Here is a 60667-nt window from a genome sequence, read left to right as displayed (position 1 = left end):
GGTGAAAGAGCTGGTGTGCCTGAATGATGGCCGAGGGACCAGGATTAATGTAGCCACAGGGAATGATTCTGCCTTGGACCACACTCTGGTATTTAGTATGATGGCAAGAATCTTGGGGTGGAAGGTATGGGAGGAGTCGACGTAGGGAGTGATATTTACCCCTTAGTAGGCCTGAGGGAGGAGGAGGTGTCAGTGGATGGTGTAGGAATGTGGGTGTTTGGAAGGGCAGAGTGTGACCAGTTTCAGGAGCTGAGTGAGCAGGGAATGGCTTTGGTGGTTATGATAGGTGATGTGAGTAGCGGGAATATCTAGGTGAGAGCAGAATTAGTAGGGGCTACTGAGAAAAATGTACATGAATACAGCATATTAAATCCTATTGGTTACTTGAAACTCAGTCTCATCTACAACAACCTCATCATCTTCAGATAAGTGGTTACATGTCTGTCTGTCTGACTGTCTGTGAGTTATTTCTTGGTTCTCCTCTTGTAACTTATTTTATATGGACAACTTTCCCCCTTCAGCTCATGTGTTTCTGCAAACCCTTTATGATTTCACCCACTCTTCACAATGTAGGTTTGTTGTTTTAACAATGTAATAACAATGTACAATGTAATATGTGTTTATAACAGTCAATAACAGTGTAATAATTGTAAAGTTTATAACCATGCACACCACATCTACCAATGCATATGTAAAAATGTACCACTAGCCACTTTAAACAATGCCACTTAATATAATGTTTACATACCCTACATTACCCATCTCATATGTATATACTGTACTCTATATCATCTACTGCATCTTGCCATCTTTATGTAATACATGTACCACTAGCCACTTTAAACTATGCCACTTTATGTTTACATACCCTACAGTACTCATCTCATATGTATATACCGTACTCTATACCATCTACTGCATCTTGCCATGCCGTTCTGTACCACCACTCATTCATATATCTTTATGTACATATTCTTTATCCCTTTACACTTGTGTGTGTGTATAAGGTAGTAGTTGTGGAATTGTTAGGTTAGATTACTTGTTGGTTATTACTGCATTGTCGGAACTAGAAGCACAAGCATTTCGCTACACTCGCATTAACATCTGCTAACCATGTGTATGTGACTAATAAAATTTGATTTGATTTGCATGTGTTTGACTAGTTTAATCCTCAGACGCCTGATGTGGAGCAGCATGGGGGACAGTGCCATCCAGTGGAATGGAAATTAAACTAATATTAGAATATTTAACTTTCAATCATTAATTCGTTTTCAACTCATTTACATGTAACATTGATGTTTAATAAATATGTCCCCTTATTATAATAGAATGATTGCATTTTTGTGTTTATTTACCCACCTTGGCAGAATATTTACAAATAACCTCTAGAACTTAACCATGAGCCTTAATATCTATTAAAATAACACGAAAAGATGAGGGTAGGATCAGAAAAACAGAACACATCTTGAAACCGACAAACTATAATACAATTTGCGATAGTGTTCAGGTAAATCTATGATTTTGTTTTGTAGCTTTTTGCGCGATTTGGGACCCGTTAGTGTCGCTTAGTGTGGCCTAATGTCGCTGATTTCACGTAGCTATTAAATAGAATGTACACGAGAGAATACGCCCCTTTCGTAATTTCTCGCTGGTTTACAATAGTGAAATACCGCGATAACACAATTTATACCACTAGAACGTTCTCAATAATATTGATATAATTTATACATGATGATAATAACCTTGGAAATTAATATAATTGAGAAGGCAACACATTTTGTTTTTTTCTATAATGTGTGAAAATCTTAAAATAGTGGGCATCAACCTTAAACAATGGTGCATCCCATCATATGTTCACATGTACAGCACTTGGTGATTTCTATAACACATCTAATTCACAAAGAATAACAATCCAACATAATTTGGAGCTATACATCATTTGTTTATAAGGTAGGCTATCCTTTGGAAACAAAAGTATTAAAAAATTGAGTTTTTTGTTTTGGTTTGAAATAAGTAAAATAAGAGAGATAATCCTCAATAAAGTTTATAAACCATATTCTTAGAAATTAAGGCTGTATTTCGTTGAAATTAGGCCTGCTAGATACAGTATCTACCACAAGATGGCAATCAGGGATAAATCTTTACTGTCTCGTTCACCAGCCATGTATCTTGTTCAGCATGACAAGCTAGACCATTTAATTAATATACAGTGCATTCTGAAAGTTTTCAGACCCCTTGACTTTTTCCATATGTTGTTACGTTACAGCCTTATTCTAAAATGGATTCAATTGTTTTTTTCCCTCATCAATCTACACACAATACCCAATAATGACAAAGAAAAAACAGGTTTGTATAATTTTTTGCAAATTTATAAAGAAAAAACTACTGAAATATCACACTTACGTAAGTAGTCAGACCCTTTACTTTCATATCAAATCAAATCAAATTTGATTGCACATACACATGGTCAGCAGATGTTAATGCTAGTGTAGCGAAATGTTGTGCTTCTAGTTCCAACAGTGCAGTACTATCTTACAAGTAATCTAACAATTCCCAACAACTACCTAATACACACAAATCTAAAGGGGTAAATGAGAATATGTACATTTAAGTATATGGATGAGCGATGGCCGAGCTGCATAAGCAAGGTGCAGTAGATGGTATAAAATACAGTATATACATGTGATATGAGTAATGTAAGATAGGTAAACATTATTAAAGTGGCATTATTTAAAGAGGCATTGTTTAAAGTGACTAGTGATCCTAGTGATACTCAGCACTTTGTTGAAGCACCTTTGGCAGTAATTACAGCCTCAAGTCTTCTTGAGTATGACGCTACAAGCGTGGCACACCTGTATTTGGGGAGTTTCTCCCATTCTTCTCTGCAGATCCTCTGTCAGGTAGGATGGGGAGCATCGCTGCACAGATATTTTCAGGTCACTCCAGATATGTTCGATCGGGATCAAGTCTCTAGCTGGGCCACTCAAGGGCATTCAAAAACTTGTCCTGAAGCCACTGCTGCGTTGTCTTGGCTGTGTGCTTAGGGTCGTTGTCCTGTTGGAAGGTGAACCTTCGCCCCAGTCTGAGGACCTGAGCATTCTGGAGTAGGTTTTCATCAAGGATCTCTCTGTACTTTGCTCCGTTCATCTTTCCCTCGATCCTGACTAGTCTCCCAGTCCCTGACTCTGAAAAACATCCTCACAGCATAATGCTGCCACCACCATGCTTAACCTTAGAGATGCTGCCAGGTTTCCTCCAGAGGTGACGCTTGGCATTCAGGCCAAAGATTTGAATCTTGGTTTCATCAGAACAGAGAATCTTGTTTCTCATGGTCTGAGAGTCTTTAGGTGCCTTTTGGAAGACTCCAAGCGGGCTGTCATGTGCCTTTTACTGAGGAGTGGCTTCCGTCTGGCCACTCTACCATAAAGGCCTGATTGGTGGAGTGCTGCACAGATGGTTGTCCTTCTGGAAGGTTCTCCCATCTCCACAGAGGAGCTCTGGAGCTCTGTCAGAGTGACCATCAGGTTCTTGGTCACCTCCCTGACTAAGGCCCTTCTCCCCTGATTGCTCAGTTTGGCCGGGCGGCCAGCTCTAGGAAGAATCTTGGTGGTTCCAAACTTCTTCCATTTTAAAAATGATGGAGGCAACTGTGTTCTTGGGGGCCTTCAATGCTGCAGACATTTTTTGGTACCCTTCCCCAGATCTGTGCCTGGACACAATCCTGTCTCTGAACTTTACGGACAATTCCTTCGACCTCATGGTTTGGTTTTTGCTCTGACATGCACTGTCAACTGTGGAACCTATATAGACAGGTGTGTGCCTTTCCAAATCATGTCCATTCAATTGAATTTACCACAGGTGGACTCCAATCAAGTTGTAGAAACATCTCAAGGATTATCAATGGAAACAGGATGCACCTGAGCTCAATTTCGAGTTTCATAGCAAAGGGTCTGAATAATTATGTAAATAAGGTATTTCTGTAATTTTTTTTATATACATTTGCTAAAAACCAAATTGACCTGTTTTTGATTTGTCATTATTGGGTACCTCATAATGACAAAGTGAAAACATGTTTTTAGAAATGTTTGCAAATTTATTGAAAAAGAAATAAAGACATTTATATAAGTATCACACCCCAGAGTCAATATTTTGTAGGAGCACCTTTGGCAGTGATTACAGCTGTGAGTCTTTCTGGGTAAGTTTTCTAAGAGCTTTCCACACCTGCATTGTGCAACATTTGCCCATTATTATTTTCAAAATTCTTCAAGCTCTGTCAAATTGGTTGTTGATCATCGCTAGACAACAATTTTCAGGTCTTGTCATAGATCTTCAAGTAGATTTAAGTCAAAACTGTAATTCGGCCACTCAGGAACTTTCACTGTCTTCTTGTTAAGCAACTCCAAGGGTAGACTTAGACTTGTATTTTAAGTTATTGTGCTGCTGAAATGTGTATTGGTCTCCCAGTGTCTGGTGGAATGGTTTTCCTCTAAGATTTAAGCCTGTACTTAGCTACATACAGTTTATTTATTTTATCCTGAAAAACTCCCCAGTCCTTAACGATTACAAGCATACCTATAACATGATGCGGCCACCATTATGCTTGAAAATATGGAGAGTGATACTCAGTAATGTGTTGTATTGGATTTGACCCAAACATAACACATTACATTTACATTTACATTTAAGTCATTTAGCAGACGCTCTTATCCAGAGCGACTTACAAATTGGTGCATTCACCTTATGATATCCAGTGGAACAACCACTTTACAATAGTGCATCTAACTATTTTAAGGGGGGGGGGGGTTAGAAGGATTACTTTATCCTATCCTAGGTATTCCTTAAAGAGGTGGGGTTTCAGGTGTCTCCGGAAGGTGGTGATTGACTCCGCTGACCTGGCGTCGTGAGGGTGTTTGTTCCACCATTGGGGTGCCAGAGCAGCGAACAGTTTTGACTGGGCTGAGCGGGAACTGTACTTCCTCAGAGGTAGGGAGGCGAGCAGGCCAGAGGTGGATGAACGCAGTGCCCTTGTTTGGGTGTAGGGCCTGATCAGAGCCTGAAGGTACGGAGGTGCCGTTCCCCTCACAGCTCCGTAGGCAAGCACCATGGTCTTGTAGCGGATGCGAGCTTCAACTGGAAGCCAGTGGAGAGAGCGGAGGAGCGGGGTGACGTGAGAGAACTTGGGAAAGTTGAACACCAGACGGGCTGCGGCGTTCTGGATGAGTTGTAGGGGTTTAATGGCACAGGCAGGGAGCCCAGCCAACAGCGAGTTGCAGTAATCCAGACGGGAGATGACAAGTGCCTGGATTAGGACCTGCGCCGCTTCCTGCGTGAGGCAGGGTCGTACTCTGCGAATGTTGTAGAGCATGAACCTACAGGAACGGGTCACCGCCTTGATGTTAGTTGAGAACGACAGGGTGTTGTCCAGGATCACGCCAAGGTTCTTAGCACTCTGGGAGGAGGACACAATGGAGTTGTCAACCGTGATGGCGAGATCATGGAACGGGCAGTCCTTCCCCGGGAGGAAGAGCAGCTCCGTCTTGCCGAGGTTCAGCTTGAGGTGGTGATCCGTCATCCACACTGATATGTCTGCCAGACATGCAGAGATGCGATTCACCACCTGGTTATCAGAGGGGGGAAAGGAGAAGATTAATTGTGTGTCGTCTGCATAGCAATGATAGGAGAGACCATGTGAGGATATGACAGAGCCAAGTGACTTGGTGTATAGCGAGAATAGGAGAGGGCCTAGAACAGAGCCCTGGGGGACACCAGTGGTGAGAGCACGTGGTGCGGAGACAGATTCTCGCCACGCCACCTGGTAGGAGCGACCTGTCAGGTAGGACGCAATCCAAGCGTGGGCCGCGCCGGAGATGCCCAACTCGGAGAGGGTGGAGAGGAGGATCTGATGGTTCACAGTATCAAAGGCAGCCGATAGGTCTAGAAGGATGAGAGCAGAGGAGAGAGAGTTAGCTTTAGCAGTGCGGAGCGCCTCCGTGACACAGAGAAGAGCAGTCTCAGTTGAATGACTAGTCTTGAAACCTGACTGATTTGGATCAAGAAGGTCATTCTGAGAGAGATAGCAGGAGAGCTGGCCAAGGACGGCACGTTCAAGAGTTTTGGAGAGAAAAGAAAGAAGGGATACTGGTCTGTAGTTGTTGACATCGGAGGGATCGAGTGTAGGTTTTTTCAGAAGGGGTGCAACTCTCGCTCTCTTGAAGACGGAAGGGACGTAGCCAGCGGTCAAGGATGAGTTGATGAGCGAGGTGAGGTAAGGGAGAAGGTCTCCGGAAATGGTCTGGAGAAGAAAGGAGGGGATAGGGTCAAGCGGGCAGGTTGTTGGGCGGCCGGCCGTCACAAGACGCGAGATTTCATCTGGAGAGAGAGGGGAGAAAGAGGTCAAAGCACAGGGTAGGGCAGTGTGAGCAGAACCAGCTGTGTCGTTTGACTTAGCAAACGAGGATCGGATGTCGTCGACCTTCTTTTCAAAATGGTTGACGAAGTCATCAGCAGAGAGGGAGGAGGGGGGAGGAGGGGGAGGAGGATTCAGGAGGGAAGAGAAGGTGGCAAAGAGCTTCCTAGGGTTAGAGGCAGATGCTTGGAATTTAGAGTGGTAGAAATTGGCTTTAGCAGCAGAGACAGAAGAGGAGAATGTAGAGAGGAGGGAGTGAAAGGATGCCAGGTCCGCAGGGAGGCAAGTTTTCCTCCATTTCCGCTCGGCTGCCCGGAGCCCTAACACTTTGTATTCAGGAAAAAAGTTACAAGTTTAGTGCCTTATTGCAAACAGGAACATTTTTATTCTGTACAGGCTTCCTTCTTTTCACTCTGTCAATTAAAATTGTAGTCATTTAGTAGATGCTATTATCCAGAGCAACTAGGGTAAGTGTCTTGCTCAAGGGCACATCAACCAATTGTTCACCTCTCAGCTAGGATTTGAACTAGCAACCTTTACTGTTTTTGGCCCAACACTCTAACCGCTAGGCTACCTGCCACCCTAAATTAGGTTAGTATTGTGGAGTAACTACAATGGTGTTGATCCATCCTCAGTTTTCTCCTGTCATAACCATTAAACTCTGTAACTGTTTTAATAAATCTTCTTCTTAAGGCTAGGGGGCAGTATTTTGACGTCCAGATGAAAAGCGTGCCCAAAGTAAACAGCCTGTTACTCAGGCCCAGAAGCTAGGATATGCATATATTTGGATAGAAAATACTCTAAAGTTTCTAAAACTGTTAAAATTATGTCTGTGAGTATAACAGAACTGATTTGACAGGCGAAACCCCGAGGACAAACCATCCAGGGGGGAAAAAATTGAGGTCATATGATTTTCCAATATATTTCTATGGGAAACCCTATTTATTAGGAACCTGGTTGCAGTTCCTATGGCTTCCACTAGATGCCAACAGTCTTTAGAAATTGGTCGATGTTTTTCTTTCGAGAAATGAAGAAGTAGTGCTGTTCTTTGTACGTGTCAATCTGAAGGTCCCTAGTCTTTTGCTGCGCGTGAACAGGAGCGCGCTCCGTGTTATTTTTCTTCGGTATTGGAAACAGATTATCCCATCTTAAATTTGATCGATTATTTACATTTTAGGATACCTGAGGTTGGATTAGGAACGTTGGTTGAAATGTTTGGACCAAGTTTACAGGTAACTTATTAGATACTTTGTAGTCATGTTGGGCGAGTTGGAACCGGTGTATTTCTGAATCAAACGCGCCAAATAAATGAACATTTTGGGGATATAAAGAAGGAATTTATCAAACAAAACGACCATTCATTGTGTCACTGAGACATTTGGGATTGCAACAAGAAGAAGATCTTCAAAGGTAAGGCATTTATTATATCGTTATTTCTGACTTTTGTGTCGCACCTGCCTGGTTGAAAAATGATTTTCATGTGTTTGTATGCGGGGCGCTGTCCTCAGATAATCGCATGGTGTGCTTTCGCTGTAAAGCCTTTTTGAAATCTGACACAGCGGCTGGATTAACAAGAAGTTAAGCTTTATTTTGATGTATTACACTTATATTTTTGTGAATGTTGAATATTGATATTTCTGTAGTTTGAATACTGGCGCTCTGCGATTTCACCGGATGTTGTCAAATCGATCCCGCTAAAGGGATTGGCGCTTTAAGGGATCCCTAAGAGGCTTTAGGATTGGCGTCCCGTCATCGGGACAGTTGTAAATCATGCAGCGCCTTATGTCAAGAACACAGATTTTAGAGAAACAACTAATGTCGGTACATATAAGGGTCTTATATCGGCTGAAAGCTTAAATTCTTGTTAATATAACTGCACTGTCCAATTTACAGTAGCTATTACTGCGAAAAAAGACCATGCTATTGTTTGAGGAGAGCTCCTAACAACAAAACACTTTTTTCACGCAATAGATTTGATAAATTCCCCTCTGAAGGTGAAATGTGTACTTACATTCTGAAATCTTGCTCTGATTTATCATCCAAAGGGTCCCAGAGATAACATGAAGTATAGTTTTGTTAGATAAAATCCTTTTTCATATCCTAAAAAGGTCCATATAGCATGCACAATCGATTTTGTATTTCCACTCATTCAATTTGCAAAGAAAGGAATCTGTGAAAATCTCACCCTGAACGTTGTTTCAACGAGTCAAATCACGTTCGTATGTATTCCTCAGAGATCCTAGAAGGTAACAAGACTTCACTATATCATTAGGGGTGTAGTATATCCTATAGGACACCATATTTGGTCAGAGAGCTACGCCTTCATGGCACGCCGATGACGCGGGCAGTCATCACTTGAACAAATGTATCTTTGTCAAATAAGCACCAATCGGGGTCAAACAAAGCTAGCTAGATAGTCAATGGGCTGGGCTTTACGGGAGTATCCGGAAACCATGTATATGTCATAAAATGTAGCTACTAACCTTGTACGACAGTATGCCTTTTCATTTTGGACAGAAATTATAAGAATATTCAGAGTTATGAAGTAATGAATACTGGTTGTTTTGCAAATGTTGAACTTATAATATGGCTACTAATACTTGGAAAGGTAAATCAAAGTCCAAGTATACAGATTTTACGATATTCTTGCAGAAAAATGTAATATGAATGCGAATTGCCCAAACGATTTGCCCAAACGTACCTGGGGACTTCACACTAAAAGTCTTGTAGTTCACTCATTCTTCAAGTTATCTGTCTGAAACTTTGCACATACACCGTTGCTATCTTGTGGACACTATCGGAATTACAATCAGAGTGATGGCTAGAACTGGTACCTTTCTCTTGCATTTCAAAGATGGTGGTATTTTCTTCTACCAGATCTATTGTGTTATATTCTCCTACATTCAGATGGTTCCAAGAATGTGCATATCCTTGCTTCACGGCCTGAGGTACAGGCAGTTAGATTTGGGTATGTCATTTAGGCGAAAATTTTAAAAAGGGGGCTATCCCTAAGTCACCATTGGCCTCATGGTGAAATCCCTGAGCGGTTTTCTTCCTTTCTGGCAATTGAGTTAGGAAGGACGCCTGTATCTTTGTAGTGACGGGATGTTTTGATTCACCATCCAACATGTAATTAATGACTTCACCATGCTCAAAGGGATATTTCATGTTTGCTTTTTTTTTCTTACCTGTCTACCAATAGGTTCCCTTCTTTGCGAGGCATTGGAAAACCTCCCTGGTCTTTGTGGTTGAATCTGTGTGGGGTACAGAGATTAGGTAGTTATTCAAAAATCATGTTAAACACTATTATTGCACCATGTAACTTTTTATGTGATTTGTTAAGCACATTTTTACTCCTGAACTTATTTAGGCTTGCCATAACAAAGGGGTTGAATACTTATTGACTTAAGACATTTCATCTTTTCATTTTACAATTTATAAAAATATAATTACACTTTGACATTATGGGGTATTGTGTGTAAGCCAGTGACAAACAATCTCAATTGAATCCATTTTAAATTCAGGCTGTAACACAACAAAATGTGGAAGTCAAGTGGTGTGAATACTTTCTGAAGGCACTGTGTATATTTTTTACAATCATGTTGAGCCCTAAATCATTTGGCCTTCGACCAACAGCGCAGTTTTAGTTGTTGTTGTTTTGTTTTTATTTTTATCAGGCAGAGGCATTCTAAACCAAAGCATGATGTCTCCTTCACTAAATTATCCTACATCAATAACCCTAGTTATTTCATTTCCCCTACAAGCAGCCTATTGTAATTAGTTCTATCTTTCAAATTCGAAAGGTTTTTATAGAATTTACATGAAAAATGCAATATCAAGGTTTGCTATAATATTTTTCCTCTGTTAGTGCATTTAACATGCACAAACAAAATAACAAATAAATCGTATTTTGTTATTTATTTCAAATCAAATCAAAGTTTATTTGTCACGTGCGCTGAATACAACAGGTGTAGACCTTACAGTGAAATGCTTACTTACAGACTCTAACCAATAGTGCAAAAAAGGTATTAGGTGAACAATAGGTAAGTAAAGAAATAAAACAACAGTAAAAAGACAGGCTATATACAGTAGCGAGGCTATAAAAGTAGCGAGGCTACATACAGACACCGGTTAGTCAGGCCGATTGAGGTAGTATGTACATGTAGATATGGTTGTTGTTCTAGGACTGAGGTTGTTATTTTGGTACACACCGGTATTCTGACACTAAGACATTGAACATTGCGAGGCCTGATGTGACAGATGGCTCATGAAACTCCCTCCACAGCACTTTTCAGCCAGACACAGTTCAACTACAGCTCATCCACATGAGTGCTGCTCTGTTTAGAAAAAAATATTCTCATGTGCTGGTCTTTTCTCTAAACACAGACAGACAGACAGACAGACAGACACGCACGCACACGTTCCCCCCTCTCTCTCTCTCTCTCTCTCTCTCTCTCTCTCTCTCTCTCTCTCTCTCTCTCTCTCTCTCTCTCTCTCTTTTCTCTCTTTTCTCTCTCTCTCTCTCTCTCTCTCTCTCTCTCTCTCTCTCTCTCTCTCTCTCTCTCTCTCTCTCTCTCTCTCTCTCTCTCTCTCTCACTTACTCACTCTCTCTGTCAGACCCACACAATCTGCAGACCCACACACATCTACAGACAAGCATACACACATCTCCCCCTCTCTCTCTTCCCCTCCTTTTTCTTCCTCCCTCCCTCCCTCTCTCTCTCTCCATCTCCCCTTGTCTGTCAGTGTGATCAATGGCTTGACTTCCTCCTTTTGGTACGGCTGCAGGCTGTATACAAGAACACAGGAATCGCCTGGTGCTGCTCACAGTTTCACAGCAGCAGCAGCAGCCATCAGTGCTAAAGACAATTATATCCAGAAAACACGCCGGATTCCCTCTGCAGTCAAGATGAGTGCAGGGGATGTGGTCTGCACTGGCTGGCTCATCAAATCTCCCCCTGAGAAGAAACTAAAGAGATACGTGAGTAGGGGAACAGGCTGGGCGGGTTGCTGGCTTCTGTGCTATTGTGATGCATTATAGCCAAGCAGTAGTAGTACCAGTTCAGTGTGTGTGTGTGTGTGTGTGGGGGGGGGGGATTCTCAGTTATCAACACAGCTGCACTGCTATGCCGTTAGTTCACAAGATACTGTTGGTTTCTTTTCTGAAATGAAGCTTGCAGAGGCATGTAGAATAATGACCATTGTATGCCTTTTTGTAAACAGTGTTTTCATGCAACCTCGCCAGTGTCTTCCTCCTCATTATAATAGTGGCCATTACATACTGTAGGACATGCTGTTATAACTGCTGGTCATGCTGATGTGAATCGTTAATGCACTGTGAAAATAGCATTTTAATTTCCTTCAGTAAATGCACATGTATTTTAAACATATCAAACGGCTTATAAACCATAATGTTTACAATTTTTTAACTTTGTTTAGAATTTCATATTTTTTGCAGATGGGTTTACCTCTTATTAATAATTCAAGTGTATTATACTCTAATGTTAACATGTCTGGATTAGCATGTTTGACCAAAAGTGAACTGGGACAAGTGCCTGGCAATCTGCAATGTTTCTGTAGGGGTCATGTGAGAATGTTGTTGTGTAGGGAGGAAAGGGGGAGGCCACCCATTCTGGGATGTGTGTTGAGACTGTTGGCCTCTCATTCTGTGAAATTTGGGTGTGTATTGCAAAACATGGGAAGTACTGTCGCTGCCAAGCAGTACAAAATGACCCGACAGGCAGAAATGACCAGGCTTTATGATGGCTGTTTGCACTTCCTCTCTACAGAGTAGAGAGTAGTCTACAGAGTAGAGAGGAGGATGGCTTTTCTGAAAACTAGCACAGATTAAGGGGGCAGTGGTAATTCACTGGAAAGAGAGTCACTTCAGAAATACTATTTGGTGGAAAATAGTTCAAGGGCTTTGTGGAGGACACAGACAAACAGGAAGGATAATGTTTCCCTTTGCAAGGACCAGACTAACCATACACAAGAGAAAAGTGTGTGGGCATACATTGGGCTCATCATTCCCTACACATAGCAAGTGAAGGCCCCGTGCAGCTAGCTCTTAGAAACACTAATGATGAGACTCAGAGAGTGAAAGTCACAGACAGTTTCAATTCTCCAACACACAGAGGTCACAGCTAGCATTGCCAGTGGCCCATAAGTTAACATACATAAATACACAAGTTAACCACATTTAAATTTTTAAAAGGCAATGCCTGCGTAAGGGTCAACAAAACAAATTAAAGGATCTGTAGTGGTAAAATAGTTCAATGTTTTAATATTCTACATAACATAATAATTGTGTGACATTTTATAAAAAATATCATGGGGAAACATGTTCCAAACAAAAATTGTATGGTTTAAAAACATCACTCTCAATAGAATAGGCCTAGTTTATCTTCCAGCAGAGTTGAGTTCGCACTCAATAAGGCCATTATCACCACAACAAGGAAGTGTTTTTACGCATGATTCTGTAGAGGTTTCTAGAGTGTGAGGATATTTCCCGTTAGGGGTTTTTTGTATTGTTTTTATTAGGGATCCCCATTAGCTGCAGCCAAGGCAGCAGCTACTCTTCCTGGGGTCCAAACACATTAAGGCACTTACATCACAAATAAAACCAAAGATAAAATGGTACATCATATAACATTATTACTCCACTACATATCTAGAATACAAAATGTTTAACACCACCATACAACAATATTACAATGTACATGTGTGTAGAGTGCGTGTGCTAGTGTGTGCATGCGTATGTGTGTGTTAATTATTCTCACATCATGCATTTTCAATATGCTTTGACATACTGAACATGTAGCACTGATGATGAACATGAGCTGCCCTACTCTCTGTATCTCTGTCCTCTGTCCTAGCACTGTGTGATGCAAACGAGGATTTACAACTTCTTCACTGTTTATGATTGATTTGAATATGAGTGTGGGCACAACAAGACAGAGTTTTGGTTTCAAACAAACGTTCTGAGCATGTTCATAACTCTCTTGAAAGATCATCACAAAGATAAACAATATATTCCTGAAATTGGTGGCTGGTGGGTTATAGCACACATTTCCTTTGTCAACTGAGATAGGAATAATAGTGTAACACAGCTACAAAAAGTGTTGTTGCCAATATGCTAATACCACTGCCTCTTCAAAACAAATCACATTTCTTCTTTCTGATAGGTTGTTTCATCAAATTTACTCTCGAAGCTCAAAAACAGCTATGATTTCATTTCAGACCATCCAGTGTTCCATGACAACAGATGTATGACAGGTAGAATAATGCATGAATCATCTGAATACTGAATTTATTAGTCAACGGTATACAAATATACAACTGCTGCTAAAAAGGTGGTAATGGAAATGGCTTTAAATAGTACATGGGTGAAGTTTGAAGAACAGACGTAGTAGGCCGATGGAAGTCAGTCATGAATATTTGACAGTTAGTATATAGATGGACATATGACTCATAGCCCATGTGAGTGAACATGAGGTCAAGACCAACATTTTTAAGTACTTCAGTTAGGCCTACTTATTCAGTATCAAAATGAAGAGAGCCAGCTAAGCATCAAATTCTCATAGCATTACTGAAAACAAAACCCCTCCTATACTAATCGGTATCCATTCTGGCATGGAAAACTGCAGCAGAAAAAGAGGTTGCCTTTTTAATCTTCCCCAATACGTTAGTGACCCACACTGCAGTACAATTAGCTTTTTGTTCGTGTCAGACCTTCTCTTCTACATAGAATTAACTTCCTCTTCTCAGCACTTCTGGGAAACGTTGTTGTCAGTTCCTCACAACAACCGTACCAAAAGCAAGAAAAAGGGTGTTGTCTATAGCTGTGGTAAATTAAGGTTGTGTTGCTAAATGAACGTGGTCAGAAGAGCAGTGATACATTTTCCATGCCTAAAAATGTATTTTCCCCCGATGCATTGTGTGTGACATAAACTGATTGACACAGGTCACAATGCTGGAAACTACATGAGGATAAAGACAGTGCTTTGTACAAAGAATCTTTAGTCACAGTCAGGGGACATAAAAATAGTTCACATGTTTCTGTATTGAGCTACCATGTTTTAATGTATCACTGATGGTTCTGTTTATAAACTATGAAATAAACATTGATAGAGAACAGCAACATTCTATTGCTGAGGCCATGGTTGAACCTAAAGTCACATAAAAATACACCAACCATTATTACCAACCAAATATTTCTAAAGTTACTAACCAACTAAGGCAACTAGTCTACATATGTGTGCAGAATAATTGTATTATATTGATTTGTCTATAAGTACAAGGTGCAACAGTACAGTATGTTAATCTGCGTAGTTCCCTGTCCCCTAGGCATGGAGGAGACGTTGGTTTGTTCTTCAAAGAGGACGTATGAGTGGGAACCCAGATGTGTTGGAGTACTACCGAAACAAGACCTCAAAGAAGCCCATCCGCACCATCGACCTGAGAGAGTGTGAGGTGCAGATGCAGACGGAGCAACGCCTGGTCAAGAGGGAGTTCCAGAACCAGCACCTCTTCGTTGTCAAGACGTCGTCTCGCATGTTCTACCTGGTGGCCAAGACTGAGGAGGAGATGAACATTTGGGTCAGTCAGATCAGGGAGATCTGTCACTTTGGACCTCTGAGTATGGATGATGGGACAGGTAAGGAACTCGCACAGAGACGCAGTTCATTACAGTCACAGTTTAAGCGCCTTGGGTGTGAGAAATGCGCTTTACAAATTAAATGAATTATTAGTATTAGTTCCAAAATCACATTTACAGTATGTGTTCAATTTCAACAAAGAATATAGAGAAACAGTTTGGTATTCAACTATTGTTGGAGGCTTTCATCCTATGACAGAGTAGTCATGTAGGCATGTTTAAGGAAGGATATATAAATTCAAGACTGAGATAACATACCATTTACGTGGTAATCTGATGATGACTGGTAAGTCAATGAAAGGACAATATTAATTTGTCATGTGCAGTTTTGCATTGCATTCAAAGGAGATGTTTCAATCATTACTGCTGCAGGACAAGTGTTATACTGCCTCTAAAGTTTTGGGCCGATAAAGTTATTGGGCTCAAGAAATGTACTGATGTCACTTATGCAATGACATTGAAATACATACGATTTATTGATGGTAAACAATTTTATGAATAGTATGAGCAGAATATATTTTATTTAACCTTTATTTAACCAGGAATGGTTCTGGAGGTTATAACCTGTTTTGCAAAGGGACCCTGATGTACAGTGCATTCGGAAAGTATTCAGATTACATAGTTTTTTACCCTCATAAATCTGAACGCAATACCCCATAATGACAAATAAAAACTGTTTCTTATACATTTTTGCAAATGTATTAAAAATTTAAACGGAAATATTACATTTACATATGTATTTAGACCCTTTACTCAGTACTTTGTTGACGCACTTTTGGCATTGATTAAAGCCTCAGGTCTTTGGGGTATGACGCTACAAGCTTGGCACATCTGTATTTGGGGAGTTTCTCCCATTCTTCTTTGCAGATCCCTTTCAAGTTCTGTCAGGTTGGATGTGGAGCATCGCTGCACAGCTATTTTCAGGTCTCTCCAGAGATGCTCGATCAGGGTTCAAGTCTGGGCTCTGGCTGGGCCACTCAAGGACATTCAGTGACTTGTCCCGAAGCCACTCCTAGGTTGTCTTGGCTGTGTGTTTAGGGTCGTTGTCCTGTTGGTAGGTGAACCTTCGCCCCAGGCTGAGGTCCTGAGTGCTCTGGAGCAGGTTTTCATCAAGGATCTCTCTGTACTTTGCTTCGTTCATCTGTCCGTCGATCCTGACTAGTCTCCGAGTCCCTGCTGCTGAAAAACATCCTCACAGCATGATGCTGCCACGACCATGCTTCACCATAGGGATGGTGCCAGGTTTCCTCCAGATGTGACGCTTGGCATTCAGGCCAAAGAGTTCAATCTTGGTTTCATCCGACCAGAGAATCTTGTTTCTCATGTTCTGAGAGTCCTTAAGGTGCCTTTTTGCAAAATCCAAGCAGGCTGTCATGTGCCTTTTACTGAGGAGTTGTTTCCGTCTGGCCACTCTACCATAAAGGTCTGAATGGTGGAGTGCTGCAGAGATGGTTGTCATTCTGGAAGGTTCTCCCATCTCCACAGTGGAACTCCGGAGCTCTGTCAGAGAGACCATTGGGTTCTTGGTCACCTCCTTGACCAAGTCCCTTCTCCCTCGATTGCTCAGTTTGGCAGGTTTGGTGGTTCCAAACTTCTTCCATTGGAGGCCACTGTGTTCTTGGGGACCTTCAATGATGCAGAGATTTTTTGGTACCCTTTTCCAGATCTCTGCCTTGACACAATCCTGTCACGGAGCTCTATGGACAATTCCTTCGACCTCATGGCTTGGTTTTTGCTCTGCATGCACGGTCATCTGTGAGACCTTATACAGATAGGTGTGTCCCATTCCAAATGATGTCCAATCAATAGAATTTACATCAGGTGGACTCCAATCAAGTTGTAGAAACATCTCATGGATCAGTGGCGATTTTAGCATGTATATCTTGGTGGGGCAAACTCCCCACATTGCCAGCAAAGCCACTACACAGCACAACACAACACTAAACAATAGATTAATTGCACTATAACGGTGACAAATGGTGCCAACAAACTGTTAGGGCCTACATAAAGATGTCCCAATCTTTTCAGCACCATGTAGTGAATCCTTATCACTGCTACACCTGGCTATCATCGGAGCCTTTTCTGGCAGTGAAACAGTTCATTCAGATTCATTTACAGTCTTTAAAAAAAACATAGCTGATATGACTGATTTGCTTAAACTAATGTTGTTTCTACCGACAATTGAGATGTACAAACTATGGCATAAGGGGACGAGGAGCGGATAAGAGTGAATCCGTAATTTGGATTAAGACATTAATGAGCGAGCTAGGACGAAGGTAGTCAATATAAAAAAAAAATCAGCACTTTTGAAATGTACAGTGACAGAATTCTGAACGTGGGCCATTCTTACAGTATTCTCCCTGTACACCAAGTCAGAACCGTAGGATAAATAAAGTGGGCATATAAGCAGACAATGAAAACTCTTACAATATTCAATGATTACATTTCTCTAAAACAGGCTATAGGCTACATGTGTACCACCAAATCAGAATAGTAGGCTAAATTATGAGGGGGAAAGGGACCGAACCCTCCCCTAACCCGGACGTCGCTAGGCCAATTGTGTGCCGCCTCATGGGTCTCCCGGTCACAGCCGGCTGTGACACAGCCTGGGATCGAACCCGGGGCTGCAGTGGCGCCTTAGCACTCATTGTTTAATTTGTGATTTCCAATTTGTTGTGTAATGTTTATGTCCAATGGCTGATGAGCACTGAAACGTTTTATCTATATTTTCTCTTCATATGACAAGGATTGAAAAGGATTTGCCAGTAGATTGCCGACTTGATGCATGATGATCACTCCTTTTTGAAAGAATGATGTTGATATGATCAGTCTAATCAAAGCTGCGGTAGTAATATCTGTGGCCAATGACTTTGAGCCTTCTTGGATGGGCACTTCTAATTTAAGTTGATGGCAGCACCCAAGGGGCTTGAATGTTCGAGCTCTAACCGTACATTTTGCAGTGACGTAGTGTCTCAAGAAAGCAAAAAAGAGACGTTTGTCCGTGGCTTTATTAACGCAATTATTTATTTATTTTACATCATTTGCAAACTGACATGTTACACGTTTTTAATGCCAAAATAACATGCAAAACAGGCACACAAAAATAAAAGATATATATATTTTTTATAGCTAAACAGGTGTGGCTCAAAACAGGTGGGGTTCTGCCCTACCTGCCCTGAATGACACGTCACCGCTGTCAAGGATGATCAATAGAAACAGGCTGCACCTGAGCTCAATTTCGAGTCTCATAGCAAAGGGTCTGAATACTTATGTAAATAAGGTATTTCAGCTTTTATTTTTAATAAATTTGCAAAACATTTCAATTTTTTTTCCCGCTTCATCATTATGGACTATTGTGTGTAGATCTTTTTATTCATTTATTTTCTATTTCACCTTTATTTAACCAGGTAGGCTAGTTGAGAACAAGTTCTCATTTACAATTGCGACCTGGCCAAGATAAAGCAAAGCAGTTCGACACATACAACAACACAGAGTTACACATGGAGTAAAACAAACATACAGTCAATAATACAGTAGAAAAATAAGTCTGTATACAATGTGAGATGAGGATATTTTTATTTAATCCATTTTAGAATAAGGTGTAAACTAGCAAAGTGTGGAAAAGTGAAGGGTCTGAGTACTTTCCGAATGCACTGACACGCATGGGCAGCACACACAGCTTTGTCATTATGGGGTATTGTGTGTAGATTGGTGAGGATTTAAAAATAAAAAATAAAAATAAATAAAAAATAAGGCTGTAATGTAACAAAATGTGGAAAGGGGAAGGGGTGTGAAAAATGTCCCAATGCACTGTACATGCACACTAAATGATAGAAACACAAAGATGTATGCACACACACACCACACACAAACTCACAAGTAAGAATGCACTCACACATGCATACACGCACGCACTCACCTACCTCAATGTTGTAGCAATAATCAAATCATTTTGCAGAGATTCTGAGTGCTACAGTTTTTTTTTCCATCACTTTGATGCATTTTCCCCTAGTGTGTGGTACATTTTTCACTAGTGTGGGGTACAACTCTTTGTACAACACTCTAAACAGATAATCAAAATGACTCATGTTTCAAAACTCATTTTCAGTTGACTAAGTACAGATGTAGGATCTTAATTTGATCACCCTGTTGCAGGATCTTTCCTACAATGCAGGACGTTTAAAACTTGTAGTGTATTTGAGTTTTAAAAAGGCTTCTGAAGTTTGTAACTTCCACTTAGAAATTTCTGACTTGATTTTCCCTTACGAAAAATGTATCAACCCCTACAAAGATGTTCATTATTTATAATCTACATAACAATTCACATTTTCTGTTGCTAAATAATTATTTTCCTGATGTAGCAAATTGGCTCAAATTAAGATCCTACATCTGTACAACAAACAAATTCACAAAGTCACTTGTTCACTGCACCAAATAACTCTTTCAATATTCAAGTATTTTCTTTTTCTTTTTTTAATGCAATATTCACATAACCTTTTATATGATTGTCTTGTCATTTGTTAACAGTACATTTAACTGTCACTTAATCAAATGTCTCAAAACAGATAACTACTGTACTGAACCAAAATAATACAGTGCCTATTTTACATACACTGAACAAAAATATAAACGCAACATGTAAAGTTTTGGTCCCATGTTTCATGAGCTGAAATAAAAGACACCAAAAATTATCCATACGCACAAAAACATTATTTTTCTCAAATTTTGTGGACAAATTTGTTTACATCCCTGTTAGTGACCATTTCTCATTTGCCAAGATAATCCATCCACCTGACAGGTGTGGCATGTCAAGAAGCTAAAATGTGCAGTTTTGTCACACAACACCATAGATGTCTGAAGTTTTGAGTGGAGTGTGCAATTGGCATGCTGACTGCAGGAATGTCCACCAGAGCTGTTGCCAAATAATTGAATGTTAATTTCTCTACCATAAGCCGCCTCTAACATCGATTTAGAGAATTTGGCAGTACGTCCAACCAGCTCACAACCACAGACCACGTGTAACCACGCCAGCCCAGGATCTCCATATCCAGCTTCTTCCCCTGTGAGATCGTTTGAGACTAGCCAACCGGACAGCTGATGAAACTGTGGGTTTGCACAACCGAAGGATTTCTGCACAAACTGTCAGAAGCCGTCTCAGGGATGCTCATCTGCGTGCTCGTCGTCCTCACCAGGGTTTTGACCTGACTTTAGTTTGGCGTCGTAACTGACTTCAGTGGGCAAATTCTCATCTTAGATGGCCACTGGCACACTGGAGAAGTGTGCTCTTCACGGATTAATCCTGGTTTCAACTGTACCTGGCAGATGGCAGACAGCGTGTATGGCCTTGTGTGGCCGAACTATTTGCTAATGTCAACGTTGTGAACAGAGTGCCACATGATGGAGGTGGGTTTATGGTATGAGCAGGCATAAGCTACGGACAATGAACACAATTGCATTTTATAGATGGAGATAACGTGATGAGATTCTGAGGCCCATTGTCATGCCATTCATCCACCACCATCACCTCATGTTTTAGCATGATAATGCACTGCCCCATGTCGCAAGGATCTATACACAATTCCTAGAAGCTGAAAATGTCCCAGTTCTTCCATGGTCTGCATACTCACCAGATATGTCACCCATTGAGCATGTTTGGGATGCTCTGGATCAACATGTACAACAGCGTGTAACAGTTCCCGCCAATATCCAGCAACTTCGCACAGCCATTGAAGAGGAGTGGAACAACATTCCACATGCCACAATCAACAGCCTGATTAACCTTATGCGAAGGAGATGTGTCTCGCTGCATGAGGCAAATGGTGGTCACACCAGATACTGCCTGGTTTTCTGATCCACGCCCCTTCCTTTTTTAAGGTGTCTGTGACCAACAGATGTATATCTGTATTCCCAGTCATGTGAAATCCGTAGATTAGGGCCTCATTTATTTATTTCAATTGACTGATTTCCTTATTTGAACTGCAACTTAATAAAATCTTTGAAATTGTTGCATGTTGCATTTATATTTTTGTTCAGTGTATATAGCTGAGCACTGTACAAATCTATATTTGTGCACAGTTATGAACTTGAAAATGTATTAATAAACCAATTAGGCACATTTGGGCAGTCTTGATACAACATTTTGAACAGCAATGCAATGGTTCATTGAATCAGTCAAAAATTTTGCACATAAGCTGCTGCCATCTAGTGGCCAAAATCGAAATTGTGCCTCACCGGCAATAGTACATTGTGACCTCTCTCTTGTATTTCAAAGATGATGGTACAAAAAAAAACATTTTTTTTTCTTTGTATTATCTTTTACCAGATCTAATGTGTTAAATTCTCCTACATTAATTTCACATTTCCACAAACATCAAAGTGTTTCCTTTCAAATTATATCAATAATATGCATATCCTTGCTTCAGGTCCTGAGCTACAGGCATTTAGATTTAGATGTCATTTTAGGCAAACATTTAAAAAAAGGGTCAGATCCTTAAGTTAACAACCCAAATAACACTAAATAAGTAATCCAAACACAATCTATCCGTATATACACCACAAATATGTACTAAGAATGATATGTACAGCAGTAGATTTATTACAGTGAGCTATGTCAAGAATCCAGCATATAAATAGACAGTGTGTATAAACAGTATAACAAAAATACAATGTACAGTAGTAGGTACAGTTTATTAGAATGAGTTATGTAGAGAATAATGTATTTAAATACACAGAGTGAAAAACAGTATAAAAGAAACCGGACGTGTCCAGTCAATGCACTGCTGAAATACCTGGGTGGTATATAACAATATATTCTACTCATTATCTGAAATACACTGTAAACTGATGGATTTTGTTAAGCAGAGAGAAATGTGATAATGTATCAGTTGAAAAGTCACATAGAAAAGGTGTATCAGGTATGTAAGACCAAGATGAAGACACGTCAAATTAACAATGGTTTAATAATCCAACAAGAGCAGGCAATAGACAGGTCAAGGCAGGCAGGGGTCATTGAACCAGAGGTAGGGCAACGGTACCGGACGGCAGGCGGGCTCAGAGTCAGGACAGGCAAGGGTCAAAACCAGGAGGGCAAGAAAAAGAGAGACTGGAAAAACAGAAGCTGAGAACAAAAATGCTGGACTTGACAAACAAGACAAACTGGCAGCAGACAAACAGAGAACACAGGTATAAATACACAGGGGATAATGGGGAAGATGGGCGACACCTGGAGGGGGGTGGAGACAATCACAAAGACAGGTGTGACAAGGTGATATACACCAATAACGTTTTACTAATTATATTTAATAAAAAATGGTTTGAGATTAACTACAACATTTTGAAAAGACACCACTTACATCTGAAAAATGTGCCAAAGTGACATCTTTTTTTAATTACAAACATATAGTAAAGCGGTGGACAGAGCTGCAGTAAAATCTGATTTATTTTACCCAATTCCGTTACTAGCTATCTTTCTCTGTGAAACTCATAGTGCCATAGACATTACAACTCTCTACAGGCATGGAAGTTCAGCCAGGGTGATGCTTGAACAGTTGGAGGTGGATGCTTGAACACTTAGAAACCATGCTCTCTTGCCTGCATGTCTTTTCCACAGCTCTCCCTCTGGTTTGGAGTTAATAAGAGTTGGCAGTTGGAACATTTAGTAAAACAGTGTTGTCTGTGTGGAGCAGATAGGGCAGACTACATGATATACAGACAAAGATAAGAGATTATAGCCCTGAGGAACAGTAGCAAACCACATAACTGGGAAAGATAACACAATGTGAGACATTAAGTCAATGAAATTCTGAACTTGTTGACTATTCATTACACAAAAAAAGAAGAAAATACTAAATGTATGAATGTGAACGTAATTCAATCCACACACTGTGATAAATCCATTGTGAAAGAAACACACAAGAGATACTGCCACAATTGTTTATTTTTATCTGCTGTTTCATGTGCTGAAAAAATAAGAAGTTTAGGCTCTGCCTGATGTTACAGTATGAGTCTTATAAATACATAACTAATTAGAGCATTCAGTATTCATTTTTTCACAGTGCATCTCATTGTCTGTAGAAATATAAATATACAAAGCGTTTATAGATCAAACCCATGTTATCTCCCCCATACTGTACTAGGTCTTTATAACTATAATGAACTCAGTTACTGAAAGCCAAGCAGAGATGATTGCCAATGATTAAGTGAAATACTACTTAACGGGCCCTTCGGTACGCTCCATGTCGGAGATGGAAGGCGGGGTACAATTGTACTTCAATGGATCCCTTGACCCAGCCTGTACTCCTTGGAGCTAACCGCGTTTGAGACGGTGTACGGCAGCCAGGAGCAAAAACTCCCTATTAGTTGGGCCCAATGGAGAAATCCTGGGAGGACCAATGATGATAACATGGATGTTTCCCCTTATATCCTGACCATATAGATCTCACGCTCCTGTCTGCATGTCTCACTGCTCAACTAAAACCATTTTATAAGAAAACAAATAGTTATAGCTGTGTTCCACTAGTCAGCACCTTGCCTCAAACATTTTCAGTAGAAAACTCAAAAAAACAACTATACAGCGCATTCGGAAATTATTCAGACCCCTTGACAACTTCCACATTTTGTTACTTTACAGCCTTGTTCTAAAATTGATGAAATAGTTTTTTCCCCCTCATCAATCTACACACAATACCCCATAATGACAAAGCAAAAACAGGTTTTTAGACATTTTGAAATATCACATTTACATAAGTATTCAGACACTTTACTCAGTAGTTTGTTGAAGCACCTTTGGCAGCGATTACAGCCTTGAGTCTTCTTGGGCATGATGCTACAAGCTTGGCACACCTGTATTTGGGGAGTTTCTCCCATTATTCTCTGCAGATCCTCTCAATCTTTGTCAGGTTGGATGGGGAGCGTCGCTGCACAGCTATTTTCAGGTCTCTCCAGAGATGTTCGATCAGGTTCAAGCCCGGGCTCTGGCTAGGCCACTTGAGGACATTCAGAGCCTTGTCCCGAAGCCACTCCTGCATTGTCTTGGCTCTGTGCTTAGGGTCGTTGTCCTGTTGGAAGGTGAACATTCACCCCAGTCTGAGGTCCTGAGCGAGCTGGAACAGGTTTTCATCAAGGATCTCTCTGTACTTTTCTCCGTTCATCTTTCCTTTGATCCTGACTAGTCTCCCAGTCCCTGCATTTGAAATACATCTCCACAGCATGATGCTGCAACCACGATGCTTCACCATAGGGATGGTATCATGTTTCCTCCAGACATGATGCTTAGCATTCAGGCGAAAGAGTTCAATCTTGGTTTCATCAGACCAGAGAATCTTGTTTCTCATGGTCTGAGAGTCCTTTAGGTGCCATTTGGCAAACTCCGAGCAGGCTGTCATGTGCCTTTTACTGAGGAGTGGCTTCCGGCTGGCCACTCTACCATAAAGGCCTGATTGGTGGAGTGCTGCAGAGATGGTTGTCCTTCTGGAAAGTTATCCCATCTCCACAGAGGAACTCTGGAGCTCTGTCAGAGTGACCATCAGGTTCTTGGTACCTACTTGACCAAGGCCCTTCTCCCTCGATTGCTCAGTTTGGCCGGGCGGCCAGCTCTAGGAAGAGTCTTGGTGGTTCCAAACTTTTTTAATTTAAGAACGACGGAGGCCACTGTGTTCTTGGGGACCTTCAATGCTGCCGACATTTTTTGGTACCCTTCCCCAGATTTATGCCTCGACATAATCCTGTCTCAGAGCTCTACGGACAATTTCTTCTACCTCATGGTTTGGTTTTTGCTCTGACATCCACTGTCAACTGTGGGACCTAATATAGACTGGTGTGTGCCTTCCAAATCATGTCCAATAAATTGAATTTACCACATTTGGACTCCAATCAAGTTTAAGAAACATCTCAAGGATGATAAATGGAAACAGGATGCACCTGAGCTCAATTTCGAGTCTCATAATAAAGGGTCTGAATACTTATGTAAATAAGGTATTTCTGTTTCAAATTTTTTGTACATTTGCAAAAAATTCAAAACCTGTTTTTGCTTCGTCATTAAGGACTATTGTGTGTAGATTGATGAGGACATTTTTATTTAATCCATTTTAGAATAAGGCTGTAAACTAACTAAATGTGGAAAAGTTAAGGGTCTGAGTACTTTCCGAATGCGCTGTACAGACACAAAATATGTACTGTATATGGTTTGGAGAAGTTAAGAATGGTCTTTCTTTTTTTCCATATTTAAACTGCCTGTTCTTTTTTCTTCTCATTCTTATGTTTTATGGTGCTGGTGAGATAATGTTTATATGCATGTCACATGTTTATACAACATACAACATGTTTATACATACACAGGTGTTGTGATTATATTGTACCATAGTGGATGTTCTTTTAGCAGAGGGGCTGCTCAGTCTGCATAGCTATATGGTAGGGGCTTTGTTTAGGGTAAAGGGGCATGGACAAGAGCAAAAGCATTTAAAGCACTGCTCAAATTCATTCCACTGCCACCTGCTGGAGATCATTGACAACTACGTCTCAGAGATCACATTTGTCAAGAGACAGATCAGGATTCCTGTTTGACTCTGGCCTAATGAATGTAACATTATGCTGAGCCAGCTCAGAACTAATGTAGAAACTATGGATTTCTTCTCTCTTTTCTCTCTATTCCTTATATTCTCTCTCTCTTGCTCTCTCCCCACATATCTGTTTTTTCAGAATCAGAGGAAGGTTTTTCGCACAACCCAACCTCCCAGCAGCCTTCACCTGCTCTCTCCCGAAACATGTCATTCACTTCCAACCATGACTTCATGGCCTATGGCAACAGCAGAGTTGAGATGCCCAGCCTGATGAATCCCAACCATCCAATGGACTACCTCTTCCTCTCACAGTGTGAGACAGGGAGGTTCAGCATCTTTAGGTATGTAGCCTATACCTCTCAAACCTCAAACTGGACACCATATCCACACATTGTTTTAATGATGATAAACAATAAGCACTGTATTTCCCTTTTTCTTTATTTTATAGATGTGACAGCTTTTCAAACTCTGAGCGATCTCTGGAACAAAATTCATCAGACGCTACTACAGAAGATGTCTTCTCTTCACCTGATCCTTCTCTGTCTCCCTTTCCCCACACTGGACCATCTCCGTCCCCCTTCCCCCACATAAGGATGCATGACCCCCCTTCCAGCGCCCCATGTGGCCCCACGTCATCCTCGAACTCTCCTCGAACTCTCAACCGTACACCCGACATCTTCCAGTTTGATAAGCCATATTCTTCTGCCATATTGGAGGTAACTACTGATGGACTAACTCCCCCTCCTCTGCCCCCCAAGTCTATCCACCTCTCAGAGCACCTTAGTGATGAGGGCTCCCATAGGCCTCTGGGTGGGGTTGGGCAGCAGCTCACAGGCCAACCTGCACTCATCCCCCGGAGGATCTCTCTGTCAGGCCTGCCAGACCACTTCAGAAGAGGTACAGTATATAACCAGCAGAGTCCTTCAGTCTAGGCCCTTCATACCTGGCTCCATAAACTGGTATATATTATATGGTATATGTAATATATACAGTCAGCACATGTATTGATTCTGACCAATCATGTTTCCAACCACACAGTGTCATTTTTTCTGTTATATAACATCACAACCGCCTTCATCAGCGATATTTCTGTCTAATCTAGAAGACATTGAGGGGAGTGCACTGAGGAGCAGGAACAAAAGGCTCAGTCTTAATTTGGTAAGAACACATGTACTTGCAATCGATGGGAACTGATGGGCATTTTCAATACTACAAAATGTTTTGGACATAATGTTGTTGGACAGTTCATAGCAGGTAATAATTGTCAACTGTAATTTTTTGCCTTCTTGAATGTCAAACAATACAGGATTTACAAGTGACCTTTCTACATCATTATAAGCCATGGTCTACTACACATTTCCAAGTTGGTCTGGTCTTGTTGTCTTTTTGCAGCCACGTTTCATTGCCACTCAAAGTCCAAACTGCCATGAGGACTCGTACGTGCCCATGGCCTCTCCACCTGTCTGTGTTGGTGAAGATGTATCGGACGGCTACATCCCTATGAGCCCCACTACAATCAGCTTCCTCAAGGCTAATGGCAAAACAGAGGCCCCTCTCGCTCCCACCCCCTTTCCCACTGCAGGTCTACCTGGGGATTTAGAACCACCTCCAATCAACAGGGATCTCAAACCACGCAGGAGAGGTAATGAGCAAAAAGGAAGGAAAAAGTCCTGTCTAAAGGGCTACATAATCTATTCAATCATCGTACTCAGTAGAGGAAGCATAAAAAAATGCTTTCATAAGCATGTATTTTGCTGAAAGCAAAATGAATAAGGTTTTACATTCTATTGAACCTTGTGACTCCCACAAGACCCACTATTGGATACATGTCTTCGTCTGTGAAAGTCTTCTTTCGGGACAGTATTTGCAGCATGGCTCTTTTTGAAATATTGCTATTTCAACACAAATGCCCTTTGTTTGGAGGAAAGTAGACCTGATCATTATTGTCCAATAGAGAATTTGAGGGTTGCTTGCCTCATCTCACCATGTTGTTTCTCTGGTTCGCAGCCCGGCCTCCACCACTGGACCTGAGGGGCCTGTCCACTATAAGAGAATGTCCAACTCATATGCCTCTGATCAGAACCATGACAGAGCCAGGGTGAGTCAGAGATATAACTATATCCACCCTGAACTCTCAGCTCTCTTTCTGTCCAAATTCTAAAATGAAAAAAGGAGGGGAAAATTGATTAATTTGTTTGTGTGTTGGTATGTTTGTTTGTGTTGTTCCCAGAAATGCACTGCAAGTCCTACTGGAGAGAAGACAAGGACAACTGGGAATTAAAGGAGACCAAGAAGCCAGCAGCATTCCAACAGTAAAGTTACCTTCTGCATGTATATTGACATCACAAATAGTTATACATATACACTTTTGTTTCCACAATCTACAGAGAGAGAAGAAAGTACCCCAGTCACTGTATAGGTAGACTGCTTTCCTCCCCTCCATGAATAATTCAGCAGTTCTGTCTAAACTCAGAGTTCCAAACTGCCTAAAGCAAAGGAATAAAGGTTTGAGCATCACAATTATTAATTCATGTTTGCAGTACCAAGAAAGGCTTAAAATATGACAATTGATCTTCACCTGAAACTAGCGATACAAATGGAAAGTGTTCAGTATTGGTGGATCATATGACACCATATTCAGAGATGAATATGAAGTGAGCCTCATTGTAAATGAGATTACTTTAATTTCAGGAGTCAAGGCAGCTGTTCTTCTCTACAAACGAGGGAGCCACCCAGCCGTGGTTTAGGAGATCAAACCTTGACTACCTTTCACTGGATTTCAATTCCGCATCCCCGTCTCCTGTGCAAAAGGTAAGCTTGATTGAATAAATAGAGGTCAAATGGTGGGAATGGGTTTGTCTCCAAAGCAAGACATGGAATCAATTCAACCATTTAACGGCGTTAGAAGTGCCTGTCTTTCACTTTGAGCTGCCACTGGCAGCTTTAAGGACTTCAAATTACAGTCATCATCCACTGCAATTCCCTCTGGTCATTCTAGTGTGTGTGGGCAATTACTTTTTAATTGAAAAATCCCCTGTACAGTAATACAACTTTGTCTCTCCATGCTTAATTGATACGCATGATAGTAGACAGATTGGTGTCATACATTTTCATTATTGCTACTATTACCAATCTAGGGGAATAATCTGACATTTGTTGCTTTGCTCACTCTTATCGTTCAATCTCCAATTGAATGTGCGCCATGCGCCTGTATCTAGGCAACAGGTCCTTCGGTGACTCCTTATCTGTATTCTGTATGTGACATTTTCTTGAAGTGCCACTTTGCATTGACTCGTATGTTAGAAATCAAGCCAAATTATTGGTCTGTCACCGTCTGAGCAGGGGTGCAAAATAGGTTTTCATTTAAATAGTATTTGAAAACACACATACTGGTCAGACTTTAAAACAGTGAACAACATACAAAAATTGTATGTATCATTTCATTTGTTTGGTTTTATTGTCCCATCTTCCATCTGGATTCAATAGCCCAGAGGTAAACAATACATTACATTGTGGTTTTGGCTCAAATTCAAGCAAATGTGTGATAAGAATGAAATAGCACTTGCAGGGTGTAGCTGTGTCCATTTCCATGGTAATGAATCAGGCAGCTGCATACTGTGAGACAATAATGTCAGTGACTCATTGTTTTGGTGACAAGTCATTCACTCTCAATCTGCAAAAGACATAGCGAAAGGAATACTAATGCTTTCCTTCAGTCTGAAGCATAGGGGACATATTACATGCAACTAACTATAAGACTGCATTATATCCACTGAATAACTGACTAAACAGAATCAATTTAAAATAGATTTTCACTTTATGGAAAGGGGAGAAAGGTAATCTATGTACATTTACATTTTAGTCATTTAACAGATGCTCTTTTTCAGAGCAACTTACAGTGAGTGCATACCTTTTAGTGCTTTTTCATACTGGTCCCCGTGAGTATCAAACCCACAAAGTGCTCTGCTCCACCAACTGAGCCGCACGGGACCCGAAATGTAAGACTGGTAGTTCCATTCTGGATACAGGTTTTGATTGAATAATGTAATTACCTTAGTTGACTGTACACCAACTCTGCTGGGATGTCTTCCAGAAGCCCCTCCTTGCTGATGAACACAGGGTGGACTATGTGCAGGTGGATGAGAAGAAGACTCAGGCCCTGCAGAACACTAAGATGGAGTGGAAGGATGTTCGGCAGTCTAAAGTGTAAATCGGGTGGGGAAAAAACACGACTTTCCATTTCACAAAACAAGTGGAGCAAATGCAACATCACATACAAAATCTGTCATAAGAGATGGTAACTTACCTCAAAGAGAGCAGTTCTTCTTTCATGTACAAAATAAAAGCACTTTGAAATGCATCAGATATAAACATCTATGAGAGAAGAAAGTAGACAGTGTTGTCAAAGACAGTTTAAATAACTGGTTTGTGGTCATCAAAATTCACTGTACAAATATGACATCAAAGTTACACTGTGAATGTCACTTTACCATACACTGTGTTACAGTGCTGTTTTTGTATTAAATGTTACTCAATAAAAAGGACACTGCTCATTTCTCATTCTTTTGCTGAAACAGATTGTATGGATTCTCAATACACAGGAATTCAAGTATTCTGTTTTTAGATGAACAATGGTCTGAGTATAAGAGTATGTTAAACCAAATGAGCAGGTGTCTAAGTACAGGTGTATATGTAGAAGTGCAAATGTAGAGCTGGAATCCTAAAGACAAAGACATGCATTAATGCTTCTGCCCTGCACATTGCATTTGTTTTTTTTTAAAGTTCTGATGCCTTGGATTGGCAGCCAGCAGGAAAAGCGCAATGCGATCTGTAGTCATGTAAATAGGGATTGAATGGAGTGGTATCATTCAAATAAGTCATATGAACAGGATGAACATCTCAGACCTGATATTGTGTAACAGTACTGTGTTATTACTGTGTAAGAGGGTACCAATGACTCAAACCACAATACTTAACACCATCTTGATAGGTCAATCAGAAGAAAGCACAAATCACTGTGTGCCTATCCTAAAGTTGCTGAGGGTGGAGAACTACCTTACAATAAACAATCTCTTCACAAATGTCGGAAAAGCCATAGTCTTAACTAGATGTTTCTAAAGATGGAGTTGAACCCATTATTTTAGCACAAGCGGTACAATCTTCAGGTTGTGAGCTTTATTGTTTTAATGTATGCTTTAACATGTCTATGTAATGTATGCAGATGCACATTCAAGAATGTTTTCATGCTTTAATAAATCCCTTTTACCTGACATAGAGTACATTTGTTGTCTTTATTAAGTCATCCACCGCTACAGTAGCAGGCTATACTACATCACTAATTAGTGTAAACAACTGAAAAGCTGTTACACACAGCCAGCGGGCTACCAAGTCTACCACTTCCCTAAGTAGCTAGCTGGGGGCCATAGTGCAATTATACTGTAGCTTATCCTGAAGTTGCACAGTTCCAAACATAATTTTACTCATAAAGTTTAATGTCTTCATATAGTCTTTCAACATACATACCTGCAATAGTCAATAAATTGATTTCTTCACACAATGGTTATTCTTTAATAGTAGATCTTATACATTATTTATCTTACAAGTTGGTGTGCTTGTCTTTTGGTACATCATGAGGAAAGTATAAGGAGAGATGGTGATTCTTTGAGGAAATAGTAAATATCAACACCTGGCATTTAGATAAATTAAATCAGATGTTGGTGTTTATCCATTGCATTGGAGTTTATGTTACTGCACATCTGTTTACAACAAACAGGGTTCATTACAACTTAAGCTATGAAAGAAACAGTCATGTTGACATATTTGGATTTATTCCAAGACATAGTCACAGAATGAATGATAAATCATCCATAATTATTGATAAAAACAAAAAACAAAATAAAAACAACTTAAGAATTCGATATTTAAGCATTTGTTTTCATTATAATGCACTTTATTAAAAATATATGAATGCTCCATACATAGATCATCAAGATAAATGCCTTAATATTAAAAGCGTTTTGTCTTTCAATATTACTGCACACTTTCATATTGCACTTTTACACTGTATTTAGTGCAATGTATTAAATCCTAGTTAATTTTTAGGCATATAAATATCCTTTTAAAAATTGTTTTTAACCTTTAAATATAAATATAGATAACAAGCTTGACCACCAGCCTTCCCTTTGCATTTTTTCAATTCTGGCAAAACTTTTTGATTGAAGTTGCCATCATAATGCCTAGAAAACCCACTGGAAACCCCCTGAAACATCCCCCATCTCCTGCTTCATCTAAGCCTGGTGGCAGAAGTGAAGACTTAAACCTGAAATAACAGGTGTAAAATCAGTAATGTCATAACATTGTGCTGGCACTATGAAAGCCACCCCAGGAAAATGATTCCCAATATGTTTTTACTGTAGTTTGGCTACCTTTTAAACAAAGTGGTATTCTTTTCTTGTCCTAAGCAATAAAGCTCTCACTATCAACAATGAACATCACATGAAAATAAATCCAATGGATTTGGCATTAACCATGGTTATTTCCTGGAACTATCGTCAAATTGAATGGTAAGCCTATGTTCGACTCTGAGATCGCAATCTTTGTTGAATGACTTGGTTGAAGGGCATTCTAGCAGACTCTTCTACCTGAAGAAATCACAGGTGCATCTTATGTAAGTGCAACTATAACCACATAGTATTATACAATAACTGTAAGATGGTAAAGAAAGCAATATACTATATGATAGCTGAATATACTGTAATATCAGGTCTCAAACTTCCCTCCTGGTTATGTAAAATCAGTGTGAATGACGATTAGGAGAACAAATCAAGATGGTATTCCTATCAAACTGAAGATCCTAGAGGAAACAACAAGATGTAAAGTATATGAATGAGTCACATTGAAGTTGATGATGCTGATTCTCTTTTCCTTTGACCCGTAAGAATATAATTGCACATAGAACACCTGTATTGGACTTCATCATGCATTACAAATTTAAAAAAATAAAATGTTAATAAATAATAACAAAAACAATACAAGATTGATGCATTTGGCCAGCATTTTACATTTTAACAAAAACAAGAAAATAAAAGAAGAGAAACCTATAAAATGCCCATTAAGGTCACAGTGAACTGTAGGACACAACCAGATTTGGCATAAAGATCAATGTATGACTAGTGTTTCCTCGTTTTTAAATGTGGACACAAAAGTAATGTTCAGTTTGTTCTTTCTTGAAACCTGCGATTCCCTTTTCCATTGTCCAAGGATTAGTTGAGGTCACAAAAACATTCTCACAGTTCAGGAGATAGGAAGGTGTTTTGGTTTCTCAGGATCCAAAGGTGTGGTTCACTGTGGTAGTTGTGTTGCTAGTTGTCATTGCACTCATACAGGTAAAGTGATTATAACAGTACAGTCATTAATGAGATGCTCACAAGCTAAATGTTTGACAATCCAAATACTCTTGGGTCCAAATACTATTGTGTTCAGATTTCCCTTTAAAAAAGTCACAATTGAATTAGAACGGTGCTTCTAAAAAAAATAAGGTGGTCTTTCTAAACTATCTCGTCTCTATTTCCGAAAGGGGGTTAACCTGCTGAAGCTCTGCCAGAAGGGAGACTTGCACCTTTCAGGTTGAGGGAATTGAAATTCTGATTGTTCCAAGCTGTCTCCTACTAAGTACTGTCCTGGATTCATGGGATCCATAGGAGGGGGGTATCCAGGGGGCACAGACCTATGGCCTACAATTTGGGAGGAGAGAGATATTAAGGAGGAGGAGAGAGATATTAAGGAGGAGAGAGATATTAAGGAGGAGGAGAGAGATATTAAGGAGGAGAGAGATGCACTACAGATGGACTAAAAGCAGACACTTAGTAAAACTTGGTTAAGTATGTATTTACCTTTCTGTTTGGTCATTCTTCGCACTGTCATTGCCGCTTGCCGCTTCTGATACTCTGATATCTCAAACCCTGAAAAATATAAATCATTGTTATTGTTATTTTTATTTACCATTTAAATTTGTTGTGCAAATGACCATTTCTTTCACATACACACCTATTTTTTCATCCTCTTGCACCATCTTGCGTTCCTCATGGAAACCTCTGAGCCAGCGAAGTTTCTCCTCCAGCTTCTTGGCCAGGAAGATGTGGATCTCGTCTGAGTCCTTATTACTCAGCTTGAACGCGTTCTTCACACTCACGTTGAAGTCATCATCCCGCCCATCTACGGCATCAACTACATTGTACCTGTCCATATTGATGCGGCCCTTGTAGTACAGAATGTCTCGTCGTATCAAGTCCTGAAGGAAAAGGAAGGGAGGGAGGAGTGGAAACTAAGTAGAGAGCAGATTCTAATTTACTTTGAATCATCTACACTAGTGCTTTGAACACTAGCAAGGTACTGCGAAACCCAGGTGACAGACAGGAAATGAAAAGGCTTGAATTCCTGGCAGCCAGGAAGAAATAATTGCACCCTATCAATTTCCCTGTGACAGACAGGGGTCCATGCTGTAAGCAGCTGCTTCAGATTCCAGGCATCCCGTCCCCATTAGTGATGCTGCTGCGTACTCCTGTATTCCTTTCCCCTCTGAGAGCTTGCGTCACACTTGTCGCAGCTGCCAGCGGTAAACTCTGAGGGACACAACAGCCCTGTGTCCTGTACTGTAAGCCTGTCAGCTACCCCTCACTTCTCTTTGGACATGACGGCCTCTCTTATGTAACAACACTGTTGTCATCCACGTCAGAAGCAGGAATCAATCACAGTTCTGAGGCGATGGAGATCAAAGATAAGATCTCATAGACAAGCAGAGGTGACTCGGGATGTACAGTATATCCATCAAGAACTGTTACTTCAAGGGACATAATATTCTGTACCACAAGGTTCATTCCATTTCAGGAGCTGAATGAAAGAATTGTGTTCCTGACCATTTTCATTTCAAGCTACAAGTTTGTGAGAGCTACCATCATATTTGAATGAAAGAGCTAAGCACTTCATTAATTGAGAATTTCTTAACATGACATTTCAGAATCTCTCAAGACATTTTGAGTTATTGGATGCATTTAAGAACTTTGTTTCTTGAGATGATTCTTTTTTCCATAGTTGTAGAGATTTGTGAATATGACTCAAATGTCTTGTTGGTATTGGGGTGTAAATAAGAATTGCCATATAAGTCATATAAACTATAAAAAGTCATATAAACTATCCAACAAGCATGTTTGGTCATAAAAACTGCAGTCATACTGTCCTAAAGCTCTGTCTCTGTCACCACACTGCTGAGGCTAAGCATTTTCTCTTACAATACTGTGAGACTTTCTGTTTTGCACAATAAATCATTACCCCTTAGGCACACCAAGCTGGTGACGTGATTCTCTTTTTCAAGCCGTGACCTTCATTCGCCTTGAACCTGGGAGGTACAAACACACCTACTGACTTTGTTGCCATGTTTTATTCACAAACAAATTGACCAATGGATCACATTTTAGCAAATTCATGCCAACTCTGTCTGCAAAAGAGAGGAGTTAACTAAGCACCTGGGTGCACCAAGACTGGTTCCGATCAATTAAAAAGTATTTGTGACCCAGATGTGGCCACCTTACCTTTTTACACAGAACCATCTGATGGTCGAACAGGAAGAAGACCCTAGTCTGACTCCGCCCATACGGCTGGTAGATCCATGACATCTCCCCAGTGTAGACCAGCTCTGAACTCCTGTCTAGAACATCATCCCCCTGCACAGAGAAATACAAGACTTCAGATCTTTAAACAGGATCAATAATGGTCTGTGATACATAGTCATCAAAACTGAATCATTTTATGCTTATGAAATTAGAAAAGTGGCTGATAAGATACAGGCTTGTAAGACAGGCTTCATCTCATTAACGTTGACTCTTTAGATCTTGAGAGAAGAATCAAATACATTTTTTTTTACTTGACATAATTACAGTACCTTAGTGACTGCGCAACTCTGGAAAAACTCTCTTCAACTAGGTCAGAGTGACCTGATAACGCTAGCTCTCTCTCGTATCAAATACAGGTTCAAGTCTAGCAAAACAGATTCATCCACTTCCTCTTCTCACTCCTGACTAGTTTCATCCTGATTAAATGGAGTGCTTCAAAATGCACTGCATTTGACAGTCTGTGTTTTCTTATTTCATCAAAAGAACAGATGCTCCAAAAGGAGAGATTGGAGAGATATATTTTCCTTTAAAAGAATAAACAGCTTCTTGCCTCTCCAAGCCTTCAACTAGGCTCTACTTGACAGCTTATCAAAAGATGTGCATTGTAAAATACAAACTCTGACCAACACAAACTAGTGCAGTAGCAAAGGAGTGAGTTGACAGAGCAAAACATTCAACTAAAACAGCTTGGTGTATGTTTGTCCCACAGTACTTGTTTGTTCCTCATTCCTGTCACCCTGTCTCAGCCCTACCTCCCAGTCCAGCACAGACGCCTGCCACTGTGCTATCTTCTCAATGTTTTCCAGGCGACGCTTCCGCTCGTTAATCTGCTGAGTGACATTCCTCATTACGGCCAGCGCTGCAGCGACATAACGGTAGTCACTACAAGAGGAGGGGATGATGACACAATGTTACAGTGGTGGCAACTTAAGAAAAAAAGGAACACAAGGCCAACTATAGTACTGTAAATAGTCAGGCATTCAAACTGTGCGACGTCTCTATCGTAGACTTCACTTCACAAAATACTGTTAGCTTAGCATCCACGTCTAGGATCCTCACACCCTCATGGCACCCTTATGTCTCATACAATTAGCCTGAGAGCATAAAGGACCATTCATTCCAGAAGGATCTTTATCAGTAGAAACATCCTTCATCATAACACAGAGGTGAATGTAAATCTTTGATGTGACATTGAGACTGAGGGACAGGTACCTGTGCTCCTGGACAGTGTACTTGAGCAGCTCTGCCAGCTGCAGAGGGTACTTGCAGATCTTCTGGACGGGCGTGAGCAGGAAACCGTCAATGGCGATGTCAATCATCTGCTGCACAAGGCGACACGCCTCGAAGAAATGCTGATAGCGGCCATCCTTCATCAGTCGAGAGAGCTCCATGCAGGCATCCACGTGGTTGTTGCAGTACTCCGAATATATCCAAAAGCCATCTTGCTGTAAACAGATAAATGTGTATAGTATGTCTAAAATGCTGAAACAAGCTACAAATGTTTATATTTTTTGTGATTTCACAAAAGTTTTCCATTGAAACTAATAACCAAAGGGAACTGCCATCATCAAGGTTCTCATATGTAAGACAAAGGATGAGATAATGGGCATGTATGTATGATACACAAGGTTTGCTCAAATCTATTGTGAGGGATTACATTTAAAAAACACTTGAAATTCTGAGAGATACAAAAATGCTTACATGCTCTAGGAAGCAGGGACCTATTTCACTGAGATGAGGTTCTTCTGTATTGTACTGCTTCTCCAGGTCTCTGACAAAGCCCATTTGAAATCTATAGATATCTTCAATGTTCCCAAATATGACCCTCAACTGGTCATCGTTGAACATGTCTCTTCTTTTTTTACATTGCCGGAAGTAACCCTGGCGCAGCAAAGAAAATAAGAAAAAATGTTTTTGTTTCGATCCAATATTAGCGATTGCAGGTTGTTTCATGGCATCTGAAAAAAATGTTTTAACTGCAGTGCATTTAAACAGTTTTGTCTTAGCATAAAAAAAGGCATCAGTGCCAAAGATTGCATCATAGTCATTATTTATTCAAATTCTTCCCAGAATAGACCTGGGGAAAAATAAAAGCAGTGAAAATGGCTACAGCTCTATAAGCAAGAGTCTCAGTTAGGCAACTCATCCCCTCTGTGGGAGCTTATTTCTCAGATAACATTTAAAATAAAACATGAAAAATCATATAGTTTCACACTTAAGAGACCATCACGCTTCAATACCCAGTCACCTACACATTACAATTTCCCATGTGATGTTGATTAAACTCTTTTTTTTCTGCATAATTTCCAGATGATGTAATATTTCTGTGGAAACAGAGGGAAAACTGATTTTAAAATTAATAGATCAGATAAGAGCTTTTTGAGTACTTTTTCATGTACTCTACTGGGTGCATTGTTTGACAGAGACAGGCGGAGCGTGAAAGATATGGCGTGCTTTTTACAATATATGCAGGGGAAGAGTGCAGTGTGATGGGAGGGATACCATTTCTGATCCCAGCACTTACAAGTCAACACCCCCAGTCATCACTTCTAATCTCTCACTAAAACACTGTAGCCCTGTCACTACTCATTGGAACACCATCACCCTCTGCGGGGTCAGACCCACTGGATACTTCCGGTTTTCAGGGGAAATGGAAAGAGAGCCTGTGAGATAGGGGGAATTTAAAACTGTACTTCCGCTATTGGTTGATAAAAAGGCGACACTCCACCTTAACTCCTCTGCATTTACTGGATTGGTTCAACATTGCAGAAGAGAACCTCCCCTGACAGTTTTTCTTCTCTCATCAGGACCAGAAAGAAACACCGCTCAGGTGTTTATTTTACGCCTGCCCTGCTACGTTAGGCTAGAACACCATTGATTGAAGTTTGCCTCTGAGGGACACGGGAAGCACTGTACTGCATAATCTAATCACTGTAGTGTACAAACGCTGTTATAGCACTGTGGAGATATTGGATATACAGTTTACTGGGTACTTAGATATATTTAAAGAAACTTCTTCAACCTTCATGCTCATGAAATATCTTATATTTCATTTTTAATCATCACTAGTAACCTGGCTTATCATGCTTTGAATAGTAGTTGGATAATGATCCAAAACAAGGTAATTGTCTATAACCTCTGCCTCACATATGCCCTTTAGTCTCTGGAAGATGTCCTCTAGCCAGCCAAGCCTACCTCACATATGTCCTTCAGGTGTTTGATGTAGTGACGCTCTGTACTCATAATCTCATTGATTATGTTGGCCCTCATCTGGTCTCTGTCCTGGGCGGGCTGGCCCAGGCACAAGCAGTCGCTGCTGCTGGGGCTGGCATCCGCATGGCCGTTCTGGACCTCACTGGGGCTGGGGCTAGCACCTTCAACCGTCTCTACCGCCGTGTTCTCCTCCTGGTTCACCCACAGCTGAGGACAGCCAAACACAAAATGTCAGCCTGAACAAATATTCAGTAGCATCAACAATCAGGGTTGGGTTGTAAGTATATGATCTAAAATAAACTTAAAATACAAAAAACAACTCCATACTAATTACAAAGCCGTGGGACTTTCCCCCCCCAATTTAAATAAATGTTCAATGCCACTCCTTCAGTTTAACACTGTGCATCATAATTAGATTCAACACAACACCTGTTACAAAAATACAAGTAAACAAATATACATATACTGTACATCAGGTCTTCATTCCTCTGATGCACCTGTAAAAGAGGTACCTGTCAAAAAAAGGTTGTCATTGATCTTGAATTGTAGCGAACACATTGCAAGGGGAAAAAGCCTTTACATCAAATAGGTTGAGCTAAAGCAACAGTATGCATCGAAACAAGAAAAATAAACAAGCATGAAATTGCAAGTTAGGCTTAGTATACCACTGTGACTGCACAATAGAGCTTAAAGCAAGAGCGCTTACACAATGTAAGGCAGAGATAGGGGGAATTTAAAACAGAGTTTTGCTACTGATAAATGGGACAGTTGATAGGCCGCACTGTATTATCACTGTGTTTCAACAGTGGCTCCTGAAAGTCTGTTTCCCATTGGAGCCATGTTCAAATTGATAGTGATAGACCATGTTATAACTTAACCTAATGAACAATATAAATATACACCACATGCAGTGCCTTTAAAAAAAAAATGAATTCCCCTTGACTTATTCCACATTTTGTTGTGTTACAGCCTGAATTCAAAATGGATGACATTTATTTTTTTCCTTCCTCACCCATCTACACACGATACCCCTTAATGACAAAGTGAAAACATGTTTTAGAAATGTTTGCACATTTCTTGAAAATGAAATAGAGAAATATCTAATTTACATACGTATTCAAACCCCTGAGTCAACACTTCGTAGAAGCACCTTTGGCAGTGATTACAGCTTTGAATCGTCTTGGGTATGTCTACATCAGCTTTGCACATCTGGATTTTGAGATTTTCTCTCATTCTTCCTTGCGGACTTTCTCAAGCTCTGTTAAGTTAGATGGGGAGCGGCGGTGAACAGCAATCTTCAAGTCTTACCACAGATTTCAATGGGATTCAAGTCTGGCCTTTGGCTGGGCCACTCAAGGACTTTCACATTCTTGTTCTGAAGCCAATCCAGCGTTGCTTTGGCTGTATGCTTAGGGCCATTGTCCTGTTGGAACAAACTGCCTGAGCCCCGGTCTCAGGTAGTTTGCACTCTGAAGTAGGTTCTCATCCAGGATTTGCCTGTATTTGGCTTCATTCATTCCTCCCTCTATCCTTACCAGTCTCTCAGTCCCTGCTGCTAAAAAGCATCAGGTGTTAGACGAGTGATGAGCTGTGCCTTGTTTTCTCCAGACATAGTGCTTTGCATTCAGGCCAAAAAGTTAAATTCTTTGTGTCATCAGACAAAACAGAATGTTTTGCATTTATTTCCGGTTGCTCAGTTTGGTTGGACGGCCAGCTCTAGACAGAGTCTAGGTAGTTCCATATTCTTTAAATTTCCCAATGATGGAAAGCACTCTGCTCTTGGAAACATTCAACACTCGAAAAATGGTTTTATACACTTCCCCAGATATATGCCTCTACAGACAGTTCCTTGGACTTCATGGTACAGTTTCTGCTCTGACATGCACTGTAAACTGTGAAACCTTACAATGACGTGTGTTTCTTTCTAAATTATGTCCAAACTATTAGATGACATCGTAAGGATGATCAATGGAAACTGGATGCACCTGAGCTCAATTTGAACTCTCATAGCAAACGGGTGTGAATACTTACAGTATGTTAATTTGATATTTCCGCATTTAATTTTCAATATATCTGAAAAAATATATAAAAACATGTTTTCACTTGGGTGAGAAAAAAATATATTTAATCAATTTTGAATTCAGGCTGTAACACAACAAAATGTTGAATAAGTCAATGGGTATGAATACTTTCAGAAGGCACTGTAGTTCTGTAAATTAACAGTTTGCATATGTTTACATCGAACACAAATATCAGGACTCAATAGAGCAGGGATGGCAACTGGTCGTGACACGCCTTTTGTAGGCCCACGGATCAATAGGAGAATACACAAGGTGCAATTTAGAAATGTGGTTGTGCATCAGCAGTTTGTCTCTTGTTATCTCAGTCACTGACAGTCACTCCATTAGCCCATGTCAGCATTTTTTTTTTATATCGGTAAATTAGTGTAGCGGCCAGCTATCTAAAGATGTACTAATCATGGTCGAATTGCCAAATTACAAAAAACATTTGCTTAGGGCCCCCATAAGGCTAGGGCCGGCTCTGACTGCATGTGTGTGTATGGATGTAGGTAGGCAGACCTGCGAGCCACTGCGGCCCCTCAAGATGAGTTCTGATTTTTTGGTGGCCCCCACCCCCATCAAAGTTACCCATCCCTGCCCTAGAGTAACTGAGGAACACTCACAGTGAAACACCCAACTTGTCAAAAACGTTGGATTTCTTTATTCATAAAGTGCTGTGACTATGTCGAGTAGAAAGCTGTAACTGAGGTACAAAGCAAAAAAATTCTATGATGTTGCCGTGGTTATTAAACTGAAAGTGATATGGAATTCCACCTTTTCTTTTTAATTGTCATATTATGATATTACAGACTGAAGGTGGATCTTTTGGACATGGATTTGGGTGTTCTTGGAAAGAAATTAAGCGTTGGTTAACACACACACAGATAAGAAATAACATTGCATTACAAAAGGGATAAAACCATGAAAAAATGTATACAATGTCCTTCTACGCAGTATTCATTGTTTGATTACAACCTGATACCTCCTAGTTGAAGGAGTCACAGAAGTTGTGAGCGCATTTGTGCATCGGTTTCTTGAAGGCATCTCAAAGAATGAACTGTCACTTTGTGTAATCCTCAAAGGGAACTAATTTTAGCATCCTTGCCAGAGAACACAGGGTAGGTAGCTGACTCCTAATGCCCATCTACATAATCATGATGTTTTTCAGGAGAATACACATTTCAAAGCCAGCCATGAAGCAATTGTGTTGTTAATGGGCACATTGCCATCTAGGATATGAGGGTACTATGTTCCCATAGAATTCTCTTACTATTTCTTGTCACACAAAGAAAATCAACACATGAAATGAGATGAGATCAGTCTGTAGATTCAGTCAAATTGAAAAAAGATGAGGCTGAAACATTTACTCCAGAGAGTTTTGCTCAATCGTCCTGACATATATGATATCTGTTTGTTCGCAAATATGAGGTAGTTGTTTAACTTTGATGGTGGTCATTAATGAGACCAGCTACTGTAAGTTAGTTATCGGTTGTGCTGTTTTGTCCTTCACCACTACTTGGGTAACCAACCACACTTTGAGAGACCGCACATAAAGAAGATGGGTATAAAGCATATGCCAATATATGTTACAAACACTAGACCCTGCCCTAATATACATAGAGTCATGGGACCCTTCTGATGTGGCCATACAAAAGTCACAAATGGCATCTGTTGTAAGTAATCTTTTCCAGACATCTGGTCTCAGTGCGGGCCGGCTCGAAGAGTTAGCCCCCTCAGTTCAAACTTTAGCCCCCTCAGTTTAAGTTTTAAGTCCCTATATAAAAATAGCAAAAAAAGTTTAACTGATTGAGTGACAGGTTAGCGGGTGAAAAAATCTGTATCTCCGCTGCGCTGTGTCAGCACAATGGACAGGGCGCACTGCAGTGTGTGTAGGGGGGCTATGGAAAGCACAGGGCGGTTAGGTGTAACTCCTTTGGGTTTACATAAAAAGTGGGGGAAAACGCTTCTCATCTCTCATCTTTGTGGTAGGCTAAGTGACCGTGATACGCCTCCGTCTGTAATATTTGATTTTGATTTATAAGGTTGGGGTCAAGTTTACCGTTGAAACTGCTTTACTCTTAGCTAGCTGTAGCTAGCATCCTTCCACAAACGCCGCAAGGATAATGGCTCCACCACAGCCACCTCCACTGTTCCTGATGATCTTGGAACAAAGGAGCCAGCCCAGGTTAGCCTAGAATCCTGCCCATGCCGCAAGTTTTCTGTCCCAAAAACTTTAATGTAATAGCATCTGGTTCATAGGAAGAGAGTGGCTGGAATACTCGGTTTTATGCAGATGCTGCATTTTGTTTCCCAAACAACGCAGACAAGGCCTTCACCCAAGCTGGGTATTCTAACTGGAAGAATTATATTGATAGAACCAAAGGATATGATGCACCACCACCAGCTCCAAGCAAATGACACAGTTAGGTAAGTACAAATCTCCAGCAATATCTGGTGGACAGTACAGTAGGCCAACAGGACAGAGGAGATGAGACTGAGTGTAAAAGACTGTTCTTCAGCACGAGTCAGAAATGTCAGAACGATTTAGCGAACACAACAGCCAACTGGTGGAGGCCCTGTGTGTCCTTAACACAGAGAGCAATGACTTTCTAGATCTGAAAAAGGGGAAACCACTGCTGGATCTAAGCAAAACAGATTTGGTGGAAGCTTAGTTTAGTGTTGCTCGCCAGTTTTTGCAGACTGAAATCGCCCGCTCTGGCTCCAATGAGGACAAATGGAGCCCACTTGATATTCTGCAATGATTCCCCGAGCCTCTCTCCGTTATGCTGACTGCACTGAAACATGGACTGACTTTTGAGGCGTCCACAGCTACATGCAAGAACTCATTTTCCACTTTGACAAACGAGTTCCGTCAGCACAGAAGATGCATGCTACATCCGAGAAAAGCTCAACTCATCCAAATGGCAAGAAGATTTTGGGGAGAATGGAATGATCGATTACTCAAGTTCCACAGAGCATCAAGGAAGCTGCAACTCTTTTGGGAAGGTAAGATTGAAATAATCTAGCTGTTTGGTTTTTATCAAAATCTTGCTTTAGTGTGTAGGGCGCTGCCCATGGTGCTGATAGAGAGCAGCAAGATTTTGTGCCATTGAACCTGTCACTTCTTTTTGTAACGTTTATGTTTATTGTGGTATAGCGGGATATAAGCAGAATTCAATATAATTCCAAAGTAAGAACCCAAATGACGCCCCTGGGTAAAGCTACATATGGGTATGTTTCATCATAGAAATAGATACATTCTATTATTGTTTTCTTGGTAGCCTATTGGTTTGAGTTGCTGTAAATGGAACTGTACGTATTAGAAACGTGTTCATGGTAGGCTGGCGTTGCTTAAATGATTACGTGGGTTGAATTTGATTCACAGAAGTGTATTGTGCCATATAACAACGTGTTGCTGAACTCATGAGCGAGTGCCATGGTTTTCCATGTTTGAAGCGGGCCTATAGGCCTATTTATTTGGCAAGACAGCTGTGCACGGTTGCATCTCACTGTAGTAGGCTGTAGGCTATGTTTTGGTTATTTGGATCTCCATTTGCCTTTTGTTTACTGTTAATGTAACTAGCCTAAATATAAATTGTGTCAAGCCTTCATTGATCAGATATTTTGTTTACTAGGCCTACTACTTGGTTTCCTGCTGTTTTGGTCTGTTCACATTTATTCGCATTCGCAGTTGTGTCGGTATTCCAAGCCAAACTGCACAAAGGTGCTATCTAGACCCTAAATGGGTTCTTCAGCTGTCCCCATAGGAGAACCCTTTGAAGACCACTTTTTGTCCTCGGTAGAACTCTTTTGGTTCCATGTAGAACCATTTCCACAGACGGTTGTAATTGGACCCCAAAAGGGTTCTATCTGGAACCAAAAAGGGTTTTACATGGAACCAAAAAGGGTTCTCCTATAGGACAGCCAAAAACAACTTTTGGAACCCTTTTTTCTAAGAGTGTGCTAGTCAGTATTTTTGTTTGCATGCATGAATAACTATGCTTCTACTTTCATCATTAAGTTTGCATTATTTGGGTAAGATAGCTGTGTGTATGGCTGCATTCACATATGCTGTTTGAAAAGATGAATTGCTCTATCTTGTAGACCAGGGGTGTCAAAGTCAAATGGACGGAGGGCCAAATAAAAAATTTAGCTACAAGCCGAGGGCCGGACTGTTCGAATGTTCATTGAAAAAATTTTAAATGACGCATATAGTCTAGTGAACCTAATTGAACCTACTGAAAACCTAACAAATATATTCCAATATGATCAGATAAATAAAGCAATATTTTCTTATGGCTCTGTCAGTAATCTTTAATTTTCAACAGACACAAAAGACAAATTTCCTTTATATAAAAATCCCCATAACATGAACATTAAATGAAAGAAACCGGTATTCAAGGCACCATCAGTAGCCTATATTTTCTATTTTAGCAAAAGTGGGCTAAATTTACTTCAAAGAAAAAAACAATAATAGCAATTTTCTATCATCCACTCAACTGAAATATTTTTAAAATATAATTGGATTGAAATACAATAAAATAAAGTGCAAAAATCTATTAATCAAAAACAACACTTTGTTTAAGGAGAAGTAACATGCAGTGAAAACAAATATTAAACTTTAACTTTTAAACTTGAACTGAGTAAAAACTCTAAATATGTGATTGCACAGTAATGTTCACTTGTTTGAGGTTGAGGGTGATACTTGGTGGTGTCCCATCTTTTCCACAAGTTCATCAATGTTCGGGGTAAGGCTCTGAGCTGAGGAAATCCTCAGAATTGAGTGGAGGTGTTCAGCAGTAAGTCGACTTCTGTGTGATGTTTTGTTCAGGTTCATCAAAGAAAACAGTTGTTCACACAGGTATGTGCTGCCAAACATAGACAACGTTTGAGCAGCCTGGATGCGCAGCTGGGGCATTGTGTCGGGGAGGAAACGGGCGAACTCCGCAGCACCCACTGCCGCATATTTTGCCCTCAGTGCATCATTGCATTGGAGGTCAATCAACTCCATTTGGAGGTTTGGTGGTGAGCTTTCCACGTCAACAGCAAATGGGTTACCGAGCAGTTCCAACCTGCTTTTTTGTGCTTCAAAGTCAGCAAATCGGCGTCGAAAGTCAGCGGCAAGCATACCTATTTTATCAGCCAACTGTGCGCTCGGGAACGCACTGGTAGAGAGCTTCTCTTTCATGGTCTGGCAGCTGGGAAAGTGGCTCAAATTTTCTTTCCGCATCTGCGTCTCCCACAGAGTCAGTTTGGTTTTAAATGCCTTCACTGTACTGTACATATCAGAGATGACATGATCCCGACCCTGCAGCTGCAAGTTCATTGCATTCAGATGACTCGTAATGTCACACAGAAAAGCCATTTCACACAGAAACATTTCGTCTCGGAGTTGTGTTGTGTCTTTCCCTTTGCTGTCCAAGAACAGACAAATCTCCTCACGAAGCTCGAAACATCTTTGAAGCACCTTTCCCTGGCTTAGCCATCGCACCTCTGTGTGATAAGGCAAATCACCATGCTCCGTTTCTAACTCCGTCAGAAATGCCTTGAACTGGCGGTGATTCAAACCTTTGGCTCTGATAAAGTTAACTGTGCGCGTGATGATGCTCATTACATGCTCCATTTTCAAGGCTTTACCGCACAACGCTTCCTGGTGTATGATACAATGATAAGCTGTCAGCTCACCTGTCGCGTTTTCCTCTTGCATCTTTTCCCGTATCTTCGCCACCAGTCCGCTCCTGTGTCCACACATCGCAGGTGCTCCGTCGGTTGTCAAACCCACGAGTTTTTCCCAAGGCAGCTCCATCTCATTTACACAGCAGCCTACTGCTCGGTGCGTCACCGTTGCATTGTGGGAAATGTAGTATTGGTGCGTGTAAAAGATCTGCGGGCTGCCGGCTTGCTGCGGTCTGCGGGCCGGTTCTAATAATAAATCAAGATCATCCCAGGGGCCGTAAAAAACCTTCTCGCGGGCCGGATGTGGCCCGCGGGCCTTGACTCTGACATATATGTTGTAGACTATACTCATTACCAAAACGGCCTAGCTGTAGGGTGCTGTCCATTGTGCTGATAAAGCACAGCAGAGATATGCTACAGATTTCAAAATCACTCAATGATCTCATCATTTGAACTTGATGTTTATTGTGGTATAGCATGATTATATACGCAGAATTCAATATAATTCCAATGCAAGAACCCCCCCCAAAAAAATCCCCCTCACCGATTTCAAGTGCCCCCTAAGTCACTTGATCCTGGCGATGGGTCTGTCTCAGTGCTTGATGGTACTCTGTGTACACGGTTTATCTCAGCCTGAGCTCATTGTCCATGGGCGTCTATTTAGGTCCCACTCTCTCTGTTTCCTTGGACCAGTGGACAAAAGCTGTATGGTAAATTCATAGGATTGGTGCAATAATCCAGAAATGCACTTAAGATTTTAGAAAATGTACTGAAAATAACTTCCAACATGCCAACAAATCCAGTTATATAAAATAACCATTAAATAACTTTTATTTGAGTCACTCATCACTTATCCACCTGTTTGATATGCCCTGTCCTCTGCTAAAAGGGTGGTCATACATGTTTCATCATTCAGATCTGAGATGAATCAGTGCCTCAGTGCTCGCTTTTCAGTTTAGTGAGAGAGCAGATAGTGAGAATAAGAGTGAAAGGAGAATGAAAGAAAGAGATTGAGTGGAAAGAGATAGATAGAGTGTGTGAGAGGGAGTGGAGAGCAAAGCAGAGCCCACCACTCACTTTCAAGGCCAACTTGGAAAAGGTTTCCTACAATTTTCCCAAGTTGGAAATTAACACATTTCTATTTGTTTGTTTAGTTTTTGGTGGATGCACTTTATCAATTATGAATGAACAATAACTATTCTCTATGCTTGTTTGAGATACCATAGTTCAACCTTAATACCATTACAAGCTTGACACTTGAAGCATGGTGTTGTCGGCAAATGGAAGCAGTAGTATCAAAGCTACAAGATGTTAGATATGGGGTGGTCCAATGTGCAGTGAGATGCTAGTTAAAACAGATGCTTTGAAATTCTTGCTGAAACTATTAAACGCACCTTGGTAGTCGTGTTTTGGAACCTTGGAGCTGCTATAGGGTTGATATAGAAAACCTGTTTTGTTTGAGGTTGTGGTGGGTGGGGTTCAACCTTTGGAGAGAAAAACATGACATACCTCGTTCAGACTCATTTGTAGCAGAGTGAGAAGGCTAGTAGTGATAACCACCAAGTATTAACTCCTCACTTTTCTGATGTCTTCTTGTTTTCACAGTATTTCATTTGGAGACTAGTAAAAATGTTTAGTTGCTGTGAGATTACCATGGCATAATCATATTTTTATCAATATCAAATCATCATCATCACCATCAAAGCCTAAAATATCTGCCTTCAAAACGGGGCAGTCAATCAATAATTATCAATGATAAGGCAGTGTCAAATGAGTAGTGGGGAAGCTACTCTGAAAATATAGTTTACCAAGCTACCTATTACTTCACACAGGAAGAAGTTATGTTACCCTGAAGAAAAATATAGTTTACTTAACTAAAGTTACTTTGAAGAAATAGTTCACTTCATCCAAACTACTTCGCAAAAAATTATTATACATCTGAAATTTCTACAAACTGCAAGAACAGCTCACTTTGGGGTCATACGTTAACAGAATTTGTTTTTAGCCTATTAAACACAAAAACGATGTTTGAAGTTAGAATTAGGCAGGACTGATGCCCAAAAAGAAAATGAATTATTGCCCCAAAAAAAGGTAGTGTGTAGTTCCAGTAGTTAGCTACACAAGGCAAAAACAACTTTTATTATCTACTGAAAACACTACATAGATTTGAATTTAGTTCAACTACCACCAAGCTACTGCAAAATGTAGTTAAATTACTAGTTGAACTCCGTGTAGTTTACTTCTCCTCAAAACTGATAATCTATCACACCATTGTCAATAGGTGGTGAACCCTTGTGTTCTGGTTGATAGGCAAGACATGGTGCAGCACAGAATGAGAAAATCGTTGATGGCTCCACTCACCCTCACAAAGCTGGCTGGGAACCATCCTTCTTCATCGTCAATCTGTCCCCACCACCAGTCCTTATTTGATGCATCGAGGACCTTGATTACATCCCCCGCCTTAAATGCCAACTCCCTGTCGGCCATGGTGACATGATCCCATACTGCCTCAGCGCTGACGATGGATCCTCCACTGATCAACTGTGAGGGTGAGGATAGGGGAGAGGAGAGAAGGGAAGTGAGATGTGAAAGAGAAGAGAGAAGAGAAAAAGAGAAGAGAGGAGAGGGAAAATGGGATATTGGGGTGAGGGGAGAGAGGGGGAAGAGGGAAAATGGGGGGGAAAGGGTGAGAGAGGAGTGTAAGGGCTTATTAGTACTCTAGTTCTCATTCAACTTCTAGCAAAAGGGCAGGAGGGCACTGTCAAGTCTTGGTGATCATATCTGAGTTTTTAACCAACTTATCTACATACACATAGAGTGTGCAAAGCTGTCAAGGCAAAGGGTTGCTACTTTGAAGAATCTAAAATATAAACTACATGTTGATTTGTTTAACACTTTTTTTGGTTACTACATGATTCCATATGTGTTATTTCATAGTTGTGATGTCTTCACTATTATTCTACAATGTAGAAAATAGTCAAAATAATGAAAAACCCTTGAATGAGTAGGTGTGTCCAAACTTTTGACTGGTATGTAAATATATATACTTTATTTTTTAAACTTATTTGCTCTAATCTTCTCCAATATTAAATCCACCATAAGTGCCCAGACAAACACAACCAACTAACTAAAAGACACCAAAGTTTCATTCCACCATCGATCATACCACCGATGGACACTGCAATAGGATTAAGTATAAGATCGAGTAGTGGGTAGAGATGACTCAAGGATGATACTCTAACAGACACATGCCTATTTGTGTCCACCCTGAGGGAATACCTCCTTCTACAGATGATCAATCTTAATCTAGGGTTTAGACGTGAAAGTGGGGAGATCTAAAACTGCTCAAATGAAGTCTCATGAAGAGGAATGATTGTGTTAATATTTCCCCATCCGTATTGCCACAGTATAAGCCAGGTCAAACAAAACAAATTCAGTTTGACCACCCTATTAATTGTATCACCCACAATGGTTAAAATATTTTATTACACCTGTGCCACTTTTCGTCTTTCCACTCCCTCTCACAAAATGGCCCTGGGTTTGTCAGCAAAATCTGTAATTGGCCTTATTCTGTCTAAAACAGATTTACTGTACATAATACACTTCTCCCCAGTGTAAAATATACATGTTACATAAGATGATCGGTAGTACACGGTTCAGTCAAACTACTAAGAAAAGCAGTTAAATATGCCCAGAAAATATACAAATCAACCAAATCACTTCTTGTCTCAAAACTCAACAATCTACAGTATAGTGTAAAAAGCTGAATATAAACATAAAGGATAGCCTATTGCTCTAGAGAGCTTTGTGTAGTTGGCTATAGCTTTTTGTAGTTGGCTAGAGCTTTGTGTAGTTGGCTAGAGCTTTGTGTAGTTGGCTGGAATGCAATGCAGGCTCAAGGGAGCCGGCGCACCATATTGAAACAGGGTGCAGGCTGGTAGATACTACATTTGTGCATTGACCCGGATTACACAGCCAAGCTGTTATGGTCAATAAATCCCTAAAACATAGCTGTAGTTGCTCTGCTTGGAGTGACTGTTTTTCTCATAATCCCAAAACAAGCAACAAACTTTGCCATAATTTGTGTTTTACTCAACAACGTTTCTCTAATATATAATGCAGAGAAAAACCTACCCTCCATTCACATGCTAATGTCATGACCTATTCCAGGTTACAGAAGGCCAACTGACTTTATGTAGGCTATTAACATAATTAAAATTTCTATAAACAAGGATTTATGCAATAGACCACAGGTGCCAGTGTCTGAGCTCTGGAATCATAATAACATCATGAGTGAAACAAAAAAGGTGATAGCCCAAACAATGAGAAATACAACAGAATTAAAACAGACAAGCCCTCACAGTAATATACAAATGTACAAGTCAACATGTCTGTCCCCTGATAAATGTGGCAAGAGTGCTCACTCTCCACTATAACTCACAAGCTCAAGAATATAAAGAGGTATTTTTGCTCCACATGCATCTCCATGTGAATGCACCCCTGCCTGCATTAAATATGCACACCCATGTTTTGATTTGACAACCTACCTTTCGCTTCCTCATAATACAACTAATGAATAATCATGTATTTTTTTAAAGGAATGTCTGCATACTGACAGTATTAGTGTTATTACACTACCAGAGCATTGCCTTTTTGTAATACAGCTATTTTATCTCCTGTGAGACTCATTGCATCACCATTTGTTTTACTGGGACCCTGCAATATGAACAGCACTGTAAGCATTCCATACAGCAGAGAAACAGTAGGTCTATCTTGAATTAGGTTGCAAACACACACACAACAAAAACATGCAATCATATTCATAGCATCTGTAGAATTGTCACTATGAAAAGGAAAACTGCATTATATTTAGCCTACTTTACAAAACATGATGCATATACGCATACTATTTAGGCCTACCCACTGTCATTCAAAACATGATGCATATACGCATACTATTTAGGCCTACCCACTGTCATTCACTAAAAGCAATGGAAATACAACCATATGCCTATGTTGCACCACGGGGCCTACAGTGAGATATAGTAGAAGCATGGAAGAATAGACATAAAAACTACTTCAATATCAACGTAAAACCATTAAAACAGGGTCAATATATTTTTTAAGACAGACAAATCTACATTCGATAACAAATAATAACATTATTAGGCTATATGCTAGATGATACTGTTTGTTTGCATTGCGCCCATTAGCTCTAAGACATGACATGTTGGTTGGTACAAAATGTTATCTACACAGCCATTTAGAGCTTACATGCTGAATAATGACATTATTCTAATATATTCTATTCTATTATTAAATCGCGTTCTTTCAATCCTACCAGATCAAGAAGATGATGTGATAAGACCTCATTTATTTCAACCGAGCACCATTGCCAAGTAGGCTAATCAACAGAACACACATGCGGGATGTGTTTTACAACATGCCAATAAAAAAATATTTACGAGGGAACAGAGGCCAAGGAACCTTTCCTTTAAATCTGTATAACCAATCTGGCGCTCCGTGAATGCCATATTCGACTCATGGTCAACATGTTAAAGAAAAGGTAAACCACAAACAAGATATGAAAAAATAGAATATACCAGCGCCATTCATATCGTGATGAGGCCATGTTGAAGCCCTGTGTCCCTCCATAAGAACGCGCATTCGCTCCCACTTCCTTGCCTCCACTGCACGCCGTGCGTAGGCTAAACTTGCGTGCGGGCTGCGATTATCCATACGCACACTGAGGCACAGTATCAGCCACCACTAACCACACAAACATAAGCATCATATACGATGATTACGATCATGCAAATTATAATTTTCATATCCAAGGTCATAATGTAGTACATGAGCGCAACAAAATGCAATCGGTTAAGGTGCAGATTATTGTACACCAACATTTTGTGTGACTGTTCATAATTGTATCCAAATGCAAGGAAAAATATATGAATCTCTAATTATATCCTCTTTCACATAATATTGTATTCATGTTTATAACTCTTACAGAATCATCCTCACCATCATCATCCTCATCATCATCAGAGTCTCCACCGTTAGTTCCCTTTCCACTCTGACACCCGTAGTCTGCTAGTTTCCCGATTTGACGATTTGAGTGCCGTTTTGCATTAGCAGGTAGGGTCTTTGCATGCACTAAAATTGTGACGGTAACGTAGCCACTGTAGAATGCTACTACTGCATCTCTCCCTGCGTAGTGGGGAGCAAAAGCCTGGGCGGTGCTTCATGCATAGAAGAACATACCACAGACGCAAATTGGGGGCTCATCATTTATTGTTCCTATCTATGCTTTAAAATGGGTGTCCTAACCTCGTGACGCTTGCTCATCAAAACATAGTTACAATCACAGCCCTGAAATACTCAACAAAAGGAACATAAACAGACACTGCGTTCGGGTTGCGATGGTTGTTCTATTGGACTGTGTCAATTTGCAATTAAAATGTCATAATTTCATTATAGGCCTAGGCTACTGTAACAATTGATAATAGTAGGTATTTTTCAAAAGAAATGTTGACATCCACCCACTTGAACCAATCCACAGAAATCATTGAAAGGTCTTAACAGTTTGATAAATAATTGGAGATTCATCTCTCCTCATGGCTCCTGTGCACCTGTCACTCCCAATCCCCATGGACTCTGAGCTCGAGTGTTCACTGGACCCATAGCTGTCACTTCTGTAACTCTCAGAAGCATGATGAGAGAGGTGAATATTAGCACTATCAACCTTGGAAGTCTCAGACTTCCAACAACACATAAACTTCAGTTGAAAAAACTCACAAGAATAATAATTCAATTGAACAATAATCCAATAAATTAAATAAGATCAATTAAAGCAACACAGCACAGGATGGGGAGAAAATATGCTTTAGGCTAATAGGACAAGTGGTTGAGGATAACCAGCAGCTTTGCTGTTCCAACACACCCGTACAGTTCTTTCTACCACTGAATATGCTTTTAGAATAAGCTTTCACAAAATACTGTGTATCAGAAAGAGGAGGCCTGGGTAGGGGGATGGAGTGGAGGGGTACTGTAGAAGTCCAGTGAAACATTAAACCAGGGAGACTGCTACATTACAGTGGGGCTAAACCACTGCAGTGGAAAATCTACATACCTCTACTACACATAGCCACAGGAAGTAGAGGTGCTGAGGGTGCTGCAGCACCCCCTGAAAAATAAAAATGTATTAATATACAGTACCAGTCAAAAGTTTGGACACACCTACTCATCCAAGGGTTTTTCTTTATTTTTACAATTTTTTTCTACATTGTAGAATAATAGTGAAGACACCAAAACTATGAAATAACACATTTGGAATCATGTAGTAACCAAAAAAGTGTTTATCAAATTAAAATATATTTTATATTTGAGATTCTTCAAAGTAGCCACCCTTTGCCTTGATGACAGCTTTGCACACTCTTGGCATTCTCTCAACCAGCTTCATTAGGTAGTCACCTGAAATGCATTTCAATTAACATGTGTGCTTTGTTAAAAGTTAATTTGTGGAATTTCTTTCCTTCTTAATGCATTTGAGCCAATCAGTTGTGTAAAGACAAGGTAGGGGTGGTATACAGAAGATAGCCCTATTTGGTAAAATACCAAGTATATCTTATGGCAAGAACAGCTCAAATAAGCAAAGAGAAACAATATATATTTGTTTGGACCTTTACTCGTCCTGTATTAGAGTACAGATATAGCCGTCCGTAGTGCTGGCAATATATTATTTTCCTGCTGCTATGCTACCACAGCCTTTGTAGTGGATCCATTGCGCTGAAATGACCCAGCCTTGGCCCATCTACACTTCAAATAGTCTCACAGTCCAAGTCACATTTTTATTTTGTTCACTTGTTAATGTTCAAATGTGTTCTTTTAAATTAAAATCATAGAGCTTTCAGTTTCAAAAGTATTCACCCCTCTTGGCATTTTTCCTATTTTGTTGCCTTACAACCTGTAATTAAAATTGATTTTGGCGGGGTTTGTATCATTTGATTTACAACATGCCTACCACTTTGAAGATGCAAAATTATTTGTATTGTGAAACAAACAAGAAATAATACAAAAAAACTGAAAACCTGAGCGTGCATAACTATTCACCCCCCCAAAGTCAACACTTTGTAGAGACAACTTTTGCAGCAATTACAGCTGCAAGTCTCTTGGGGTATGTCTCTATAAGCTTGGCACATCTAGCCACTGGGATTTTTGCCCATTCTTCAAAGCAAAACTGCTCCAGCTCCTTCAAGTTGGATGGGTTCCGCTGGAGTACAGCAATCTTTAAGTCATACCACAGATTCTCAATTGGATTGAGGTCTGGGCTTTGACTAGGCCATTCCAAGACATTTAAATATTTCCCCTTAAACCACTCGAGTGTTGCTTTAGGAGTATGCTTAGGGTCATTGTCCTGCTGGAAGGTGAACCTCCGTCCCAGTCTCAAATATCTGGAAGACAAACAGGTTTCCCTCAAGAATTTCCCAGTATTCAGCGTCATCCATCATTCCTTCAATTCTGACCAGTTTCCCAGTCCCTGCCGATGAAAAACATCCCCACAGCATGATACTGCCACCACCATGCTTCACTGTGGGGATGGTGTTCTCGGGGTGATGAGAGGTGTTGGGTTTGCGCCAGACATGGCGTTATCCTTGATGGCCAGAAAGCTACATTTTAGTCTCATCTGACCAGAGTACCTTCTTCCATATGTTTGGGGAGTCTCCCACATGCCTTTTGGCGAACACCAAACGTGTTTGCTTATTTTTTCTTTAACAATGGCTTTCTTCTGGCCACTCTTCCGTAAAGCCCAGCTCTGTGGAGTTTACAGTTTAAAGTGATCCTATGGACAGATACTCCAATCTCCGCTGTGGAGCTTTGCAGATCCTTCAGGGTTATCTTTGCTCTCTTTGTTGCCTCTCTGATTAATGCCCCCCTTGCCTGGTCCATGAGTTTTGGTGGGCGGCACTCTCTTGGCAGGTTTGTTGTGGTTCCATATTCTTTCAATTTTTAAATAATGAATTTAATGGTACTCAGTGGGATGTTCAAAGTTTCAGATATTTTTATACCCCAACTCTGATCTGTACTTCTCCACAACTTTGTCCCTGGCCTGTTTGGAGACCTCCTTGTTCTTCATGGTGCCGCTTGCTTGGTTGTGCCCCTTGCTTAGTGCTGTTGCAGACTCTGGGGCCATTCAGAACAGGTGTATATATACTGAGATCATGTGACAGATCATGTGGCACTTAGATTGCACACAGGTGGACTTTATTTAACTAATTATGTGACTTTTGAAGGTAATTGGTTGCACCAGATCTTATTTAGGGGCTTCATAGCAAAGGGGGTGAATACATAAGCACGTACAATTTTTCCATTTAAAAAAAAATGTAAACAAGTTCTTTTTTTAATTTCACTTCACCAATTTGGACTATTTTGTTTATGTCCATTACATGAAATCCAAATAAAAATCCATTTAAATTACAGGTTGTAATGCAACAAAATAGGAAAATATGCCAAGGGGGATGAATACTTTTGCAAGGCACTGTATATCAAACATTAAACCCTTTTGCACTCAGAACAGCCTCAATTCATCGGGGCATGGACTCTACAAGGTGTCGAAAGTTTTCCACAGGGATGCTGGCCCATGTTGACTTTAATGCTTCCTACAGTTGTGTCAAGTTGGCTGGATGTCCTTTGGGTGGTGGACCATTCTTGATATACACGGGACACCAACAGGCTCCTGAACCGCTTCCATCCCCATGCCATAAGACTGCTAAATAGCGATGAAATAGCTAACAAAATGGCTACACAGACTATCTGAGTTGAACTTGTATTTTATTCTTATTTTTGCACTTTTGTTACTACGCACACTGATACTCCAACACACATACAAACACTCACTCCATAATTTGCTCACACACACATAATATGCACATACATTTATACTGACTCTACACACATCCACTCACATAAAATCATCAGCTATTCTGCTGCTACTCTGTTTATCATATATCCTGATGCCTAGTCACCTTACCCCTATAGATACAGTATCTACCTCTATCACTCCAGTATCCATGTACATTGTAAATATGGTATTGGAACTAACCCTGTATATAGTATGCTTACTTACTTTATTAGGTTCTTTCTATTTCTTATTTTGATATTTAGTGTGTTTTAGGTTTTCATTGTTATTATTAGTATTGCATTGTTATTGATTACTGCATTGTTGGGGTTAGAGCTTGCAAGAAAGGCATTTCACTGTACTTGTGCATGTGACATAAAATCTTTAAAACTGTTGAGTGTGAAAAACCCAGCAGCATTGCAGTTCTTGACACAAATCGGTGCGCCTGGCACCTAATACCATACCCCGTCTAAAGGTACTTAAATCTTTTGTTTTGACTATTCACACTCTGAATGGCACACATACACAATACATGTCTCCATTGTCTTAAAAATCATTCTAGAACCTGTCTCCTCCCCTTTATCTACACTGATTGAAGTGGATTTAACAAGAGACATCAATAAGGGATCATAGCTTTCACCTGGATTCACCTGGTCATTCTATGTCAAAGAAAGAGAAGGTGTTCTTAATGTATACTCAGTGTATAAGTAATGGCGCTGGAGGAGATGGCTGCCGTTTTACGATCCCCTAACCAAATGTGCTATTGTGTGTGTTTTTTCGCGTTATTTGTAACTTGTTTTGTACATAATGTTTCTTCCTCCGTGTCTTATGACCGAAAAGAGCTTCTAGATATCAGGGCAGCAATTACTCACCCCGAACAGGAGGAATACTTTTTCTTTAACAAGTCGGACGGGAAGGATTTACTTCAGACACCCGACAAGGCCCTCTTCCCCGTCATTCGCAGGAGAAAGAGACGGCGATATCGGGGACGCAGATCTGGGTGCCTTGTAAGGATCTGACGCCGAGCGGGTAATCTCCCTTTACCATCAGTCCTATTAGCCAACGTACAATCAATGGAAAATAAAATAGACGAACTACGATCACGTATATCCTACCAGCGGGATATTAAAAACTGTAATATCTTACTTTCACCGAGTCGTGGCTGAACGACAACATGAATAACATACAGCTGGCGGGTTTTATGCTTTTTCGGCAAGATAGTACAGCGGCCTCTGGTGACAAGGGGTGGCGGTCTATGTAGATTTGTAAACAACAGCTAGTGCACGGAATCTAAGGAAGTCTCGAGGTTTTGCCCGCCTGAGGTAGAGTACCTCATGATAATCTGCAGACCACACTATTTACCTATAGAGTTTTCATCTATTTTCTTCGTAGCTGTCTATTTACCACCACCGTAGCTGTCTATTTACTGGCACTAAGACCCGCACTCAATGAGCTGTATACGGCCATAAGCATACAGGAAAACGCTCATCCAGAGGCGAATCTCCTAGCGCCCTCCATTTGGCAAATCTGACCATAATTCTATCCTCCTGATTCCTGCTTACAAGCAAAAACTAAAGCAGGAAGCACACCAGTGACTTGATCAATAAAAAAGTGGTCAAATGAAGCATATGCTAAGCTACAGGACTGTTTTGCTAGCACAGACTGGAATGTGTTCCGGGATTCCTCCGATGGCATTGAGTAAAACACCACATCAGTCACTGGCTTCATCAATAAGTGCATTGATGACATCATCCCAACAGTTATCGTACGTAAATACCCCAACCAGAAGCCATGGATTACAGGCAATATCCGCACTGAGCTAAAGGGTAGAGCTGCAGCTTTCAATGAGTGGGACTCTAACCCGGAAGCTTATAATTAATCCCGCTATGCCCTCCGGCGAACCATCAAGCAGGCAAAACGTCAATACAGGACTAAGATTGAATCGTACTTTACCGGCTCCGACACTCGTCGGATGTGGCAGGGCTTGCAAACTATTACAGACTACAAAGGTAAGCACAGCTGCGAGCTGCCCAGTGACATGAGCCTACCAAACGAGCTAAATTACTTCTATGCTCGCTTCGAGGCAAGTAACACTAAAACATGCATGAGAGCATCAGCTGTTCCGGACGGCTGTGTGATCACACTCTCCGTAGCCGATGTGAGATCTTTAAAAAGGTCAACATTCACAAGGCCGCAGGGCCAAACGGATTACCAGGATGTGTACTCCAAGCATGCGCTGACCAACTGGCAAGTGTCTTCACTGACATTTTCAACCTGTCCATGACTGAGTCTATAATACCAACATGTTTCAAGCAGACCAGCATAGTCCCTGTGCCCAAGAACACTAAGGTAACCTGCCTAAATGACTACCGAACCGTAGCACTCACGTCTGTAGACATGAATTGCTTTGAAAGGCTAGTCATGGCTCACATCAACACCATTATCCCAGAAACCCTAGACCCACTCCAATGTGCATACTGCCCCAACAGATCCACAGATGATGCAATCTCTATTGCACTCAACACTGCCCTTTCCCACTTGGACAAAAGGAACACCTATGTGAGAATGCTATTCATTGACTACAGCTCACCGTTCAACACCATTGTGCCCTCAAAGCTCATCACTAAGCTAAGGACCCTGGGTCTAAACAACTCCCTCTACAACTGGATCCTGGACTTCCTGACGGGCTGCCCCCAGGTGGTAAGGGTCTGTAACAAATCATCCGCCACGCTGATCCTCAACAGGTGGGCCCCTCAGGGGTGTGTGCTCAGTCCCCTCCTGTACTCCCTGTTCCCTCCTGTACTCCCTGTTCCCTCCAATACCATCATCAAGTTTGCCGATGACACAACAGTGGTAGGACTGATCACCGACAGCGATGAGACAGCCTATAGGGAGGAGACCTGGCCATGTGGTGCCAGGACAACAACCTCTCCCTTAACGTGATCAAGATAAAGGAGATGATTGTGGACTACAGGAAAAGGAGGACCGAGCACGCCCCCATTCTCATCGACGGGGCTGTAGTGGAGCAGGTTGAGAGCTTCAAGTTCCTTGGTGTCCACATCACCAACAAACTATCATGGTCCAAACACACTAAGACAGTAGTGAAGAGGGCACGACAAAGGCTATTCCCCCTCAGGAGGCTTAAAAGATTTGGCATGGGTCCCCAGATCCTCAAAAGGTTCTACAGCTGCACCATCGAGAGCATCCTGACTGGTTTCATCACCGCCTGGTATGGCAACTGCTCGGTCTCTCACCACAAGGCACTACAGAGGGTAGTGAGTATGGCTCAGTCATCACTGAGGCCAAACCTTCTCCCATCCAGGACCTCTATACCAGGCGGCGTCAGAGGAAGGCCCTAAAAATTGTAAAAGACTCCAGCCACCCTAGTCATAGACTGTTCTCTCTGCTACCGCATGGCAAGCAGTACCGAAGCGCCAAGTCTAGGTCCAAAAGGCTCCTTTTGGACCTAGACTCAGCGCATACTCAGCGCATGTCAGCGCATGTGACGTATAACATTTGATTTGATATCCACATAGGCCTATACACACTTCTCTAAATCCGGAGAACAACAAGAATAGTTCCTGTTTGCTGTGTCCCAACTCCTCTGGAGACTGCGAGGTTGAGCACAGTAGTTGGCCACAAAAGGTCTTGGATGATGGCCAGGCAACCTTAAGAGTAGCATTTCCCCTCATCTTAATGTGTTTACAGTTCAAGGAACACAAGGAATTACATAACTCAGGAAAATAGCTCTGCTCTCATGGTCTGGACACAAAAGACAGTTTCAGATAAATATGTTCAGATGAATACCTGTAATGTAATCATACTCAAGCTTTATGACATAGCCTACTAAACTGTGGTCAGGGTGTGACATTCACTTGATGAATTTCTGAGCATTTTTCCAGTGGCAACAGATTTGATGCCTTATCTTGTAGTTCCAGGTGTTTTGTCAACAACCACTCTGACTCTGACATACTATTTGTGAAGTAGGCTTCAAACAATCCTCGTTATGCCATATTATTAAATCTGCTCCTCCGTCTCACATTGCTACCACGTGCCACTGTAAATCCATGGAGCACAATAGCCTACATGGTTGTACAGCAAATGGGGAGGAATTTGGAGGCTTGCTTACAACAGATGAGACTGCAAACTGACCTTGATGCTCTTCTATTTCAGCACTGGCCAGCTCCAACCCAAAAATGCCATGAAATGGTCCAGGATTGTATGCTGCTGGATTCTTGTCTCATTTGCTGTTGTAAAGTTATTTGTCCGGTAGTGTCTCTTGTTCTAAATTATAAATTTTTTAAAATAGAAAACATATTTGAACATCTGTGTAAGCTCATGAGATCAGACTGGCTTGCCAGGCTAGGAGAACATAGGCAATCCATATAATGTAGATACTATAGGCCAGTGGTGGCTGCTGAGGGGAGGAAGGCTCAGATTAATGGCGGGAATGGAATGGTATCAAACATATGGTTTTCTTGTGCTTGATAACATTCCATTCACTCCATTCCAACCAGTATACTAAATTCCAGAA

General features: G+C 40.8%; 2 protein-coding genes across 12 annotated transcripts; one reads left to right on the top strand and one right to left on the bottom strand.

The window, feature by feature from the left end:
* The first annotated feature begins 11006 nt into the window (after positions 1-11006).
* Positions 11007-30888, top strand: gab3 (GRB2 associated binding protein 3). 4 transcript variants are annotated; one of them, XM_071338364.1, is made up of 10 exons: positions 11007-11387; positions 14738-15062; positions 25758-25959; positions 26067-26515; positions 26700-26776; positions 27011-27260; positions 27626-27716; positions 27849-27930; positions 28310-28429; positions 29712-30888. In XM_071338364.1, the coding sequence occupies exons 2-10, from the start codon at positions 14792-14794 to the stop codon at positions 29826-29828; spliced, it is 1659 nt and encodes a 552-aa protein (XP_071194465.1). In that variant the 5' UTR covers positions 11007-11387; positions 14738-14791; the 3' UTR covers positions 29829-30888. The 4 variants fall into 4 exon arrangements, with proteins under 4 accessions (XP_071194465.1, XP_071194464.1, XP_071194462.1 ...); XM_071338363.1 differs by having other exon boundaries at positions 11008-11387; positions 14753-15062; positions 26724-26776; XM_071338361.1 differs by having other exon boundaries at positions 11008-11387; positions 14753-15062.
* A 536-nt stretch (positions 30889-31424) lies between these two features.
* On the bottom strand, positions 31425-52402 carry arhgef9a (Cdc42 guanine nucleotide exchange factor (GEF) 9a). 8 transcript variants are annotated; one of them, XM_071338371.1, is made up of 11 exons: positions 52260-52402; positions 48597-48776; positions 47630-47719; positions 38482-39011; positions 36988-37167; positions 36499-36731; positions 36039-36168; positions 35206-35337; positions 33665-33908; positions 33511-33579; positions 31425-33351 (listed from the first exon to the last, which is right to left on the bottom strand). In XM_071338371.1, exons 4-11 carry the CDS (start codon positions 38554-38556, stop codon positions 33182-33184), a joined length of 1233 nt encoding a protein of 410 aa, XP_071194472.1. In that variant the 5' UTR covers positions 38557-39011; positions 47630-47719; positions 48597-48776; positions 52260-52402; the 3' UTR covers positions 31425-33181. The 8 variants fall into 8 exon arrangements, with proteins under 8 accessions (XP_071194472.1, XP_071194467.1, XP_071194469.1 ...); XM_071338366.1 differs by having other exon boundaries at positions 38482-38706; XM_071338368.1 differs by having other exon boundaries at positions 38482-38706; positions 52246-52353.
* Between the last annotated feature and the right edge of the window lie 8265 nt (positions 52403-60667).

Source organism: Salvelinus alpinus, chromosome 13, assembly GCF_045679555.1.
Source record: "Salvelinus alpinus chromosome 13, SLU_Salpinus.1, whole genome shotgun sequence".
NCBI classification, from domain to species: Eukaryota; Metazoa; Chordata; class Actinopteri; order Salmoniformes; family Salmonidae; genus Salvelinus; species Salvelinus alpinus.
This window is presented reverse-complemented; position numbering and strand designations above follow the sequence as displayed.

What these genes read in the sequence shown, in the direction of transcription:
- gab3 (XM_071338361.1), top strand. Translation starts at nt 11,316, where the DNA reads ATGAGTGCAGGGGATGTGGTCTGCACTGGCTGGCTCATCAAATCTCCC. An exon ending in AGAAGAAACTAAAGAGATAC is followed by an intron (nt 11,388 to 14,752) that starts GTGAGTAGGGGA and finishes CCTGTCCCCTAG; the next exon opens with GCATGGAGGAGACGTTGGTT. An exon ending in AAAGGCTCAGTCTTAATTTG is followed by an intron (nt 26,777 to 27,010) that starts GTAAGAACACAT and finishes GTCTTTTTGCAG; the next exon opens with CCACGTTTCATTGCCACTCA.
- arhgef9a (XM_071338366.1), bottom strand. Translation starts at nt 52,280, where the DNA reads ATGATGATGAGGATGATGATG. An exon ending in TGATGATGAGGATGATGATG is followed by an intron (nt 48,777 to 52,259) that starts GTGAGGATGATT and finishes TCACCCTCACAG; the next exon opens with TTGATCAGTGGAGGATCCAT. An exon ending in TACACTGTCCAGGAGCACAG is followed by an intron (nt 36,169 to 36,498) that starts GTACCTGTCCCT and finishes CTCCTCTTGTAG; the next exon opens with TGACTACCGTTATGTCGCTG.